General features: G+C 46.5%; 3 protein-coding genes across 7 annotated transcripts in view; all 3 read left to right on the top strand.

The window, feature by feature from the left end:
* The first annotated feature begins 895 nt into the window (after window positions 1-895).
* Window positions 896-16,884, top strand: LOC118795570 (U2 snRNP-associated SURP motif-containing protein-like). 4 transcript variants are annotated; one of them, XM_036554150.1, is made up of 26 exons: window positions 896-952; window positions 2,527-2,625; window positions 3,140-3,251; window positions 3,680-3,801; window positions 3,891-3,958; window positions 4,044-4,132; window positions 4,308-4,343; window positions 4,437-4,519; window positions 4,908-5,073; window positions 5,523-5,734; window positions 6,528-6,571; window positions 9,027-9,131; window positions 10,251-10,317; window positions 10,406-10,566; window positions 11,109-11,271; window positions 11,651-11,730; window positions 11,837-11,924; window positions 12,135-12,272; window positions 12,762-12,951; window positions 13,102-13,185; window positions 13,306-13,366; window positions 13,763-13,919; window positions 14,037-14,147; window positions 14,448-14,566; window positions 15,301-15,477; window positions 16,427-16,884. In XM_036554150.1, exons 1-26 carry the CDS (start codon window positions 908-910, stop codon window positions 16,623-16,625), a joined length of 2,976 nt encoding a protein of 991 aa, XP_036410043.1. In that variant the 5' UTR covers window positions 896-907; the 3' UTR covers window positions 16,626-16,884. The 4 variants fall into 4 exon arrangements, with proteins under 4 accessions (XP_036410043.1, XP_036410040.1, XP_036410041.1 ...); XM_036554147.1 differs by having other exon boundaries at window positions 12,723-12,951; XM_036554148.1 differs by lacking the exon at window positions 4,308-4,343 and having other exon boundaries at window positions 12,723-12,951.
* A 1,234-nt stretch (window positions 16,885-18,118) lies between these two features.
* Window positions 18,119-49,628, top strand: atr (ATR serine/threonine kinase). The gene is made up of 47 exons (XM_036553987.1): window positions 18,119-18,281; window positions 18,489-18,580; window positions 18,898-19,050; window positions 19,201-20,090; window positions 20,185-20,363; window positions 21,406-21,608; window positions 22,538-22,696; window positions 23,242-23,394; window positions 23,859-24,057; window positions 24,617-24,870; window positions 25,558-25,745; window positions 25,865-25,965; window positions 26,509-26,680; window positions 28,277-28,447; window positions 28,698-28,892; window positions 29,769-29,954; window positions 30,487-30,582; window positions 30,664-30,794; window positions 30,894-31,037; window positions 31,326-31,419; window positions 31,875-32,000; window positions 32,615-32,821; window positions 33,493-33,606; window positions 34,125-34,240; window positions 34,857-34,971; window positions 35,232-35,369; window positions 35,825-36,032; window positions 36,627-36,805; window positions 37,319-37,483; window positions 38,038-38,129; window positions 38,658-38,749; window positions 38,866-39,043; window positions 39,299-39,487; window positions 40,262-40,421; window positions 40,912-41,091; window positions 41,562-41,704; window positions 41,997-42,094; window positions 42,826-43,058; window positions 43,633-43,767; window positions 44,311-44,511; window positions 44,840-44,983; window positions 45,544-45,694; window positions 46,749-46,905; window positions 47,271-47,424; window positions 48,054-48,205; window positions 48,776-48,881; window positions 49,440-49,628. The coding sequence occupies exons 1-47, from the start codon at window positions 18,223-18,225 to the stop codon at window positions 49,611-49,613; spliced, it is 7,926 nt and encodes a 2,641-aa protein (XP_036409880.1). The 5' UTR covers window positions 18,119-18,222; the 3' UTR covers window positions 49,614-49,628.
* An 817-nt stretch (window positions 49,629-50,445) lies between these two features.
* The window catches only part of amer3 (APC membrane recruitment protein 3), a 15,559-nt gene continuing 7,781 nt past the window's right edge, over window positions 50,446-58,223 (top strand). Inside the window, exons 1-2 of one of the 2 annotated variants that reach the window (XM_036554821.1) lie at window positions 50,446-50,626; window positions 52,345-55,259. In XM_036554821.1, the coding sequence (XP_036410714.1) occupies window positions 52,366-55,245 (2,880 nt within the window). In that variant the 5' untranslated portion in view covers window positions 50,446-50,626; window positions 52,345-52,365 and the 3' untranslated portion in view covers window positions 55,246-55,259. The other variant, XM_036554822.1, reaches the window with a different exon arrangement.

Here is a 58,223-nt window from a genome sequence, read left to right as displayed (position 1 = left end):
AAAATCTGAGTAGAAACTATGATTGTCCTCTTCTGTTGCCGTCGAGATGATTGTCAAGTTTATGCTTTTACCAAAAGCTGCTAATTTATGCCTTGTCGTTATGTATCACCCCTCATGACTATGCATCTTGTGTCATGTGCCTCAATAGTATGAAGAGTTTTGTATATGGAAACTAAAAATACTTCAATAAAAACACTTATGAAATGCTTAGTAGTCATGTCAAATCAGTCAACATAAGCCAAATACGCAATGGATGATACAATGCGTGTTAGAGATTGCAATGTAAATAGCGCCACCGTATGGTACAATTATGTGACCAGAAACAAACAGATTGTAGATAAATTCTACCACAGTAAAATCTTGGTTCTGGTCGGTTATTGTGTCGTTGTTGTTACATGGTCCCCTGAAAATGTAGGCTACTATATTGTAAAATTCTTCAAAGTGCACTTGCAGAAACTTTAAAAAGTGTGGGCAGCTGCTCTACCCATTCACATTCAAGGGCAATGGAAGGCAAATCTCTGTGCGAGGACCAGTGAAAGTATGAGAACAATGGCGCACACAGATGTGCAGTATTGCCAAATCGGGTTTTACGTAAATATGCAGACAAACGACAATTAACCGAAAAAGACACACAGTTATAAAGAAACGCGCATATTTATATTTATTTACATTTATATAGTTACTGGGCAAATGCGTCCTGCCCACTGTCTCTCAGGCTGTGGCACTCGGATACGTACCGTGAAGTGTTTCCCTTTCCCAGAACAATCAAAAAATTTCTTCATCTTTCCATTGCTTAAATGCGGGGAGGTGTGCCGCAATCCACCTATCGGTATTCGACTCCGTTGACTTGCACACTCCCAAAATATCATCGAAGAATCGGTAATTGACTGGATGACAAATAGCCAAGATGGCGGACAAAACGCCTGGCGGTACGCAGAAAGCCAGCGCAAAGGTAAGCAATTCACACAGCCAATATACAGCTAAACTAACGGATGCAGAGATTATGTCCCCCGAAACATACGCAGTGTTTACAACAGAAATTGTGAAAAAAAGTTAACTGTAGTTCTTCGACTCGTTGCGTCTGAGTTCCCACGACCACGGAAGGCGGCAGTGGGCTTGGAGCCGTGGGCAGAAACATGAAGGCCCTAACGAGCTAAGTAGCTGTGTACACACACACTGGAAGTAGCGGGCAGGGTCTTTCGTGCGTACCAAATCTGTGGTGAAATAATGCGTGGTGTCTATATTTATTATGAAATTTGTTATGAAACCGTAAAATGCATTTAAATGGCAAATTGTCATGCTTTCAGTCTTTTTAATATTTAGCTACCAGGTAACGTAAGGTTGGCTAGCTAGCCAGTGTTGTTATAAAGTATGCTGTGTACACAATTTGCTGACTAGCTCTAACGTTACCGCTTGCTAGCCAGTTGTTGTTGGTCACGCATTAGATATTTAGAGTTTTTCGGACAGTTAATGGCAGCTGTTATGTACCCGTTCGTCTTGGAAACGATCTTTCCCGCAGTTGGTTTGTGGATGGAATATTGAGCATAGCATGTTAGGCTAACAAAAGTCTAGTTAGATCAGTCACTTTGGCCTTCTTATGCGCCTTAGCTGGGTCGGCGGCTGACTGTTTTGATTCTTGGGCATTTGTCTATATTTGTTTGTGTTAGTTTGACTGCATAGCTTGCTAGTTAGCTAAGTTTTGCGGGCTGAAGTAGCTTCAGCAAGTTTCAGGAAGCCATACGATTAGCCAGCTAGCATATGTGTAGTAAACGAGCTGACTGGCTACAGTCAAATTATCTAGCGAGTTTCAGTGTTTTCAGGTTTTTGGAGTTTCGTATCTGTCATGGACATTATTAGCTAGTTATTTGGCTGTATTGTCTCACTTAGGATGCTGGGTAGCTTCTGAACGTACCATGCAAAACTGCTCATTTGTTTATAGTGGGGTGATTCATTTTGACAGCCGCTGTAGAAGTTTGAATCGCCATAGTATTTTATGCGATTTTGCAAATCATACTTTACATTACATTATTGTCATTGCGCTTATCCAGAGCGACTTACATTGGCCATCATTTTATCCGTTTATACAGCTGGATATTTTATTAACGCAATTCTGGGTTAAGTACCTTGTCCAGGGGTACAGCAGCAATGGCCCAGTGGGGAATCAAACCTGCAACCGTTATGAGCTCTGCCCCTTACCACTGTGCTACACTGCCAACTTTTATTTCTTAAACCATGGACTGTCAGCTGCAGGGTTGGCTATTTATGACTTCTCTAAAAGCTGACGTTATCAGTATTGAAAGTGTTAGCCTCCTAGGTAACGTTGCTAATTTGTTGGCTGGTAGTGTTCTTGGTCAGGCCTGTTCTTGGTAGTGCATCTGAACTGACACTATGTTGCACTGGGACTGCCCCTCCTGAACAGATGGTTGATTTGTCACTTCATATTTAAAAAAAAGCCAGTACAAACTCACAATTGAAAGTAGCAGGTTGTAATATATTCTAAATATTAATATAATCTTTGTAATGCAGGCGCTATTGGAAAGCAAGCTCAAGGCCTTCAGCATTGGAAAGATGGCTGTTGCAAAAAGAACCCTCAGCAAGAAGGAGCAAGACGAAATTAAAAAGAAGGTAAAACGTTGCTGTCACTGTGCAGGACCATTCATTCCTTTCAGCAGTGCACATTTCTTATGGTTAGGTTACAGTAAAAGGCCCACGCTTTACATCTTTTTGCTGCTTTGTATAAATTGTTGCTTAGATCACTTTAAGCGTATATTTTAAACTGAAAACGCCCACTTTTGACAGCAAATATCCTGAAAACAGCAGATTATTAATTGCTCATAAACTCAGAAGAAGCCTTGCAATAGCCTTGTAAGAACATAAAATGTAACCTGGAACAAGAAGTTGTGGTCTTCGGCTGTCACTGGGTGATGGATGCTACCATACTTAGCGTCGTCTCGATGAACAGTGCAGATTTAAAAAGACTCAAGGTCCGAGGTGTGACTGGTTGGGTAACCTTGTGAAAACGACACTTTGTGTTGTCAGTCTCGATTATACACCCCGTTTGAAGTTGGTCAAGCTGAAATGTGACCTGTCAGTGTGTTACCGTCACAGTAGAAAGAGTGCTGACCGTCTGCTTTTGCAGGAGGATGAGCGAGCAGCAGCAGAGATCTATGAGGAATTCCTCGCCGCTTTCGAGGGCGGGGACAGCAAAATCAAGGCCTTTGTCAGAGGTGGCATTGCCAACGCATCCAAAGGTAAATGGTGCCGCGAACCTTGCTCATGGCCATTGTGATTTTAAAAAAAGGATGATTGCATTTCTGAAGTGGCTATAGGGTTACTTTAGCTGTTCTCAAGCTAAAATGGAGTAGCGGTCAAGCAACTACGCCTGGGAACGAATTTCTACTCACAGGTGTGCAGATTAGAATGCGACAGTGGGGCACTGTACATGTATTCTTAAGTAGAAATTTAAGATAAATGATTTAATATTTGGCCTTATAAGTGGATCCTATGCAAAGGTTAGCTGTGTTAGTCACTTTGTATTAGGCCATCTGTTAGGCAGATAATGTAACACAAGCACTCATCTTTGCTTGAGAATGGTGTTAATGTAATTAAAACTGGATGACAAAGCCATTTGTCACCTTCTGGGTGTCAGTGTCTTCCTGACTGTGTTCCTCCCCTGCAGAAGAGGCAACCGCTGATGATAAGAGAGGCAAGCTGTACAAGCCCAAGTCTCGCTTCACCGAAGCAAAGAGCATTCTGCCATTAGAAACCCCTCCACAGTTTTTAGCAATAGATAAAAGAAATGTAAGTATTGCTCTTGGGCCTTTGGATTTTTTTAGCATTTTATTTCTCGGGACACTTAAAGTATCGCTTGTACCCGTCTCTCTTTGTAGACCTCAAAGAAAGCCGAAAAGGGGAAGAAGAAGAGCAACCTGGAGCTCTTTAAAGAGGAACTCAAACAGTAAGGCACCGACCCGAGCTCTCACTCGCATTTCGTTACGGTGGCTGAGGTGCGTTTCGGTGACTGTCGCCCCCTCTACCCCCAGGATACAGGAGGAGAGAGACGAGCGGCACAAGATGAAGGGACGGGTCAGCCGTTTCGAGGCCCTCTCCGGTGCGGACGGCCGGCGATCCTGTGAGTGGCTTTCTCGCCGATCGCGAGCGGTCGGAGCGGCCCCTCCGCGCAGGGCCGATCTCTGACTGCGTGCTCCTCTCACTGCCCTGATCTCAGCCCTGTCCTATAACCTCGCAGTTTGCTTGCTCTCTGTGCGCAGAAACAAAGGTTTATACTGCTTTTCTGCTTCTTTTAGCGGATGGTTGGTCACGGAGAAACCGTCCCTTCAGTGGTAATTTGATTTTATTTCGTGGCATGCTCTTAATTCAGCGTTTTGCCGCCAGACCAGATTAATCAACAGTCTTGCTCTTTTGCTGTTTTGCAGTCCTGGACGATTCAGCGCCTGGATCACATGATGTGGGGGACCCCTCTACCACTAATTTATATCTTGGAAACATAAATCCACAGGTACTTAGAAATGTGCTTTAATTATCTTAATCCACGACATGGTACTTTGTTCAGTCTAACTACAGGGCGTTTAGTAACTTAATTTTTTAATTGTTTTACAGCATCATGATTTGAAATGTCAATGTATTTAACCAAAATAGGTTTGTTAGAAGTGAAAGAAGTACCATAGCCCTGCTCAGTTTGAGCATTTGTTCAACATTTCCAACTGTGACTCTTCCTCCCTCCCCCCTCCATAACTCTTGTGCACCTTTAAATGTCCCCCAAGGCCAGAGGGTATTTAACCTGAACCTGGTCTGAGTTAGTGCCACCATAGGTGCGTGCGGATTGGTCAGGCTATGGTTGGACCCGAGGAACTCGCTTATGACACTGTGTTTGTCCCCCCCCCCAGATGAACGAGGAAATGCTCTGCCAGGAGTTTGGGCGCTATGGGCCATTGGCCAGCGTGAAGATCATGTGGCCGAGGACAGACGAAGAGCGGGCGCGGGAGAGGAACTGTGGCTTCGTGGCCTTCATGTGCAGGAGAGACGCTGAACGAGCACTCAAACATTTGAATGGTGAGGCTTCATGTGGAAGCGTGTGGGTTTTGGGGAACTTCTGTCCTAGGGCCATTTGAGGTATTTATGTATCCTATGTGGGAAGTCTTACAGTGTATTAGCAGGTAAAAGCAATCAGAGTAGTGAAAATAATAATGACCAAGTGTACAGTAATATATTCGGTTATCTTCCGTAGACTGAAGGCTGTTGTCCAGTGAATATATCGCACTCACTCACCCTCTTCCACTGTGATGAAAGCCAGTGGAGGGCCACAAATTGTGCCTTTCTAGTTACCGCATCCTCACGGTGGTCGTGTTTGAATATGATCGTTAATCGGATTCATCACCGCTGTTGTGAATGTTTGCTAGTGGAAGCAAAAGTAGGGTCAGTGATTCTAGAGTCTTGCGTGTGGCAGATGTACTTTCATCTGGTGAGCCACAGCTGGCCTGATGTGTACGGACTCGTTCCAGGAAAGACCATCATGAATTTCGAGATGAAGCTGGGCTGGGGTAAAGGCGTGCCCATCCCACCCCACCCCATATACATCCCACCCTCCATGATGGAGCACACCCTCCCCCCTCCCCCCTCGGGACTCCCCTTCAACGCCCAGTCCCGCGAGAGGTTGAAGAACCCCAACGCCACCCTCCTGCCACCACCCAAAAACAAGGAGGAATTCGAAAAGGTAACTTGCTACATTACATACTGGCCATTTCAGCTGTACACCCAAAGTAGTGTCAAATCAGGCAAAGTGCTTGCTTTTGAAAGCCTTTTGTTTTTAGGGTATAACGTTTATTCATAGGAAATACCAGGCATAGCTTGCATTTGGTATTAACCTTCAATCCTGCACTTTAAACGTTTATGTTTAAAGCTGTAAAACATAAATAATGCAGTAAAACAAGCTGTATTTAGATTAAATATTAAAATAATATTAGCAAATAATACATTGTAGACGTATGACATCATAGATTGTCAGGGGGTGTTAGTATATGGTGTTAGTAATTAGCAACAGTGGTAAGTATATGGAAAATTTAGTACTGTTACTATTGTTGTGTAATAAGCTATGAGTTGTGTTAGGCTGATGGCATTATGTAACGGCTGCTGATTGACAGTTCAGTTTATATTGCTTTAAATTGCATAGGCACTACTTGTTGAAAGTGTAGTTGAATGAATGTGTGTTGTGCATCTGTATAACTGAAGCAGGTCACTGTTGTATATGAACAGAATTGGCCACTTAAACCAACAAATTGAAGTCAGATGTAAACCACTTCAGTTATTCAGTTATGCTAACTGGGTTCTTCATTTGGAATCTAGACAGTAGTTCTGCAAAGCATTTTCTTTGTATGAAGTTTTAAAACTGACAGCAGTAAAGTGACTATATGCAAAATTCTGATGCATTAATTGCTATATTTTGCTTGTTGCCTGTGAACAATACTCACATATTCTATGTTTATTATCTGATGTGACTTCATATCCAGAGTCTGTCGCAAGCCATAGTCAAAGTGGTTATCCCAACAGAAAGGTACATGTTTTTTCCTTTTTTTGAAATTTGACATAAAATGTAGAAAATCAATTCTCATATCTAAAAAGAGTTTGACCAATTGGGCAAAACATGCTGCTGGAGGTTGGTTTGGGTGAGCAATAGTCTGTGGTGGCAAGTTATGGTAACAATTCAATGTTCACAGCCCCCCCCCCCACCCCCTTCAAAGGCACTCTTTCTTGTATTGTGCTTAGTGTTTTTTCATTGCTGAATTTTCCCAGCATGTAATAAGCACAATTGACTTACCGAGGCCATTACATGTACCAGATTCTGTGTCAAATGGACGTGCGGATCACAGCGCTGTGATGTTAGGCCTAAATAGTGTATTATGCAGACAATAAAATTTCAGTGGTCATTTTGAGCAATAATGTCATGAAAACTCCTAATTAGAATAAAAGATATTGTTAGTGTGGTGTATGTGGCAATATTAGTTACAATACTCAGTGACTGCTGTGTATGTTTTGTCTTTTAAGGGCTATCCTCCATGTTAATAGCAAGACAACCTAATAATGGTTATCATTTAACATATACACTAGGGTCCAAAATTATTGTGACATCTGGGCATTTTGTGGTTAAGTGTGGATGTGTCCATGTAGCTATTAGTTTTATCACTCGAACCTAATTTATGGTGTGGTGAAAACAGTTACATGTTTTGGCAACTAGTAACATTTAACATTAACTATTAACATACCCTTATTTCCTACATTTTAATAATATGTATGACATTAATTCTGCCAAACAAATTGACAACTCCATGACATTAACTTAATTTTAAAAGGTACCTACATACTTACTGAGTGCAGACAAGTGAACAAAAATGACCATCACTTCAATTAGGCCTGATTGAACGTTGCCCTGCCCCCTAATTGAATGCTCATACTGAGGCCTATATAAACCTAACAAGGTTGGAACATGGTCACAGAGGATGAAACTGGAATTGACATTGACATAAATATGACTTTCCCAATGTCTGATGGAATATGCAGCAAAAATATTGTGGGTTTTCAGAAAAAAAAGTGAGTGTCCCAATAATTTTGGACCCCAGTGTAAATCTGTCTCAGATCAGATTTTTGGTATAAGTCAGTATGATTTACAGTTAAACCCAGGAAAAGTGTTTGACTGGTAGAATATACACTGAGTCAGTGATGTTAAAGGTTTGTCCAGCCAAATGCTGTCACTTTGATTTACTTTTTGTAACTTATCTATTGCACTGCCCCAAGCCCCCATATTGGTCAAACAAACCCCGCGAGTGTTCAGACCATATTTACTCTCGCTGGCAATCGGTGCAGGTAGCCCTCCTCCCCCCCAAATCCAGACTATTGCTCACCTGGAACCGCGCACCTCCCGGCCTAGGCCAGCCGAGCATGGCCTCAGCCAGCCCCAATCCCTGTAGTCTTGAGCGACCTTTGACATTGGCCTTGGTGAGCAGCACAAGCTGAACTGTCTCCAGCAGCGAGGGACCAGAAAAGCGTTCGAGGGACGGATTGGGAAAGTATACAGATTTTTACCTGACTCGGGTACGGTCGGCTCCGATACATGTGACTGTTGCATTTTAAAGACATCCTTTGTTGTTTTTGTGGGCCACTTTAGGCTAACCTTACACCCCCTCCTTCCCCTCCCCTCACCTAAATGACCTCAAAATGCACATTAAATACACTGCAGTTTCTCTGCGTAATATATCTTTGTCTATTTATGTCATTCACATTTTATTCATCATCATGCATTTGTAGATATTTATGTCATTCGGTAGCCATTTTATGCTGCAGCTGCCACTTGGGAAAGGTATTGTTTAACCTGAAGGCCACTAGTCTGGTCTTTGCAGTGTAATTTTCGAAATTGTTGAATGACATAACATTTAAAGATTTATGTTTGTTAATGTCAGTCAGTTTTAATTCTTGCAAAAGAAAATTGATCAAAATGCCTTCATTTGTTATGTTGACAGCACATTTTCAAACATAATTTTGTTTTAGCCTAGATTTAGTATTCCTAAATTTTTCATAGTTAAGTTGTGTAACATGGTTTTTTTTTCATTTTTCATAGTCCACACATGATTTGTCTTTAGAATACCTTCAAATTTGAGTAAATGTGAATATTGTCCAGGGCAGTGTAATTTTGATACATAAATACAAGGAAAAAATGTTTTTTGCTAACATCTTTTTTTATTCTTGCTGAGGTTTGAGGTTATTTCAGGTCAGCTTCTACCTACAGCTATAATTAAGTCTCTGGTGTACCCCTAGACATTGGGTCTGTATAGCACATTTTTACACTTTCAGCACATTTCAGGTTTTAAAGGTTCACGCACAGCCTCAGGTGATTGCTGTCCATTAGCTCCAGTGTAAATCAGTAACAGAGAGTAGCGTCTTTGTGCACCTGGTGGAAGGCAGTGTTCGGGTTGCGGATTCTGAATCTGTTTGCTCTAACTGTGTCTTTCTCGTAGGAATTTGCTCTCCCTCATCCACCGGATGATCGAGTTTGTGGTGCGTGAGGGCCCCATGTTCGAAGCCATGATCATGAACCGTGAGATCAACAACCCCATGTACAGGTGCGTGCGGTACCCCCCCCTGCACATCAGAAACGGCTCCTCTCCCATCCTCTCCCATTCTGGCGCGCTACATTATTCATCAGTCCTTATCTTTTTTGTATTTGTAGCAGAATTTGAATTTAGGTGCCTGTTTTCTATTCGTCTATTTTGAAGAGCTCTTAATTGCAGTGGACACTTGGTAATTGCATGTTCTTTAATTTGTTGTGGCGTGCTTTTAACTGCAGTGTGCATGTATCAGGAATAAGTAAAGTGAACAGGACTGCACCAGCTGAGACCAGCTCCACACTGTGCAGGGAATATGCTTTTCAGAAGCAGAGGAGGTTACTGCTGACTTCTGACAGGCATGTGGGATAACCTGTCTGAATAGAAAATCCTGTTTTTTATCTGTAAGCGTATGATCTAAGTCTGTGTTTTTTGCCTCAAGGAGAGAAGCAATAAAAGAGCTGATTTTTTTTTTCTTTGACTTGTTTTGACTCCTGACTGGATCTGATCCATGTGTTTTTTATTTTTTTTTTGGACTGCATTTTTGTGGTCAGCTTGCAGATCTGGTCCCTATGCTTTTTTTCCTGGTTATCTGGAAGGTTGCACTTGTTATCTGCCAGGTTATTGAGCAGCATATTTAATTAGAAGTCATTTAAAGTGTGTGATCCTACACACACCTTCAAGCCATTTATCTAATGTGAACCTTATGCATTGGCTTGTTTCTGCTGGGGATAGGTTAGGGTATGTAGGCAGAATTTGCTTGTCTCGTCGCTGATTGGTCAGGCATCTGCGAGTTATTCAGATGACTTCAGCGGAGTATCACCTATCCTCCAATAGGCACCCAGCATGCTCTATCGCGCTGTGTGACTTGTAGCAGGAAAAATAACGGCAGTGCTGCATGAGTGTATCAGATGATTGCATTTCTCAGTTTTCCATTCCATTGAGGTTGTCGGTATGGGACAGCCCTGCGACAGCATACAATTGATTTCAAAATAGGGCTGCGTAAAGGGCAAAAAAAGGACATTAAAAGCTGATGATGCCACACACACCTTCAAGCCGTTCATGTGGTGTGACAGTTATGTGCCGCTCTGGTCAGTTGTTTGATTGTGGTGCTCCTGTTGTTCCCTTCAACTACAGGTTTCTGTTTGAGAATCAAAGCCCAGCTCACGTGTACTACAGATGGAAGCTGTACTCCATCCTACAGGTGAGACGGATTCATTTTTTTTCGTTTGCGCGACCGAACGCGTCTTCTGAACATCCTCTTTCAACGAGCGTCACCGCTGCCCCCGCAGGGAGACTCTCCCACAAAGTGGAAGACAGAGGACTTTCGAATGTTTAAGAACGGGTCCATGTGGCGCCCCCCTCCTCTCAACCCATACCTGCACGGGACGCCGGATGAGGATGAGGATGAGGAAGAGGAGGACGCCAGCAAGAAGGGCTGCCTGAAAGACGAGTGAGTGTGCCAGAGGGTCACCTGTCCTGTCACAGGCCGAGAGCTGTCACCAGGGCCTCACTCCATTGTACAGTCTCTTGTTTGGTGCTTTCAGATGAGGCTGCACAACTGTTGGTCGTGGCATTATAACAGTGTTAATGTTAATTGATTATTTTTGCATGTGCAAAATGTTTTTTTTTTTTTTTTTTGTTTCTTTGTAATTTTCTTGGCAACCAGTAAATCCATGTTTTGAGTTGTCTTATCTTTTATGCAGAACAGTTTTATTTTGGAAAAAAAAAAAAGCTGGTGCATTCTTTTGAAACCCATTAAGATACCTCTGATTTAGAGGATTGATGGTGGTTTAAAGGAAAGTTTTAAGATTGACTCCACTATTGGATGTAAGTTCATCCCAGTTTGGCCCCAAGCCGGTTGCTGGCAATTCTGCAGGTCCCAGCCCTAGCGTAGAACTGCGGGATGGGGTTTCTCCCGAGGTCGCCTCGGTCACAGCATCTTGGTTACAGCGTCTCGATCAGCGGCGCTTTCCCATCTCTCCCCCCCCGCAGCCAGAGGGACAAGCTGGAGGAGATCCTGCGCGGGCTGACCCCGCGGCGCAGCGACATCGCCGACGCCATGCTGTTCTGCCTGAGCCACGCCGAGGCCGCCGAGGAGATCGTGGAGTGCGTGGCCGAGTCCCTGTCCATCCTGAAGACCCCGCTCCCAAAGAAGGTGAGGCCCACGGGACGGGGTGCAGGGCGGCAGGGATCGGCCTAAATCCAATCCAATTCCTGGTTAAGAGTTGTTAATGAGTTATTAGCAAGCACTTACGGGTCATCAGTGTTCAAGGAGGGAAGCCTCAGATCCCTGCATGCATTGGTAATTACTTCTAACTGATTTTTCTGCTTGAAAGGGATGGGGAAAATCTGTTTGCATGGAGTTGTTAGAACGGGGGGAGTTAAATATTTGAGCAATCACTTAGGAGCCATGTAATATTCAGATCTGAGATGATCAGACGTGTTATCCTAGGAATATGTCCAAAGGGATGGTGTCTTAAAATCATGCTGGAAGCAATTTTTTTCAAAGTTTGTGTTCTTTCTATTTCCCACAGATTGCAAGGCTATATTTGGTATCAGATGTCCTGTATAACTCGTCTGCTAAAGTTGCCAATGCCTCGTACTACAGAAAGTAGTAAGTATGCACTGTTGCTACATTGTTGGCTATTCCTTGTATAAACTGGAGTGAGAATGTATAGAATGCATTGATGTCTTAAACCATTTCTTTTTTCACAATGCAGCTTTGAAGCAAAACTCTGTCAGATATTCTCCGACCTAAATGCCACTTACAAGACGATACAGGGCCACCTGCAGTCGGAAAACTTTAAGGTATTTCTACCCAGTTATGCCTTAGAAAAAAAATATGGCCTTGCCAACCTTTGCCGGTGTTTTCAAAAGATAGGTGCTACATCCAGTAGAACTTCACCTGCCACCTACCAAATGATAGGTGGAGGTGTTGTGCAGTCTTATCTGAAAAAAAGTAAAAGGAAAAATTAGCCAGTAGCTAACGGATCGCAACACTTTTCTCCGCACTCCCAGCAAAGAGTGATGTCGTGCTTCCGGGCGTGGGAAGACTGGGCGGTGTACCCAGACCCCTTCCTGATCAAGCTGCAGAACATCTTCCTGGGCCTGGTCGTTCTGGGCGCCGACAAGGAGACCATTGCTCCCGTTGTGGAGGTGAGTACCTGAGACGGGAAGAGAGCACCCAAGATATGCCTGAAGAACCCCCTTTCCAAGCATGAAGTGAGATCGCCATTATGAATGACTTGGAATGGTTGTGCTGAACGGCAAATTCCGTTTTAACCCTTTTGCGTGTAACTTATTTGTTATGGTATGTAGCGCGCGTGTTACCTTATATGGTTCGTTATGTTTTCATTTGCGTTAAGTTTCTTATAGATTTCAGTTAGCATTTGCTATATTTTTACAGTTAAATTGCTGTTTCCTCAAAGCCAAAATTAGCTAGAATTTCTCCAATCTAGTGTTCTAATCGCACCAGTTTTAGCATATGCGCTAAACGGCTAATCACACCGGTGTGACCATACGCGCGAAAGGGTTAAAACGAAATTTGTGAGATGGACAAACTGAAGCAGCTGTTAAGCGTAACGGTGGTGAATGTGTGGATTTTAGACGAGGCGTGTCAGTCTCCCCTGTCTCTGCACGGGACAGGCCGAGCCTTCAGAGGACATTGATGGAGCCCCCATTGTGGAGGAGGAGCTCGACGGGGCACCCCTCGAGGATGTGGATGGGGCGCCCATTGACGGGGTGCCCATCGACATGCCCCTCGACGGAGCCCCACTGGACGACTTGGATGGGGAACCCATAAAGACTTCAGAGGACGACTTGGACGGCATCCCCTGTCAGTAACTCATGAGAAACCCCACCTTAGAAATCTCAAGAGCTCATTATTGTTATTGCCTTCCTTTAGGATTGAAATTTAGTGGGTGTGTGTTGGCATTGTAATACGAAACTTTAACTTTTAACTCAAAATGTTCTTTTCTCGCTGTAGTGGATCCTTCCGGCCCGAAACCTGCTTTTAAGATGGCCCCATCAAAGTGGGAGGCAGTGGATGACAATGTACTGGAAGCACAAGGTGAGCCGGTCCCCCTCATAAGCCACTGAGTGGGATCGGGTTGAAACCAGCTGTTGCCCCTTGCTTTCCATAGGAACAGATGTTCTCAGTCGCTAATGCCGTTCTCTTTCCTCCTCTCAGCTGTTACCACTTCCAAATGGGAAATATTCGATCCGCCGGAGGAGACACAGCCAGCCAAAAAGTGAGTCTCCCTGGACATAAACCTGCCTGTTTTACGAATGTTAAGAACAGATTTATTATTTGTCAAGCTTAGTTATCACTTAAAATGTAAATCCGATTTAAACCTGAAAGACGTTATACAGAAAAAGTCGGTGAACCGTTGGAAAATTAACCCTTAGAAGTGTCTGGTCAACCCTATGGAGAAGCGCACACTAAGTTAATGACTCTTGGTGTTAATGAACTTGTGATTTCTGAATGCGTGGTACGTTCAAGCAAAAATTTAGCCTTGTTTTCTTCCCTCAGAACTGCCTTTTAATCTGTGGAATGGCTGGCCCTCATGTTTTACCCTTTTGACTGTTTTTCCACTACATGTGTGCTGTGTAAAGTCCACTGTGTAAGCGAGATCTGCTTTCTGCAGGGATGAGGAGGAAAGCGAAGACGAGGACACCAGGGGCTCCCTCTCCATCGAGGCGCAGCCCTTCTCCAACCCCGTGAAGACGGACTCTTCCGAATCCAAGTCGGCCAAGTACTCGGAGATGAGCGAGGAGAGGCGCGCCAAGCTACGGGAGATCGAGGTAATGGCAAAAACCCATCACTGGCACCAAGTCCAGGTTCTCATGCAAACTGCGCTAGTTTGCATTGGTGTTCAGTTTGGTGAGTGGGTTAACCCTTGACCTTTGATTTGTGCACAGCTCAAAGTGATGAAGTTTCAAGATGAGCTGGAATCGGGCAAACGGCCAAAGAAGTCTGGGCAGAGTATCCAGGAGCAAGTAGAGCACTACAGAGACAAACTGCTGCAAAGGGTGAGCGAATGGTGCTTTTAGATCGCTCCTCATCTGAAGGGTACTGACTGCGACCGCAGAAAGACGCTAGCTGAGTGTCTGAAAGCGATAGTGAAGCGCCTTGGGCTACAAATGGCGTGTGTGAACATATGTACTCATAGACCACTCTCCATCCAACTCACCTGTTACATATGTAAAGTGTATTATTATTAGTGTTCCACAGGGGAGTTTATACATTGAAAAAAATTGTCTGCCTGTCCAGCTTCTTTGTATTGGAATTGTGTGGTAAGTAAGGTTTCTTTTTCTTCTTTTGGTTTTCAGGAAAAAGAAAAAGAAATGGAAAGGGAAAAAGAGAAAGAAAAGGACAAGAAAGATCAGGAGAAAACAGAGGTCCGTCTGAAAGATGAGAGGGATAAAGAGGATTCACCCAGAAAGGAGAGGTGAGCTGTTGACAGGGTGTGATTATTTGATGTATGATGTGTTATATTGATATACGCACAAATGATGGTTAATTTAAGCATTTCTCATGTGTCCATTGGATCTATGTTAGCTCTGCTGGCTCAGTCATGAATGTCATAAATGGCGCCACGCTAGTGGCAGCTTGTTACGGTAGCTCCAGTCTACTACTGGTCGGACAACAGAGTCGTCAGTCGGAGGCTCCTCCAGCTCCGATGCAATAAGGACTATTACAGGAGGTCATTTCTGCCCACTGCCATAGCCATCTTCAATGACTCCCCTCTGTGCCAGGAGAGGAGACTCCCTCACTGAGTGGCAATTTCCAAAATGCACATTTTTACTTTAATTTGTACATTCTATTCTATTTTTATCTTATTCTATTTATTTTTATTTGGCTTAGTAGCTTTTTGTATAGATATGCATATTTGGGAACGCTGTGTTCTTTTAATCTACCTCATTGTGTGTGTTTCTGTAAGTTATGTGTGTCTTTTGTCACTTTGTACTGCTACTGTAACACTGGAATTTCCCCTTGGGGATAAATAAAGTACTCTATCTATCAATGATAAGAGATTAGTTGATAATATGCCAATATGTGGTATGTGTACCATTTTGCGTAAAGGCATATTGCCAGTTTGGCTCAGAATGGCAGCCTGGGGGGGTTCATGTGAAATTGCTCTTCATTATGACCTCTTTTTTTTTTTCTTGTTGTGGTTGCCAGGAAACGCAGGCACAGCTCCTCGCCCAGTCCCGCGCGCAGCAGCGGCGGCGGGAGGCGGGGCAAGTCCCCCTCCCCACGCTCAGAGCGCTCCACCAGGTCCTACACCAAGGACGGCTCTCGCTCTCGCTCCTCCCACAAGGACTCGCCCCGGGACAGCAGCAGGAAGTCTTCCAAGAGGTACTGCTTGGCTCTGCTCTGGGGTATCAGTGCAGCACACCTCTGAGGGAGCTGGTTTTTTGGCCCCAAATTGGTTAGGGGTTTCAACATTTCTCAGATTGGCTATGGGATTAGAAGATGCAATGATCATTTTGAAAAATAATTTTTTCTTCCATTACACTAGAGTGTGCAAGAATTTCAGTTTTTTACACTGCTGTTGCCTACACCATTCACCATTAGTGAAGTGATACAAGAATTCCCTTCGACACTAGAGGTTGCACCCCCCAAAATGGTTAGGGGACTAGAAGTTGCACCCCTGAAAAAGATGCATGTTCTGAATTGCATCAGTAAATATCCGGCTGTATGAAGTGTGAAATGCAAGCTGTACATGTCTTCCTAGATGGCACCATCTATTAAGGCACTGATTCTCAATCCTGCTCCTGGGGCCCACCTGCTTCACACGGTTTCCATCTTTCCCTGCTCTATCTACCTGACTGAACTCATCAGTGGCACTTTTGATTAGCTGAACACACCTGATTTAATCAAACGCATGTTTACTAATTTCAATCAGGTGTGTTTGGAGCAAAGATAGATAGATAGATCTGCAGGACAGGGGGGCTCCAGGAGTAGGATTGAGAAACACTGTACTAAGGTATTAATTAATGTTATGTTTGGGGACATTTTCGCACAGAAACATAATTGTTAGTGTTTACCAATACATTCATTGCAGCAGGCCTAATAATAATGTGTACGATCGGTGGTTATAAAGTGTGCATTATCCATCAGCATTGTTGGTAAAATAATATCGGTGAGCCTTTACTTCCTGTTGCCAGTGTACAAAAGCAGTATTTAGTTTTTCCAGTCTTAGTCTTTGTTGAATTCTGTGTACATTTGGCTTAGCACATGGCAGTTGAAAAGCCTGCTAAAAAATCAGATTTTAAACTGACTCTCTCTCCCTTTTCATTTTTAGGTCACCGTCGCCGCCAAGGACCCCCAAGCGGTCAAGAAGGTCTCGGTCGAAAACGCCCAAAAAATCAAGCAAGAAGTCCAGGTCGCGGTCCAGATCCCCACACAGGTCTCACTCACCCAAAAAATCGGGCAAGAAGTCAAGGTCACGGTCGAGGTCTCCACATCGGTCTCACAAGAAATCCAAGAAGAGCAAACACTGACCAATGGCTTCCCTCCCCACCCACAGCTGTGATGTACAAAAAAGACTGGAGCTGCAGTTTTTTTAGGTGCCTGAAAGATGTGAAAGGAAAAGCTTTGGAGAGCCGCCTTTTTCATGTGATTTTTTTTTTTTTATCTCCTTCCACAAATATGACCATGTTGTGTAGATCCAATGCTGTTCTATATTGTACATTAATGCAATTACCTGATGTCCCTGCTTCCTAAGTTTAAATCGTCCTTGTGGTGGGTCGGTCCACGTATGCGACTGATGACTGCAGTCTTATTTTCACGATTGTTTTCATTTTTTGTAGTTCTCATTAAAAAAGAATTTAATTACAACTCTGGGTTTTTGTGTTTTCTTCAGGGATACATTTGACATGCCTTGTCTGGTGAATTTTTACTTTTTATCAATAGTGTATCTGTGCTGTTAATGTATATATAGCGACTTGAATTATGAGAACATACATTCTGTCTTTCAAGGCTACCTTACATAACCTTTACAGGTGTGTGTGTGTGTATGGTGGGGGTCAGTACTATATTTTCATGCATGGATATCCTGAAGTAGCAGTATCAGTCACTTATATTGTGACGTTGATTAAGAAGTGGTCTATGCAAGAAGAAAACCATGATGTGGGGTTTTTCATCTGTAGTTCTGTTTGCTCACACAAGCGCATTTCTGTCCCAGTGAGTAAAGTTGCATTTCAAGGCTTTTCAGTGGAACAAATCATGGCTGTCCTGCTTAGGTATGTGTGTATTTACTTTCAGAGACTAAATAAACTGCTGGTGCTGCCTGGAGTTAATATTAAGCCACGGGGGGTGGGATGGTTGACAGTACAGCATAAGTTTTTAAGTGGGTTAAAGACTGAGTGACTACAGGGTTGTCATTATTGAGACCAATATGGCTGTCACAGCCACATCGGCTGTCATGTCAATGACCTACATGGCCTGTTACCATGGAAACTTTGCATTTTACCATGTTTGGAGGCCTGCATTGACACCTTACGGAGGTGGTTGGAAACAAGCACAACTCTGAACACCTGCACTTCTGGGAACGGACAGGAAACTGCAGTGTGTGATAAGGTCACGATGTTTGTGCTTCATTTATGACAGTATTTGATAAAGAGACAAACAATTGAACATTGATATCAGATGCTTTGTGTTAATGTACAGTACCAGTACATGGGTAACTTTAGGAAAAGCAGAAAAGAAAAAAATTAAAACACTAAATACAAAAAACTGACTTCTTGTCTATATTAAATTTATACATGACTACATATTCACCGGTTAAAAGTGCAAAAAAAAGTCTATTCCAAAGAAAAACACGTGTGCGACAAAGGAGTAGATAATCAGACTGTAACTCACTGGCGTACAAATTCCACGTCATTGCTGTAAACACTGAGCGGCAAGTGAAAACTGCGTTCGCGTTTCCACGTGACGGTGTAAGAATTTTGACCCCAAGCTTTTGCCGTAGACTGCACTAGAAGAGCGAAACTTTTTGAACGATGTAGTGTGGTGGCAGGTGTGAGATGTCACACAACAACATAACAACATTCATTCAGTAACTGAAGTGTCGCGTATGACCCTGTCTGTTTTTTCAGCATGATGGAGCCTGGTTTAGAAATGTCAGCCATGATTCCTGCTTTGCAGGAACTTGGAAGGTAAGCGCTTTTGCGCTGGTTAGCCAGCTAGCTAGCCGCTAATGTTTTTGGCGTGAACAGGCACTACATCTCTGAATTGCGCGGAAATGGCCCTCTTATTCCATGCAGTTTCGTGTCTGAATATTTACAGTCTCTGGCTAACTAAATAAGTGGTGGGAATGTCATCTAAAATCACGTGGGATATGTTTTATCCTTGTAATTTTGCAGTGCCGGTGCGACGGAGTACAACAGCGTAGTGCAGAAACCGCGACAAATCCTTTGTCAGTTCATTGACAGGATACTGACGGATGTTGATGTCGGTAAGATTCCTTTTTGTAGCACACGCCTTGTCTATCACATTGACTTGATGACAACACAACAAGACATCATATATCTAACTATAAAATTAGCCTCTCGTATATTTGACCATTATATCAAAAGTAAAAGCTTCCTGTTGAAACAGTGTTGCACGGCTAGAGGCTACTAAGCTTAAGTCAGTTGAGAGCTTGCAGGTACTGTAGTTGCAGCTGCTGCGAGAAGGCGCCCGAATGCAGTGATGCCAAAATAACAAATAACATATTGATCATTGTAAAGGTTAGCTAGTCAGATGGTTAACCAAACACTTATTTTCATTTAGTTGCCTTGGAGTTAGCCAAGAAGGGCAATTCTGCCCCGGCCTGTGTTATGCTGTTAGACTTTGTCCAGCACATCATCAAGTCGTCACCCCTGATCTTCGTTAACCCCGCCTGCCAGCTCGACCGCTTCAAGGACGTGGAGCACAGCTGCACTGGTACGTTATGCGCTTTCTTGACTTTAACGCAGCTTGTTGGTCAGGGAACTACAGGCGTCAGAGGTGATGGATCAAAAAGTGCAGAAAAAACAGCCTTGATATGTATACGCGAACCCAGCCTGTTCATCGCATTTCTCTCTCACCCTTTAGATTTCAGTAAGTGGATGATTGCGCGTCTTCTGCGTATTGCCGCCGCGCCCGAATGCGAGCGCCTGCATCAGAAGATCGCGTCGGTCATCGGCTCGCTCCTGCACCTCCTCCGAGCGAAGAGCCCCGTTATCTTCGGGGCGCTCGCCAGGGAGCTGATTGTCCTGTCCCAGGATCTGGTGGAAGCGCACAGGAGAGGCTCTCCGGGTAAATCCGGCGGGGGTTCCTCAGCATGGCCTGTGGTGGTCAGTAGGTTCACGGTGACGGCGGTAGGCGCGGCAGGGTACCTGACGCCGTCCACCCTGCAGCTGACATGTGGGCTCGCCGCAGAAACGCTGGACGTCACGACACTGACGGTCCTGACGGACATCCTGCGGGGGGTCTTCTCCCCGAGAGAGGCCGGCGCCGCCTGGGAAGCGGGCTGCTCCAAGATGGCGTACGGGAGCCCCCGGCTGAGAAGCGCTGCCATGGCGCTGCTAACGCACGCCACAGAGCTCGGCGGCTTCCCCGAAAGGCGGGCGCAGGCCTTCATCTCCGCCTACCTGCGCGTGCTGGGCTCCCTCCGGGCCGCCCGCCCGTCGGACCTGCACCTCTACGGGCGCGAGCTCCGCAGGATGACGGGTCGTGTCTTCGCCCCCGGGCGGGAAGCCCACGCCAGGTTCGAGCGGGCCCACCTCAACGCCCTGATGGAGAAGCTCCACGAGCTCCTGGTCGGCGGGCTCCTGGAGGGGCTGGAGTCGGAGGAGGTGAGGGCGACCCTGTGCGAGCTCTTCCGCTTCCTCCTGGGGTCCGTCCCGCCGGGGTACGAGTCCGCGGCGCAGATCAGGAAGGGCCGGGTCAACGACATCTGCAGAGCCCTCATCCAGACCATTGGATCTCAGGCACACATGGAGGTCAGTGTTGAGTGTTGATCAGCTGGGCATTAAGTCTCCTGTATAAATGTTACCTCACTTTTATGTTCTCTTTTTCTCTTGTGGACTCACTCAGTACCTAGAAGGGTACCTGTTCGCTGCCCTGAAGGCTGAAGGGATGGCCCTTCTCCAGGAGGGCCACAGCAGCTCCTCTGACTCAGATGAGGCCGATAGGAGCGGGAACACCATTCCCGCCAAAAGGCGGTGCCTGTCTGTCCCATCCCAGTCAAGCAAGACACCCAGAACCCCTGAGGTGTAAGTGACAGTGTTCCCTCTTCTTTTCTCTCAAGCTGAGGAAACAGTGCTTTAATAAAAGTCAGTATTCAGTGAACAAATCATAGAGCTGATTTGATGAGTATGCAGGCTGTAATATCACAGCTATTTTAAATCAGGAGTTGATATGGACCTACAGAACTGCATCTGTCACTGGATCTTTCTGTTTTGATAGGCCTATCCCTCATATTCTTCGGTTGTATTTTAATCCTAAATTCTGGTTAAATGTTGTAGCAATCCCCCAACTGAATTTATCTCTTTCTCTTTTAATGTAGCCATACAGTGCATTTCCTATTAATCAGCTCTTTAAATACAGTGGTCTATGCAACAGAGTTGTATTGCATTGAAAAATGTGAGTTATGGTAGATATGACTTGAATGAACAATCATTCAACAGGTTATGGGTGCTTTCACACTAGAGCTTTTGGTGCGGACCCGAGTCCACTTGAGCCGTTAGTTCGGTTCATTTTGTTGATGTGAAAGCTGTTTTCCGAACTCAGGTGCGCACCAAGGAACCGCACCGAGTCCTCCAGAAAATGGGGGTCTGGGGTACGGTTCACTTGAACTCCACTGCAGTTCGCATTTGGTGTGAAAGCTATCCGATGTAAAACCAGGAAGTAAACGCTATTTTGCCTCCCTTTTGCATTTGTGCCTAGCGACATTGGTAAATAAAAGCTGCACGTTCCTTACGTGCTGATGACGTAAACGGACCAGGTTTTGCAACCAAAAAATGTAATGTAAAAGGATACCAGTGGGGGCAGGGGGAGGGGGAATAATTGCACTCAAGTTCGAACCAGCAAAACGGACCAAGTGTGAAAACAGCCTAAGTCACTTACAGTGATAGTATTGGAGATAATAGAATGTGTTTAACTGTTCCAGTCTGATTTCCCCGTGGTTCTCCTTACAGTAACATATAGCAAGTGTAGAGGTTGTCACAGTGCGGGTTACATTACAGTAAACGGAGCCTGATTTTCTCTATGCTGATGTTTTCTCCTGCCCGCCCTCATTCTGGGGGCCAGTGTGAGCGAGACGGATATGAAGCAGAACAGTGAGGTGTGGGCCTCCGTGCACGGCCGGCTGGAGGACCTGGTGACCCGGCTCAAGGACCAGGACGTCCCCGAGGCCGTCTGCGCCCTGGAGGGGGTGGCGGTCATCGTACACCTGGCTGCCCTCTGCTCCGCCCACTGCCACTGCAAACCCATGCTCAGGTACGGCCACCTACGGCAGGGTCCTCCCATCTCCCAGAATGTCTTACAAAAGTGCATACAGAAAGGTTAGGCTAAGAGCAGAGACACTAGTAAATTATGAATGTCACAGTCCGATACATAACATACATATCTAACATACCACGTTGTGTTAAGTGCCATAGTAGGTGTAAGAGGAAGTTTTAGGATTTAGCAAATATGCTATGAAAGTTCAGACTTTGGGGTTAGTTGAACTGAGGTGTAGTCTGAACAGGTGAGCTTTCTGTCTGTGGCAGAAGATGTCAGTGACTCAGCTGTTCTGTCTGTTGTGGGAAGCTCATTCCACCACTGGGGGGGGGCAGAGTAGCGAAGAGCAATGCTATCAAAGAGGCTCACTGTATATGGCTATTGAGAGAGGCAAAAAATGCTAAAACAGTCGATGCCTGTCATGCTAGATACAGGTCATTAAACTTTATCATCTGTGGGGTTTCTTGGAGAGAAAGCTCCATTTCCATGTGCTGGTAATGTCCCCAGCTCTACTGCTGTCATGAGTCTATCTCACAAAGTCTTAATTGAGTTGGCATCATGCGTTGATTCACTGCTTTATCTACAATCTTTATCTTTTTGAAAATTCCTTTAATCCCCTGGCCCTCAAGAGACCCAAGGGCGCTTTAATTGTACACCATGCAGTAACTTAAGGCTCATTCATAATTTCACTTGTTTGTAATCAGAGCATGAAATTTTCCTGGAACTGTCTTAAATAAATAAACCCCAGGGAAAATATTGAGTTGGACTGAGCACACGCTAAGTGAGTTCATAAATGCTTGACACTCTGGTCCAGCCAGACAGTTTCTGGGTTGTATTTTTCTCAGAACCACTCTAGGAGGCCTCCTCATCTCTCTCTGTTGTGTGATCCCCAGCGGTAGCCCGGAGGTGAAAGGCACCGGTGCTGAGAAGCCTGCAGAGCCCCCAGACGCCCCGGCCCCGGCCCAGCTGATCTGGGTCCAGCCCCGGACGCTGGGCCAGGTGGTGGAGAGCTGCCGGTCCATGCTGGCCAACGACCGCGAAGACCGGCTGGAGCACTACATCGACCGAACCATCAGGATCCTGGACGCCATTCTCTACATGAACCGTAAGGGGGCGCTATCACGGCTTCCCACAAGCAAATGAATACAAGGCTTCCTTTGGGAATCACAAAATAGAATGCCACAGAATCTCCCAAATGGTTTTAAGATTCAAGATTCAACTTCAGGATTCATAATTGCTATGTGTAACAAGTACAATGGAATGCTTACTCCCCACTAACTCCCGCAGTAACACTCCTAAACATAAATTCTGAACTTCTAAACATAAATTCTAAACATAAATTCTAAATTCTAAAAATGGAGTAAAGTGTCCAAGTGTAGTACAGCAATAATAATAGTGTAATAAATATTAACAATAAGGTGGTAATGGCAAAGAAATGTGATATTGAGTAACAATATAATGAAAATCCATACTGATAAATAATAATGATAAAGTGGTAAATGATAATGACAAAGTGATAAATGATAATGCTTTATCATTATCATTATCAAAGCTTCCTTTTTGCTGTGTCAGTTCTGTTTGGTTGTGGGTGCTACTTCTGGTAGACCGCTGTAAGACTCTGTTCTCATTTCTTTGTCCTGTTGATTGCAGTCGGCAGCCAGAGTGATGTGGGCCTTCATAAGAGTGTGTGCGCCCTGCTCTCCCTGCCCTGGGTGTGTGAGCACTCCTCACACCCCTCCTATCAGTCGGCCGGCTTCTCCTCCAACTTGCTCAGCCTCAGCCAGAAGCTCTCCAGCTCTTTCTGTAAGACCTGTTCACGCTTCATCTATGACTTGGGTTTTACGTCCATACTCTGTTACTCTGTAATGTTTTCTTTCATATCAGATAATAAAAATCAACAGTACTCTGTTTTAAAGGTTTCAAAAAGTTATAACTGTTATTATTTGACATTGTTTGTTTGATCTGAAGTGAAACATACTGATGTTGAAATTAATTATTCTCTCCTTAAATGCTCTGAAAATCAAAAATGAAAAACATGTATTGGCAATAGTGTTTGCTGTTATGCAATGTTAAATATTTGTTACCTTTTTTGTATGCCGATCGATATTTTATTGAATTTATTCAGATCTAAGACAGAAATCTGAGACACCATCATCACATGCGAAACAGTTATTATTACGTAATTATTGGGTAGGTGCCCTTTTCCAGGGCAGATGGCAGAGCAGTGGAAGGCAGAGCTGGAGGTGTGTTTCTGTGTCTCTCCGCAGCACCTGAGACGCAGGCGCGCTGTGTGTACCTGCTGTCCCTGCTGCCGAAGAAGACGTGCGCGGAGTGGCGGGCGTGTGTGTACCGCTGGGCCCTGCAGAGCCCGAGCGAGGCCGTGAGGAGCAGCGCCGTCAGGGGCTTCCCCGGCCTGCTGCACCACCTCGGGACCAAGGCCCACAGCCTGATCCACGAGACGCTGCTGTACGTAAGGCCGCCAAGCGTCCACCGTCCCACAGGGAGTACTCTCACACTGAGCATGCTCCAGCTTACTGGGAGTACTCTCACACTGAGCATGCTCCAGTTTACTGGGAGTGCTGTCACACTGAGCATGCTCCAGTTTACTGGGAGTACTCTCACACTGAGCATGCTCCAGTTTACTGGGAGTGCTCTCACACTGAGCATGCTCCAGTTTACTGGGAGTACTCTCACACTGAGCATGCTCCAGCTTACTGGGAGTACTCTCACACTGAGCATGCTCCAGCTTACTGGGAGTACTCTCACACTGAGCATGCTCCAGCTTACTGGGAGTACTCTCACACTGAGCATGCTCCAGTTTACTGGGTGGACTCTCACACTGAGAATGCTCCAATTTACTGGGTTTACAGGGAATACCTTCACACTAAGCAGATGATACACAAATGTTACACATTTTTTGCAGTTTGTAACTCACACATGCCTGGGAAAGTAAAGTCTAGCTGGAACAATCATGCTATGTATTGTTGCATTTTGATGCTGACTGATCTGCTGTCACCACACGCAGGAGTAAGCTCCAGGACTCCTCCGTGCAGGTGAAGAAGGAGCTGGCGGGTATCACCGGGCAGCTGGCCTGCTGTCTGGCAGTGAACTCCCAGCTCAGGCTGCCGCAGGCAGAACCTGTCTCTCCAGAGACCTTCCTCTGCACCTGGCTCTCCGTCGATGCTGTGCACTCCGGCAAGGCCACCACCATTGGAGCCTCCATTTTCACACCCTTCCTGGCACTCCTCAAACCTAACGTCGACAGCACAGTGAAACTAGGTCAGCAGAGCTCAGTCTGCATGGTGCACACTGTTGTCAAACAAAGTCTTCAGCAGACAAATATTATGTTAAAAATGTGCAAGACTAATGGGCCCCCAAAACACTTTAATCTGTTACTGTACCAATCACAATTATTGCTGACAAGTTTTTTTTTTCCAATTGAAGTCCAGCTAGGTTGTTTCTCTCTACAAATAAGCACTTCTATTATTATTTTAATTTTAAATTTATCTCAGCAGTAGCTTGGGATAATGACCATGCCTCAGAAAGTACATTTGAAGTTTGTTTAGTTATTGTTGTTTGTGATGCGGTGGAAATAATTGGTCCCTAGCTGGAGCTTTACAGTCAAGTGTACGTTAGCTTCAAAGCTGGGCTGGACTTTGTTGTAGCCCTTAGGTCCCACCCCCTATGAGTGGCAACCAATCAGAGAATGGCAGAGGATCTGCGGTGCTGTAATCGTCCTTCCAGGATAATTCCTACCTCAGGAATACAGTGTACTTATTTGAGGTGTTAGGGATGTGTTTATGTGACATTTTATCCATAGCCCACCCATAAAGTGAGCCCTGTGTTGAACCAGTGCTTCAGAGGCTTTCAAATTGAGTGTGTAAATGTGACTCAAGTTGCTAAAAAATGAGGCAACATTGCTTGACCCCAGTCCTTACGTTTTGAATCACACTGTGTTGTTCCCAGCATTCATAGAGAACATCCCCCGCCTGTGCAAACACCTGGACCTGGGCCACGGCGATCCTGACACCAAGGCCCTGGTCAGCTCTCTGGTGGGCCTGATCGAGGACCCGGCGGAGGAGGTCCGCATGAGCTTCAGCAAGGGCATTAAGCACCTGCTGGAGTCCTGGCAAGGGGACGGCTACCTGAGAGAGGTACGCTTCGCTCCGCTTTCCCCACTACTCCCCCCGGGGGCTCTCCATACAGATCTCCAGGCCAGAGAGACGCGCTTAAGGCCGTGTGTGTGTGTGTTCACTTTGCTCTTGCCTTCCAGCTCCTCGTTTCTCGGCTGAAGGAGGCTTACGTTAACGCCAAAGCCCAAAGGAACAACGAGGTGAAGAACACGCTGATTTTCACCACGGGGGAGATCGGGAGGTATGGTGTCCGCCCCTTTCCCTCCACCTCGCATCCTGTTCTCCTTCTCTCTCTCCCAGAGTAGCAGACCGGTGTGCTGTCACAATACTGGAAATTCAGTTCAGGTTCACAGTACTCTATATCTTTTCAATGCCACAGCAAAGAAACTCTCAAAATAAGATAATTTTGCTTTTATAAAGGTAAGCAATACGGTAGGTCAAGCAGCACAGGTGCTGTAAATATAATTTCCACAGAACAAATAGCAAAAGTCCATATTTCAGTAACTGTTCAACTTAGCAATTTATGCTGAACATATTTAACAGACGAAAATGGAGCAGTTTAGGTTAGGAGTTGGGAAATCTGATCCCAGATCAGCACTGAAAAGTAAGTTCTGTTAAGTTCTGCTATTTTGGTACTGCTGAATTCAGAAATAATGAAACTCTGAACCCTTTTTGACATTTAGCATCTTGGTACCGTGGAAGTCTGTATCTGTATTGTGGGGCTTGTTGGGAGTGTCTGGAATGACCTTTGCCCTTCGGTGTGTTGTTCTGTGGCTGTCTGCAGGGCTGGTAAGGGGAACCTTGTATCCTTCGCCCTGCTGCGCCTCCTCCACTGCCTGCTGTCCAAGTCCGCCCAGGTGTCAGTGGCGGCCTACAGTGAGATCCGGGCCCTGGCTGCTTCCAGGGATCTGAAGCTGCAGGCGTTCTTCAGCCAGTACAAGAACCCAGTCTGCCAGGTGAGGGCTGTCCTACCTCGCGAATCCCCTCCCCAGCCCGTCACATCCCTCCCCTCTCTCTGTCTGTGTACCTGCCGATACCCATCACTCCCCTCTCTCTGTCGGTGTGCCTGCCGATACCCATCACTCGCCTCCCCTCTCTCTGTCGGTATGCCTGCCGATACCCATCACTCCCCTCTCCTCTCTCTGTCTGTGTACCTGCCGATACCCATCACTCCCCTCTCTCTGTCTGTGTGCCAGCCGATACCCATCACTCCCCTCTCCTCTCTCTGTCTGTGTACCTGCCGATACCCATCACTCCCCTCTCTCTGTCTGTGTGCCAGCCGATACCCATCACTCCCCTCCCCCCTCTCTGTCTGTGAGCCTGCCGATACCCATCACTCGCCTCCCCTCTCTCTGTTGGTGTGCCTGCCGATACCCATCACTCCCCTCCCCTCTCTCTGTCTGTGTGCCTGCCGATACCCATCACTCGCCTCCCCTCTCTCTGTCGGTATGCCTGCCGATACCCATCACTCCCCTCTCCTCTCTCTGTCTGTGTACCTGCCGATACCCATCACTCCCCTCTCCTCTCTCTGTCCTTGTGCCTGCCAATACCCATCACTCCCCTCTCTCTGTGTGCCTGCCGATACCCATCACTCCCCTCTCCTCTCTCTGTCTGTGTGCCTGCCGATACCCATCACTCCCCTCTCCTCTCTCTGTCTGTGTGCCTGCCGATACCCATCACTCGCCTCCCCTCTCTCTGTCTGTGTGCCTGCCGATACCCATCACTCCCCTCTCCTCTCTCTGTCTGTGTGCCTGCCGATACCCATCACTCGCCTCCCCTCTCTCTGTTGGTGTGCCTGCCGATACCCATCACTCCCCTCCCCTCTCTCTGTCTGTGTGCCTGCGATACCCATCACTCCCCTCCCCTCTCTCTGTCTGTGTGCCTGCCGATACCCATCACTCCCCTCTCTCTGTCGGTGTGCCTGCCGATACCCATCACTCCCCTCCCCTCTCTCTGTCCTTGTGCCTGCCGATACCCATCACTCCCCTCTCCTCTCTCTGTCTGTGTGCCTGCCGATACCCATCACTCCCCTCTCTCTGTCGGTGTGCCTGCCGATACCCATCATTCCCCTCTCCTCTCTCTGTCTGTGTACCTGCCGATACCCATCACTCCCCTCTCTCTGTCTGTGTGCCAGCCGATACCCATCACTCCCCTCCCCTCTCTCTGTCCTTGTGCCTGCCGATACCCATCACTCCCCTCTCCTCTCTCTGTCTGTGTGCCTGCCGATACCCATCACTCCCCTCTCCTCCCTCTGTCTGTGTACCTGCCGATACTCATCACTCCCCTCTCCTCTCTCTGTCCTTGTGCCTGCCAATACCCATCACTCCCCTCTCTCTGTGTGCCTGCCGATACCCATCACTCCCCTCTCCTCTCTCTGTCTGTGTGCCTGCCGATACCCATCACTCCCCTCTCTCTGTGTGCCTGCCGATACCCATCACTCCCCTCTCTCTGTCTGTGTGCCTGCCGATACCCTTGACTCCCCTCCCCTCCCCTCTTCGTCTGTGCGCCTGCCGATACCCATGATTCCCCTCCCCTCTCTGTGCGCCTGGCAGTTCCTGGTGGAGTCTCTGCACTCGCGCCATGCGGCCGCGCTCCGGAGCACCCCGGACCAGAGCAGCGAGGCCCTGCAGGAGGAGGCCGCTCACCAGAGGGAGCTGGCGCTCGACATCCTGTCCCAGATCGCCCACGTCTTCGACTTCCCCGACCTCAACCGCTTCCTCAACGTAAGCCGCCTGCCACACCTGTCACATCCACCAGACCCCCCATGCCCGCTCTCCTCGGGTCTTGGTTCCGCCCAAGCTGAGGAATCTCAATGGGTTTTGTCCTAGCAGCAGCTGCTGAATAAACATGTGCTCCCCAGTGTCCTTTGTGTTTCATATCCTTGACCTTTCCACTGTACCTCTTTGTGTTTTTTTCTGTTGCATTGGATTTCCTCTATTGATGTCTGCCCCGCCTGCTCCGTGTGCTCCACAGCGCACCCTGCAGGTGCTCCTGCCCTACCTGGCGGCCAAGGCCAGCCCCACGGCCTCGGCGCTCATCCGCACCATCGCCAAGCAGCTCAACGTCAACCGCCGGGAGATCATCATCAACAACTTCAAGTACATTTTCTCCCACCTGGTGTGCTCCTGCACCAAGGACGGGCTGGAGAGGGCCTTCCACTACCTCAAAGTGAGACCACGTAGCTGTTATAACACAATTTAATAACCCTTTCGCTCATGATGATGTCACAGCTCTTGCATTATAATCTAGCAGCTGAGCAGTAAAGTCATACAGGCTTTATGTGACTAGCCAGTAATGTAGTTATTTTGTTATGACAGTGTAATAACTATTCATTAACTAACTTCTGACACTAAAATAACTTAAATCAATAGTGTCATAACTCATAATGAAACTTTTGCGTGATAATCTAACAACTAGCTTGAAACACTTGATATAACTGAGACAACAAGATAGTTAACCAGTGGCATAAAAATCACATTATAATGTCATAATTTTGTGAGAAATGATGACTTTGATTTAATAACTTTTAACCAACTTCTATCTCATTAGGTCTTACGTTATCAGGAGTAAATCTGACACAGCTATAACTTGAAACTACAACAATAAATTTTAATAACAACAGTAACTCGAAACTGCAACTTTAACTTGAAACTAAACTATAACATACAATTACAATAACTTGAAACTACGATTGCGACTTGAAACTACAACTGTCACTTGAGAAACTAACTTTTCTGTGATAAATTACATAGTGGAACAGTCAGTATTCTGATAGCAGCATAGGTGAGTAATTTTCTAACTTTCTGTGTTATCAGACAGTTACTGTGCTGTTGATTTTGTACACACAGTGACCGACCCGCACACACACACACACTCACACACACACACTCACACACACACACACACACACACACTCACACACACACACACTCACACACTCACACACTCACACACACACACACACACACACACACACACGCGCACAGCTCTGGTCCTCAGTTGTCAGTCTGTAAGCCTCCCTCTCCCCCGTGCGCCCCCGTGCAGAGCGAGACGGAGATCGAGCTGGGCAGCCTGCTCCGGCAGGACTTCCAGGGCCTGCACAACGAGCTGCTCCTGCGCCTGGGGGAGCACTACCAGCAGGTGTTCAACGGCCTGGCCATCCTGGCCTCCTTCGCCTCCGGAGACGACCCCTACAAGGGCCCCCGCGACATCACCACGCCCCAGCGCATGGTAGGCTCTTCAACATCACCGTGCTTTGCTGCATTGTAGGTTCTCCCAGGCTTGTGGAATATTATTCCCAGTGCATGGGAGGTACTTCTGGGCTTGTATAATATTATTCTCAGTGCATGGTAGGTACTTCTGGGCTTGTATAATATTATTCTCAGTGCGTGGTATGTTCTCTTAGGAACTGGGTGTCAGCGTACTGCTTCCAGTGGGAAATCATCAGAGGAATTGAACTGTGGGCAAAGTGCGATTTTAGTGTTACGAAAGGTCACCAACAGCTGTTGCCCGCAAAAAATCATGACTTCCTTCCCCTATGGTGATCAGTTAAAGTGTATATCTGACTAGAGTATAGATCCAAATTGAGCATAGTGTAAAGTTTACAGAACAAAGTTCAGAAGTATGCAAAAGTGTTTTGATGATCATATGAAGCACACTCCAAGCCCACAGGGTTTACAGAGCTGATGTAAATTACAGGTTCTATCCAGCGAAGTGCTTTCCCTGCGTTTGTTTTTCACACACACATTTTTTGTTCTTGCAGGCAGACTACCTTCAGCCCAAGCTGCTGGGGATCCTGGCCTTCTTCAACATGCAGCTGCTCAGCTCTAGCGTCGGGGAGAAGGACAAGAAGAAGATGGTGAGCGCAGTGCATTCTGGGATCTCGGGGCAAAGTGGCGGTTTGTGTGTCTAACTGTTACCAACCCCCTTCCCCTTCCAGGCGCTGAGCAGCCTGGTGGCCCTGATGAAGCTGATGGGGCCGAAGCACATCAGCGCAGTGAGGGTGAAGATGATGACCACGCTCAGGACCGGCCTGAGATACAAGGATGATTACCCTGAGCTCTGCTGCCAGTGAGTGGTAGCCATGGGTGGATGCTCGAGGCCTGCGGTCAGCCATGACTGCGTTTTTTTCTTGTCATTTTCTCTAACTCTCTGTCCTTTTCCACTCAGGACCTGGGACTGCTTTGTGCGCTCCCTGGACCCCTCCTACCTGGGACCCCTCCTCAGTCACGTGATGGTGGCTCTGCTGCCCCTCATCCCCATCCAGCCCATGGAGACGGCCGCTGTCATGTACCACCTGATCGTGGAGAACAGGTGAGTGGCGGTCTCAGCTCCCCCCAGGTCCCTGCGTCTCATTCCCAGTGATGGCTGCTCACCCCCACTTTACCTGGCTCACAGAATACTCCCCTCTCTGCTTCAACTGGTGCGTGCTGAGAGTTCTGTCACAAAATTGCATAATGGCTGCCATCCCACACTAGGGTGGGGGCTACGCGTCGCTGGTACCTGAGAGGAGGTATCTTCATCAAGGGTTGTGATGTCTGTGAAAGGCGCAATTCGAATGCAGTTCCTAAGGACAGCTGTTTGTGTCATCCTCTTCTCCAGAGATGAAGTGCAGGACTTCCTCCATGAGATCTACTTCCTGCCCGATCACCCGGAGCTGAAGGAGATCCACAAGGTCCTGCAGGACTACAGGAAGGTCAGTTGGGATTCATGCGATCCGCAGTGCCGGCAGAGTACCTGAAGCTGTATGTGGAGTAGTGGTACTTTACCTCAGCAGCTCCAGCCCGTAAACAGCTAAAATTGAGCTCAGTTGTATGTCATTTCAGTTAATTCAGAGAATGGACTGAAATTCAGTTTGTGAATTGAAAACCGTGCATCATTTTCTTTCAAAACTTCTCAGTTAATGAACTGAATTTAAATTAATTTCCTGAATTGACCAAATAGAAATGGAATTGACCTCGGTAAGAGCAGCTCAGGATAAATGGGGAATAATGTCAAATTTGGCGAAAGAATTGGTAGGAAAGCAGTCTGAACATGTGAGTTACGAGATCGTCCCCTAGATCCGAGTAATCACAGCGCTGAATATGAAGTGGTTTCGGAGCTGTGAGGTGCTACCCTGTGATGGTGACTGTGATGTTTTTGACTCTGCAGCAAACTTCCAAAAGCACGGACCTGCAGGCAGCTCTGCAGCTCTCCATGAGGGCCATCCAGCACGAGAACCTGGACGTCCGACTCCACGCCCTCACCAGCCTGAAGGAGACCATGTACAAGCACCAGGTCCGGAGCCATCCGTGTGTTGTTGGGAGCCAGCTTGGGTATCTTCACGAGAAAATTAAACTCAGGAAGCGTGTGGTTGAACATAACGAGCGCTCCAAAATTATGGTGCTTGTGACCCTCTATGTACACAAATGTTTGTGGAAATGTTTTTCCAGAAATTCAGTTGAAACAAAGTTAAAGTCAGCAATAGCTGCAGAAGAAATAATATTACAAACATTAGCTATACGTGTTAAAGGAAGGCCCTTGAAAGGCCGCTTAATTGGTGCGTGGTCTTTTTGCATTCCAGTAAATGTTTCCTTCGGATACACTGTGTATTCCTGAAAAAAAAATCAATAAATAATTCATAATCCACCTTAAATGATAATTGTAAAATGGATTACACATACATTCAGAGAGCTGGTTGAGGTGTCCTTTAAGACAGGTATTTATTTCCTTTGTGCTGTCACCTGTAGATCTCAGATGGGTTATTTAGTAGCAGGCTGGCGTAGTCTTCACGCATTCTCCTCCCCTGCATTGCTGTTATAAGATGAAACAAGTGGGACAATATAGAGTATAGAAGTGGGAAAGTGAGACTCTGAGTGACAGCGCACCGCCGGCCATGTCTCCCCCCCCAGGACAAGCTGCTGAAGTACGTGCTGGACAGTGAGATGGTGGAGCCGGTGATCTCGCAGCTGGTGACGGTGCTGCTGCGGGGGTGCCAGGACATCCACCCGGAGGCGCGGCTGCTCTGCGGGGAGTGCCTCGGCGAGCTGGGCGCCATCGACCCCGGCCGGCTCGACCTCTCCACCGCCGACACCCAGGGCGGCGCCGCCACCTTCGTGGTAATGCAGCGGGACGGGCAGGGGGTGTCGGACCGCATTCGCCCAAGGCTGGGGGGATGGGGGTTTCGTTTTCTGCCGATGACCTTGCACTAACTGGTTCAGTTAGTTAATTGCGCAATTTGTGTCTGTGTGCTTGTCAATGTACACCGCAGCAGTACATGGGCAACCTTCATCTGTTATGATTTTATCAAAAAATGTATCAAACTTGAGTATCTGATTGTGTTAATTAACAGTAGTGTTTGTAGAAAACCACAATTTTACACTCTTTATTTTTAAGAACTTTCACAACACTGACATGAGGGGGGTTATTGTGTCCTTTGTGTGTGTAATGGTAGCCAATGAAGACACACAGGTCTCAAGCCTTTTTTTTCCAGTTTAATGACTTGATCTTAATGACTTGATCTGGGCCAGACATTGGACACCAGTGATGCAGGGCCCTCCATGATACCTCATGTTCTTGCATATGCATATCCTCATATGTTATATGTACTATCTCAGGGACCTGGATTATTTCCATGAAATGTGCCTGTCATTGTCTATTTTCCACCTCTTTATTTGTTGTGAAACTTTATACACTCGGCGGGTTCAGTCATCGCACACTGTTGTTTGTGGGAGGGCGGGATTGAACTGAAGGAAACTGAGTGAGACTGGCCATCTGTTGTGCCAATCAGAGCGGGGTGGAGGACGCCAACTTCGCCTATGAGCTGCTGACGGAGCTGACCAGGGCTTTCCTGGCCTACGCTGACGACGTGAGAGCGCAGGACTCCGCGGCCTACGCCATGCAGGTGCGGGTGGAATGCTGGGAGCCGGCGGGCTGTCTTCTTCCAGCAGCGAGCAGTGAGCGAGAAAAAGGGGAGACATGAAAACCTTTAAACTAATAAAAAGTCCTCAGTCTGCCTTTCATTTTTAATGAGCTACTCGGTTTCAGTAAGGATCACTTGAAGTTCGCTATCTTTTTATACTTAATTATACTGAATGGTGTACGCTTAGATATATGCACTTTAATATGAATAATATGTCATTTAGATCAGAGCAAGTAGATCAGAAAACATTAAATACTTCTGATAATGAATTTGATTAAACAAGAAAAACAAGAGCCATATTTGAAGGTAGTATCTGAAAAGGAATCGGCTAATGAGCACATCTTTCTGAAACTGGAAAGCTGGTTAATGAGGAATATTAATGACAAGCAGGCTCAGGATAATGAATGGCACTGCTCTGTGCTGGTGGCCATTCAGGAGCATCCCTGAGTCTGCCCCCGTGCCTCTCTCTCTGTACCCCCACTGACGGTGTGTTGTTCCAGGAGCTGCTGGCGATATTCGAGTGCCACGAGGGCCGGAGCGACTCCGCGGGCCGCCGGCTGTGGAGGCGCTTCCCAGAGCAGGTCCAGGAGATCCTGGAGCCCCATCTCCACAGCAGGTCTGCACAACCAGGATAGCAGAGAACAACAGGGAATCATTCCCACACACGTGATGAATCAGTCCGTATTTATAGTCAGGGCATAAGTGTGAGGGTATTAAAAGAGTTGTTTGCTACCCATTTATTCAGCATAGCTTTAAATATTTCTTAAATAGGGAATGTACAATGGGAAAAGTAATTTGAATGCTTTAATTGTTCAGTTTTTTTGTTGATGTTACATTTTCCTGTTAACTACATTGCCCGGGCAGCAGTATGCCATAGTGGTTAAGGGGACGAGCTTGTAATGTAAAGGTTGCGGGATCTGTCCCCACTGTCACTGTACCCTAGGGCAAGGTGCTTCACCCCCAATTGGTTTCAGTAAATATCCTGGTATATTAATAGACAATAGGCCTGTTTGTCCCTGTAGATAACAGCATGAAATGTGTCATAATGAGGCATATACAAGAAACCAAAACTTTATTTTTTGAAATTTGTCATAGTTATTAGCAATGTATTTTAACTGTTTCCCTACAGTAGGATATGGCCCTTTAAAAGGTAATAGATCTGTTGTACCACGCCCACCTGTTTTTTTTCTTGTGGAGGAGCTGTTTGAGATGTGTTTGCCCTGACAAATCAGGTACAAGAGCTCTCAGAAGGTGGTGAACTGGTCCAAGCTGAGGAAGCCCATCTACCTGAGCAGCCGCAAGTTTGCCGATTGGTCAGCGACATGGGCGGGCTATCTGATAAGCAAAGTGAGTCTTAATACCAAAGTGCATTTTTTATTGGCTGAAACTGGAAGAAGCAGCTCTTGAAATGGCAGAGCCCCTCCTTCCTTGGTTGACTTACTGAGTCAAGCATCCACAGTATGCTGTAACATCATTCCACCACTAGAGGCACTAAATGGCAGAAGGGAGAGCGAGAGCCGTTTTGCTGTTGCATATTGAACTCTATTATTCTTGCCATGTAGAGCGTAACACTGGCTTTCAGCACACACCTGTTGTTTGCATTACAGGTCAGGCATCCGCTCGCCAGCAAGGTGTTCAACTGCTGCAGTTTCATAATAAAGCACGACTACAAAGTGACCATATATCTGCTGCCTCACATCCTGGTGTACGTGCTCCTGGGGTGTTCGCAGGAAGACCAGCAGGAGGTATGACTCCAACGTGTGCTACTCCTTCATTTTTACACTGCATCAGGAGATAGTAGATATTCCATTTTACATAAACGTACAATTTGAACAATATAAAAGTTCGTTATGTAGAGAGATATACCCAGGATATTGGTTAAAGTTGAAGTGTAGCTTTTTCACCATAGTGCTTTCACTTTACATTTTAATATGTGTGGGTGCTTGTTACTTTTAATGTTCCTGGGCACAGTGTAGTAACTATTTTCAAAGTGAAGCTAAGAAATGTTTACTTGGATGTGCCAAGAATGCCAACAAGGCATATTTCTAAACATTTGCTATGTCCAAGCAAGCGCTTACCCTGGGTTCAGGGTTTTCAGAGAAGAACTTTAGATTCCTGATGCTTGGATTCAGCCTGAGCTCAGCCGACAGCTGGAACAACGCCTGACGCTCAGAGGTCTGTCCCCTGTCGCCCCCTGCAGGTGAACGAGGAGATCATGGCGGTGCTGCAGGAGGACGACTCCCGCGCAGCCCGTCTGCGGGAGAACGCGTGCAGTCTCAGCCAGCTCAGCACCCAGACAGTCTTCTCCATGCTGGACCACCTGACCCAGTGGTCCCGCCACAAGCTGCAGGCCCTGAACGCCGCCAGGGTCGGGAGCCGGTCCTCCAGAGACCACAACCCCAACAACAGTGAGCAAGCCCCACCCCCGATTGTGACACTGCAATGACTGACCACAGGACGGTTTCATATTACACCTTATTCAACCCAGCTGCTTATTCTGCAGACATTTTGCATGCAGTTGGGTCAGTGTGGTGTTGTTACAGTTCTGAATTGGCTCCTGATATTTAAAGGGCTCTCAAGGATACTTAGGTTCAAAAATGAAATGCTAAAGATAGTGTTTCATTGGACATATCAATCAGTAAAGGATATTGGTTGATGTGTGCTTAGTATGTCCAATGGTTTTGCCTGAGATTCATTTCCAAATACTAATTAATTTGCTCTAGGAAAATTGATCTGAAAGGTTAGGATTAAAACCTTAATCATAATAGCATAGTAATAAAATAATAGTAATAATAGTCATAATAGCACATTTTTTGAGCCCGTCCCCCTGTCCCCTTGCAGCCCTGCCTGGCTGTCTCTTCAGTGGATAGGAGAGGACATGAGAACATAAGCAGCGTGATGATCAGAGCAGAGCATTCAGCTCAGCCAGCCTTGTCATTCTGCCAGTAGTCCGGAGTTTGCCTAGCATCGCGCCAACCTTCTGGCCGCTGTGTGTGTTCTAGACCCGCCGGCTGAGGACAGCGAGTACCTGAGGGTGACGTCCTTCCTTAGCAGCATCCCCCAGGACGTCCTGGCCAAGGCCTCTTTCCGCTCCAAAGCCTACACGCGCGCCGTCAGGCACTTCGAGTCCTTCATCATCGAGAAGAAGCAGAACATCCACGACCACCTCAGCTTCCTGCAGGTGCAGTGTGCTAAACAGCACCGACGTTGTTCTCGAGGGACAATGAAACCAAGGGAAAGCTTACTAATTTACTTGCTGTGTGCCTGGCACATCCAACCAAACACTTTTCTTATGTTGTTTTCAAGTACGTAACATCTTTTTACCTGAAAACCTCACGAAAATGATATGGTATTGGATATGCGTGCAGAACAATTCTGTAAATGGCTTGTTTTTCACAGAAAAGCGGCAGGCAATGTCTTTCTTATTGAAGCTATAATTGACCATGTAAAATGATATGTACATTATAATTTAAAGGGAAGGTGCTTGTACAAGCCCCTTTTGGGCTTCATATCTCTCTTGTACTGTCCCTTCCATGTACAGTATATCTGTTTCCTAGCTCATACATTTAATTATTTCTTGTGCAAACAAACAAATTACAAAACCACAAATCGCCCTTGCGAAAGAGAGCAAAGTTTTCTTGCGCCCGGTGGCTTGTCTCTGACGCCAGCCCTGTGCTGTGATTGGCCCCCGTAGACGCTGTACGTGGCCATGCACGAGCCGGACGGGGTGAGGGGGGTGAACGCTCTGCGGAAGGAGGAGCCGTCGCTCCGGGAGCAGATCCTGGAGCACGAGAGCATCGGCCTGCTCCGCGACGCCACCGCCTGCTACGACCGCGCCATCCAGCTGGAGTCCGACCAGGTACGGCGCCCCCTGGTGGGCCCCTGCATTCCCGCAGCCAGCTACTGCCCTGCCGGTGCTGTCTTTCTGCTGTTTCTGTTCACGCTCTTAATCTTTATACAGCAAACACCTTTCATGCAAAGTTTGCAGCCCAAAGTGCTTTACAGCTCAGAAAACAATGAGGAACAAACTAAAATTAAAAGTAAACTTAAAATGCCATTTCAAAGGATGAATAAGAGTCAACAAAACGTAGTGGACATTTTAATTTGTTCCTAAAAACGGCAAGAGAGGATGCCTCTAATTTTTGTCGAAAGGGGCGTAAAAACCTTTCGAACATAGAGCAAGTTAGCTTTGTGTTCTGTGTATATGACATGAATAGTAGGGGCTCTTTCATTCAGTGAACCAATGTAGCCCCAGAGCAGAAAGGATCAGGAGTCTGGCCATTGAGATCATTGATCGTTCAGATCATTGCTTGCAGATATGTCCCAGCCCAAATTTATCCTGTCTGGGTGACTGATCACATTAACCAGTGCAAATGACTCTCGGGCTTCATTGCCTTGCTCTTTTTTGCACAGATCGCTCACTATCACGGGGTCATGAAGTCCATGCTTGGACTGGGACAGCTCTCCACTGCCATTACCCAGGTCAACGGAGTGCTGGCCAACAGGTGAGACCCCTGCAGTGTTGTAGTATGGGACCAGTGGTTTAAATTTACGAACAGAGCCGTATTAGCCCTTTTGCTAGCCCGCTTCTGGGGACTCTTTCGGAGGTGTGTTTGTGATAACAGAAAGATAACTGTAAGGGTGTTCCTCAGATCATTACACGTTGCCCTTGTTTTAAGAATCCACAATCAACAATTAATGTTTATTATTTTTAAAAAGATTTTATTGTTTTGAATATCAGTCTACAACTCTATACTATGTAAGGGGCAGAAATGAGGAAAAGGGGGGGGTTCACAAAAGATTTGTGGCAGATAGTTGTCAATTGATGTAAAAGTCAGATCTGTTTTCAATGAACAGCTTAATCAGCATCAGTGCATACAGAGCTTAATTGGAATGAAACCGGCATACGCTACGGATCCCCCTAGGACCAGGGCTGTAAAACACTGTCCTACATACTGATTCCTCTTTTGCCATTTCACTGTAAAGCCTTGCTCTGATTACTAATGTGGCTCCTTTGTCCTTTTAAACAAAAGGCCACGGTGGAAGTCAGACCTGAACACGTACAGGGTCGAAGCCGCCTGGAAGCTAACCCAGTGGGACCTTCTGGAAGACTATTTAGCTTCAGGTGAGAGGCATTTTGGAAGTTGGCACCAACAGCCATTTGAGATGTTTATAACTCGCAGTGTTTTGAGAGAAATCACAGTGTTTCGTGTCTGATTTTTTTTTCTTCGTTCATCTCAGACCAGAAGTCCAGCACATGGAGTGTGCGCCTTGGCCAGATGCTGCTGGCTGCCAAGAAGCGAGACACGGAGACCTTCTACGAGAAGCTGAAGATTGTCCGCAAGGAGCAGGTGGTTCCATTGTCGGCCGCCAGCTTTGAGTGTGGGACGTATCAGAGGGGATACGAGTACATCGTAAGGTATGGCAACTCTGGCACCAGCTACGGGGTAGCAGATTACAGCAGGGCCTCACTTAGGACATAAAATTCAGGGTGATACTGTTGCAGCCTGCTCACCAGCTAATAGGCATGTGACATTGGACGGTAGGAACAGGCCCACCTGTGTCTCCCTCCTTACTGTGACCCCAGTCTGTTGAGAGCCCTGGTTTCTAAAGAGCTCGTGGCACCGCACGATACCGTGTCAGAGATTTGATTGACTGTCTCCATGGCAACCAGGCTGCACATGCTGAGTGAGCTGGAGCACGCCTTCACCGACCTGCAGAAGCAGTGGCAGAAGGAGGCGGTCTCACGGGACCGGGAGCAGACCCTCAACTGGCAGGCCCGGTTGGAGATGACCCAGAACTCATTCCGGGCCAAGGAGCCCCTCCTCGCCCTGCGCAGGGCCATCCTCAGCCTCAGTAAGGGGTAAGGGAGCCCCCTGCCACCCACCTGGTAGCTGCACTCAGCCTTGTCCGCTCTGGGACTCTTACATTTAGAACCGCTCTTTAAGATTCGTGTTGGATTGCGTTTTGTGACATTTAGAATGGCTCTGTGTGAAACAGAAAGTGTTCAGTTATTACATTGCACTGTTTGCTTAGCAGATGCTCTCATCCAGAGAGACTTGCATGCCATCCATTTAAGCCAGTAGGATATTTAGTGAAGCAGTTTGGGTTAAGTACCTTGCTCAAGGGTACAACAGCAGTATTCCTCCAGGGAATTGAGCCAGCAAGCTTACACATCCTGCTGCTGTGCTGCTTACTCATACACCATGCTGCTTGGCTCCCTTTGACAAGCGCTATTCAGTTGAATCCATGGAGGATTGTCTCATTCTAGCTCTAGAGAGTAATGGTTGTGGTGTCTGATGGATTCGAGGGTATGAGGATGTGATGAGTGAAGGGATGGGATGAGTATGTGAATGTAATGGTTGTAGATGTGACGAGTGAGTGAATATAATGATTATATAACTGTTGTGAGTGTGTGGCTGTGATGAGTGACTGCATGTGATGAGTGAGTGAATGTAATGTTTGTGGATGTGATGAGTGAGAGAATGTAATGATTGTAAATCTGATGAGTGTGTGGATGTAATGACTGTGAATGTGATGAGTGTGTGGATGTAATGATTGTGAATATAATGATTGTGAATGTGATGTGTGGATGTAATGATTGTGAATATGATGAGTGTGTGTATGTGTGGTACAGGCAGGCTTACGAGGAGCTGGTGGGCGAGTGCTGGCTGCAGAGCGCCCGGGTGTCCAGGAAGGCCGGCCACCACCAGACGGCCTTCAACGCCCTGCTGAACGGCGAGAACTCCCGCCTGTCCGAGCTCTTCGTGGAGAAGGCCAAGTGGCTGTGGTCCAAGGTGCGGCAGCTTGTTTCCTCTTCTCACCTGTTTCTCTCAGCACCCTTCATCCTTCATCTCAAAGCATGAGCCAAGATGGCTCACTGCCACTCTACAGGTTATTTTTGTGCAAACCATTCTGTGGATTTGCAAACTACTGTCATAAAGGATTATATCTCCAAAGCATCAGTTTTGTAAACAGATATAAAAATGTTTGACGGTTTGTTTTATCTTTTGAGAACTCCAGCTGAATTGCATTAAAGGGCACCCAGAAACTGTTTGCTGAAAGATCATCAACGGTTTGCCTTACAGTTATGATGTCATGCTAATCTCTGTTTGAGAAAATGTATACACACTTCAATTCAAGGAAAGTGCTGAGATGAATTTTCCAAGCATTATCATTGACTCTTAATGACTGTAAATGTATGGAGATTGAGAAGGTTCAACCAAGCGCTTTCCCTGGGGTTTAATGTGGCCCACCTGAAGTGTCTTTGAACGTGCTGGTTTCCAGGGCGACGTGCACCAGGCGCTGCTGGTCCTGCAGAAGGGGGTGCAGCAGTGCTTTCCTGAGGAGCAGCCTCTCACCGACCCCAAGAGTATCCGCATCAAGGGCAGAGCCATGCTGCTGGTGGGCCGTTTCATGGAGGAGACCGCCAACTTCGAGAGCAACGCCATCATGAAGGCCTACAAGGTAGTGCTGTGTTTGTGTGTGTGTGTGTGTGTGTACACTCAGTGACCACTTTATTAGGTACACCTCTCTAATACTGGGTAGGACCCCCCCCTTTGCCACCAGAACGGCCTGAATTCTTTGTGGCATGGATTCAACAAGGTGCTGGAAACGTTCCTTAGAGCTTCATGGGCTGGGTGTGTAATATTCTGTTTAATGTAGTCACAAAAGACTTAGAAGGTTAACTTTGCTATTAGTGGAATTGCATTTTGTGCTTAGTGATCATAAGGCTGAAAGAAGCTGGAAGTGTTTCATGCACAAATAGCCATCGTTTAGAGATACATTTTCATCTGATTTATTCATGAAGTGGAAATGCGGTGGTAACTGTAGCATTGCAGTAGGTTCATTGTGTTCCTCTCTAGCTTATTTATTTTTGGAGATGGGATAGAATAACCAATGAAACGCTCTGAAGCATTTTCCCTCTCCCGGTCTAGGATGTCACTGCTCTGTTGCCAGAGTGGGAGGATGGGAACTTCTATCTGGCCAAATACTACGATAAAGTGATGCCCATGGTGACGGACAACAAGCTGGAAAAACAGGGAAACATGATCCGCTACATCGTCACCTACTTTGGAAAGTAAGCGAAAGCTGTTCATTGATCAGGTGTCGTAGCCAAAGGAGCAACACACTATAGTAAACATCATAAAGTCATCACCGTAGACTTTACTCCTGATATTGGAGACGTGTTCACTGTGCTGTGCATTTAACTGAGATATGCACTTAACAAAGAGAAAGTAAAGTCAGTGGGATTTAAACAGCAGCTGCACACAGTGCAAATAAACAGGGTATAAATTATCCAAAGTATGCAATTATCCACGGTCATATCTAGAGTTTCCCTGTTGATGAAAGTGTGACCTCATTTGTCCCAGGGCACTGCAGTTTGGAAATCAGTACATTTACCAGGCCATGCCTCGAATGCTGTCCCTGTGGCTGGACTTTGGAGCCAAGGTGTATGAGTGGGAGAAAGGTGAGACATCCTCTTCACAGTGAAAGAGAATGCCACAGGCTGTTGGTTAGCCACTTACAATAATCACTGAGTACATATAAAATGTACGTTTTAACTGGAAATATGCATGTCAAGGTGTTTTCTGCAGTGGTTCTGAACTTCCAGGACAGCATGGGGTCATTTAGGGCTGAATTAATTAAAATGGTACTTATGATTTAAATCGTAATTGAAATGGTATTGATTAATACCATTAATATATATAATATTAATATATATACGACTTATATATTATGACAAAATAACACCCAGGTAAATTGTTGGGGGTTTTAAATATAGAATATTTATAAATCACCCTTTTAATATTTGTTCACATGAAGAGTACGTTGTACTGCGTTATACTGTATGTGCAACCAGAGATTTTCCATGGGCTTCATCATCAAATACCTCATAACTTTTTTTTTTTCGCCCAAAATTGGTTTTGGCTTCCAATCAGATTCACTGTATACGTTAAACATTCATGAAAGCCACCGCCCCTTTTTCAGAAAACAAACATTTACATTTACATTTATTTATTTAGCAGACGCTTTTTTCCAAAGCGACTTACAAAAGTGCATACAGTAAGTATAGCGACACTACGGGGACAGGATGTGTACAGTTCCACAATGAGACAGTTCTCAGCAAACCCAGGTGTCCTCTCATGGCAGTGTAAGTCATGCGCATCCACGCGCCTCTCTCTCTCTCCCTCCCGCCAGCGGGCCGCGCCGACCGGCTGCAGATGCGGCAGGACCTGGCCAAGATCAACGCGGAGATGAGCGAGCACACGCGCAGCCTGTCGCCCTACCAGTTCCTCACCGCCTTCTCCCAGCTCATCTCCCGCATCTGCCACTCCAGCGACGAGGTGTTCGCCGTGCTGCTCGACATCGTGGCCAAAGTCTTCCTCGCCTACCCGCAGCAGGCCATGTGGATGATGACCGCCGTGTCCAAGGTCTGGGCCCTGCAGATAGCGTTACAGGCCAGTGTGTCATTCAGAGGAAGTCCTTTTTAAATCAAGATCTACTATATGTGTGTACTTCTACATATACACACACACATACAAATATAGGAGCTATAGTAGTTAAAGTTAGAAGGATCCAGCAGGGTGCTCCTTAGCTTATAGCTCAGATTATAGCTCAGATCAGGTTCAGGACAAACCTAGTGTACTCTTTCATGAATGCAGTTTATTGCTTGTGTGAAAATAAGGTTTTCGTGCATAAAAGTACCATTAGCTATACTGTACAATCACAGTGACTACAGTTGCATAAGGGGAAGTGTATGTCACATGTGGTATTCTCTCAAAGGTATGCAGTATATGTTTATATGTTATGTAATTATGTATTCCTTAAACTTAAGATATTTGTCAACACTTTGACCCACCTGCTAATTTCAGACAAGAAACCCGGCCACTCAAAAAAAGCAGAAAGTGACACTGGTGGTGTCAGATATCTGCTTTTTGATTGGTGGTTGGAGTGAAAGCAGTATTTGATTGTAGCCATATATGCGTTTTTGTTTTTCCTTTGCAGTCCTCGTACCCAGTGCGGATGAACAGGTGTAAGGAGATCTTGCGGAAGGCGACCAGCCTGAAGGGCTCCCTGGGGAAGTTCATCGGTGACGCCACCAGGCTGACGGACAAGCTGCTGGAGCTGAGCAACAAGCCGGTGCGAAAAGCCGCCTCAAACGCGGCGCTGCGGCAAAGCTTCAGGCGAACCCGAGCGCAGCGTAGCCGGTCAGGCCGCCTGCGGTGGCCTCAGTAGGCAGCTCGCGGTTAAACGTGGCACGTCTGTGCTGGAGGAAAGCGGGAACCTGCTGTACAGGCTGTGAAGGGTGCCGAGCCTGGGCCTCTCCGAAACATTTTGCCTTCTGATTTGCTGTTCATTTGGTTCTCAGACGCCCCTACCCAGTTACCCTTTTTGTACAGCTGTGTATTTACTGCAGTGGTACAAGCTCCCCTTGCACAAAAGCAGCAGCCTCCCAGTTATAAAAATTACATTACATTACAATACTTTATTGTCATTTACCAGACGCGCTTATCCAGAGCGACTTACACAGTGCATCTAACGAAGTAGCATGAAAGGTTGCACAAACAGGACACCACAACGAGTCTCACTCTAACTCTGAAGGGCCACTGGGGATCACCATGGAGTCCTGGGTTTGGGCTCTGTTCTCTAAACAGTGTCGGGGCGTGTTTTTGTCGCCCCCAGGTGGACGGGAAGAGCCCCACCCTCAGCATGAGCGTTCACTTCAAGACGCTGAAGCGGCTGGTGGAGGAGCCCACCCTCAGCGAGATCCTCATCCCGCTGCAGTCCGTGCTCATCCCCACGCTGCCCTCCACCGGCGGGGCCAACCCCGACCACGACGCCTTCCCCGGCCACTGGGTCTACCTGGCGGGATTCGACGACACCGTGAGTCCGGGGAGACGATCCTGCATGGAGCTCGGCATAGCCATGCTGCGTTTGTGATTTAGAGAGCTGTTGCTGTTCATTCTCTCACCCTCCTGCAGAAAACTAGCCACTTACATGCTGAGCTCTGCATGAAGGCTCCCAGTTGCAATCCATAAATCAATACATTTTTCTGATAGGAATTTTGAGATTGTATGTTATAATGTACACCTGTGTATCATCTACGCTGTCCTGCCAAAAGCCGAAAGTGATTGCAGGAAAATGGGTCAGATGTCAGAATATATTACTTACTAAGTTGAAAGTTTGAGCCAGTCTTGCATTCCTTGTGAAGGTGGAGATCCTGCCTTCGCTCCAGAGGCCTAAGAAGATCTCCCTGAGAGGTTCGGATGGGAAGTTCTACACCATGATGTGCAAACCCAAAGACGACCTGAGGAAGGACTGCAGGCTGATGGAGTTCAACTGCCTCATCAACAAGGTACGGCCTGGGACAGCCTAGGATTGCCAGGGATGGCCTGAGAAGGCCTGGAATTGTCTGGGATGACCTTGGCCCAAGATCCAATCGATCAGAACCCTACTGCAGTGCAGCCTGGGGATATAAATCCTACTGTTGTGCCATTTCTCACACATCAGAGGCACTACGATTAAATAGCAGACAGAACACAGTATTGTGTTTATGAGAGAAGTGAACAGTTGAAAGAGTTTACACAATAGTAAATTTCATAATGTAAATATATACCAATTACATTATGGTGTTGGTCCCATAGACTTGCTTGATTTGTATACACCATGGATATACAATACAATTTGCATAATATTTACACAAATAACAGTTTGAATGAATACAAATGGCTATTTGTTTTGTCTGCACACATCACATCCCAGAGAATCACAATTGGACCAATCCCACACGAGTGCCTGTCTTGCAATGTGTGTAGCAATATAGCATAGCCGCAGGTGCGGCTCCAAAGCTACCTGAGAAGCTGCGGCTCCCACGAAATGTAACTCAGCACCACTCTGCCTGTCCTCACGTCACAGTGCCTGCGGAAGGACGCGGAGTCCAGGCGGCGGGAGCTGCACATCCGGACATACGCGGTCATCCCACTCAACGAGGAGTGCGGCATCATCGAGTGGGTGAACAACACCGAGGGCCTCCGGCACATCCTCACCAAGCTCTACAAGGAGAAGGGTACGCTCCGCGGGGGGCTTAACCTTACAGCACATTACACTACAGCATAGTACATTATATTACAGTACATTACAGAACATCCGAGAGCACTCCAGTACATCAAAGCACATTGTAGCACTTTACAGCATATTACAGTAGATTACATTACAGCACATTACAGTACATTACATTGCATTATGTTTGCTTATTATCCAGGGTGACCATGCAGGCTTATGTTTTTTTTCATGCAGTCCATTTATATATCTGGGTATTGGCTGAAGCATCAGGTTATGCACTTTTTTGTAAGGGTACAACCAGCACCCTTTTGGTTACAAAGCAGTACTCCTCAATACTGTGTCTCTCCAGCACACAGGGAGACAGACACACAAACACAGTCATATAAACCAAGGTTTTCAATGTGCCTGTGCTAACTGGAGCAGTAGGAGTTCAGAGATGGAGTCTACAATTGTTGGTTATTGTTTGGTTCCATTGTTTGGAGCTCTTAGAATGTTATTGTATATCGTGCGTTATGATTCTGATCATTTTTAACTTACTTGCAGAGCATTGATGTAGTATTACTTGAAAGAGTACGATTGAATGGCTTTTACGTGGATTAATAGGACAAGAATCCAGCATAGCAGGGTATTGAAGTTCCTGGGATCACTACAACACAGCGTCCAGGACATGGAGTGTACAAAAAGATTATTTATTATATAGTACGAGATCACCCGATGATGATAACTAATATAAGCAAGTAAAATAGGATTACTGTCCAATATTATCAAAGGAGGCACACTGCACAGAGCATTTGGTAAGAATCCATTGCTTTATTATCATATGTGCATTTATTCATTGCCAAAATTTTAGTCAGCCAAAATGCCGAATCAAATAGCAGCAGTAATACAGAAAACTACAAATTTATGCAGGTCAGTATGTCCTGTGGGGTTATACAGTGACATAACTTCCCAGTGCTCACTTCCCCTGTATCCTTCTTTCCACAGTATCACAGTGCCACAGTAAACTTTTGCTGCCCATAGGTGTGAAGATAATTGTGTGTGTTCCTTTGTCACTGCAGGTATATATATAGCAGGGAAGGACTTGCGCCAGTACATTCTGCCCAAATCGGCCTCGTTCCAGGACAAGCTGAAGCTGCACCGGGAGGTCCTGTGTGCCCGGCACCCTCCCGTCTTCCATGAGTGGTTCCTCAGAACCTTCCCCGACCCCACCTCCTGGTATGTATGGTTTATGCCACTCTGTAAAGCAGTAAACCCAGTGAAAGTGTTTGGTTGGATGTGCCAAGCATCTGTTAATCTGCCTCACAAGGACATATGATTTGGCATCCAGTTAAATACTTTTTCCATCATGTAAACTTGCTTCACTAAATGATATATTGAAGGTTAACGACAGATACTTCTTTTACACTAGCAGGGTTAGATCCCATGTGGGTCACTCAGTGATTACTTTTGACAGTTTTCACAGGAACTCTGGTTTTTGACAAGGTTGTCGCAGGAGCTCTTTGGATTTTGACAAGGTTGTCACAGGAGCTCTTTGGATTTTGACAAGGTTGTCACAGGAACTCTATGGTTTTTGGTCTCAGGTACAACAGTAGGTCTGCTTATTGCCGCTCTACTGCTGTGATGTCTATGGTGGGCTACATCCTGGGCCTGGGAGATCGCCACGGAGAGAATATCCTGTTTGACTCCTTGACAGGAGAGTCAGTTCACGTTGACTTCAACTGCCTCTTCAACAAGGTGAGCATGTGTGTGTAAGGGCTGTATGTCTACAAGCTAGTAGGCACCTATTCACATTTTTTCCCTAAAATTTTACTTCTAGAATTTCTTTTATCCTTTAATAATAATCAGGTGCATGGTTAACATTACCCTCAATATGTCGTGGCAGGAAATTAAAGTGGGGTGCATTGAGTTTATGAAATGTGCTCTCTGAAACTCTCTGACATTCCCTTTGTGAGGTTTGTCAGATCAAGTAAGATTGGACTCATTAAAAACCCGAAAGGGCACACAGGGGGATTCTGTGCCAGACCACTAATGTTTGGCGCATCATTTTTACTGGCACGTCTTTTGAACTTAGCATTCAGGTTCTCTATAAAAAGACAGCACACATCTGAAGTGTAAGCCTGGGAAAGGGTTTAGCAGGTTGTAACCAAGCACATGCTGCTGGGTGGATTATTGCTAATCACAGGGGTGTGTGATAGATATTTGGAGCATCCATCCCCATTTCTTGAGTCTTTTTCTTTCACAGAGCTATCCTGGATGCTTTCTAACAAACCTCTTTAGGGAGTCTTATATCTGACTGTGGTGACATTGTGAGCAGGATTGGCCCAAGTTTGTGGTCCCTGAATTCTGGGTCTCCCTTGCTTCAGGGGGAGACGTTCGAGGTCCCAGAGGTGGTCCCGTTTCGTCTGACCCACAACATGGTGCACGCCATGGGGCCCATGGGCACAGAGGGGCTCTTCCGGCAGGCCTGCGAGGTCACCCTCCGCCTCATGAGGGACCAGAGGGAACCGCTCATGAGGTAAAGACTCCCTCCAGTCGAGGCGATTCGACCACGGTCCCGTTTCTCTGCGGTCGTAAAAGATCCCGTGGTGCTTACTGTAAAGAGTAGGGGACTCCGGCCAGGCTGGCCAAATTCCAGCTCTGATTCTCAGAAGGCCACCTAATCACCTCCGTTTAATGGGTGAAATAAATCCCCACCTCCCCACCTAAACTGATGTGTGGTCCACATTCCAGCACAAAATGGCCATTATACATTACCCAGGTAAGGGATAATAGTGGCTGTGGGTGAGGTGGGTTACCCCCTCCCCCCTGCCGCCCTTCACCATAAACTGCTGTGAAATCAGTGAAAGGCTCTATGTTAACACATTTCGTTCATAAGCTTTTTAATCATGTGATTGAATCCAAATATGTGTCAGTATTCTTTCAAAGCAACCTGTATAAATAGCAGCGTGCCCAAAATAAAGTGCATAAATGATGAATCACCAGTCTGAGTTATTGTTCCGTTGACAGAATGAACGTAATGTGTCCCTTTGGATTCATAACTCTCCGGTGCTGGACCATGAATTTGCTTTTTTTTTCTTGCCTGCAGCGTCCTGAAGACGTTCCTTCATGACCCCCTGGTGGAGTGGAGTAAACCTGTGAAAGGCCCCCATAAAACACAGGCCAACGAGTCGGGAGAGATCCTTAACGAGAAGGTGTGGTGTTCCCCATGGCCTAATGCTCGGCTCGCAGTGTCTGTCCTTTGCAGGAGGGTGTTTTTACAGCAAGGAACTCAATGAAATCTGTGAAAATGTTATCCATATGTAATTATCCAATGCTGGAGGGCAGCAGGCAAGAATTTTTAGGTTGCTCTTTAGGGAGTCTTATATCTGACTGTGGTGACATTGTGAGCAGGATTGGCCCAAGTTTGTGGTCCCTGAATTGCTGGGTCTCTCTTGCTTCAGGGGGAGATGTTCGAGGTCCCGTTTGATGTATTTTTATAGTATCTTGTTTATTTTCTAAAGCAAGGGGAAAATTATTAGCATCCAAACCAATACAATATAATTATGATGCATGAACACTACAGCATCATACCACATTTGAGAAGAAGCTAGACTCAGTACACTCTTTTATTAAATAAAGATGTCATTTGTATAATGCATACCGCATTACCTAGTGTCACAGTATATCATCTGCATCTATTAGATTCAGAAACAGTCATTTGTCAGAGACAGCACAGTAACTTTACAGCTGAAGTTTTCATGTCTCTCCAGGCAAAGACCCATGTCCTGGATATCGAACAGCGCCTGCAGGGGGTGATAAAGAGCAGGAACAAGGTGATGGGCTTGCCCCTGTCCATCGAGGGCCATGTCCATTACCTCATCCAGGAAGCCACGGACGATAAAAACCTGTGTCAAATGTACCTGGGCTGGGGCCCCTATCTGTGACCGATGGCATTGCAACTCCCCATAGAAATGGATAAAGTGTACCATGTGTCCACGCTGAGATCCACTGTGAATATTTATCTGTAGTGCCTCTTCATTTTGTACAAAATTGTTTATTAAAAGTTACTTATGTTGAAGGTTTCCATTTCTGTTTTGTCTTTGGGAGTCCATGGGTCGAGAAATGGGCCATGGAGCAGCACGACATTTGAACACCGTTAAATCTACTGTGTAAAACATGCCAAAAAAGGGGCACGGCTCTGATGACACAGCAGTATGGTTAGTTAATGGTGTGTAGCAAGACTCAGACCCTGCAGAGCCTGCAGGGGTAATGTGGCATGACTGGATCGATTGGCCTTGTTCAGGTTGCCAGGACCTGACTCCTGACGCATGCGGTCAATAATCATGACTCCTCCGAGGTCACAGGGTGTGTGGCACTTTGCAAGAGGTCGTCTGCTAAGTTTAAATGCCTCTGATGACAATTCTGACACAGGATCACCTCAGGTGTGGTTTGCTTAAGTTCTCCTCTTGCATGTTCATTGTCCTGCTAAAATATTTAATGTGCATGCAACATAAAATGGAGCAGCAGTTCCATCCATAATTAGGATTGTATTTTGGTTATAATTAGAAAATTGAATCATTTGATTGTCACATGTATAGTGCATTTTACTACTCTTCTTGAGAAAGGTCAAACTTAGAATTTTTAAAAATTTTCCTTTTAATACAGTGGTAATCCATCAGAGCATAACAGATTTAAACCTCTGCTTCATAAATTACACGTGGTATTGGTTTTATTTCGTTGCAATGCTGTAATTCCTATTAAGCGGTCTGTGCTTCGCTTCTGTCCCGTCGTGTCTGGTCGCCGCCTCGCATTCCGTCGTTATTGAACAGGTTGGCCATGAAATGATTATTCAGAGCTAGTGGTTGCTGGGATGCCGACGATACAGCGCTGTGCCTTCCTCTAATGGACCAGTGAGGGTTGTACAGCTACGGGTACCACCAGTGCGATGTGGAAGCAGGTAAGGTAATACGCGATTATCACCCATTCAAACGGAATACGACGACTCTCGTGTTAAGGGGTGCTGTCAGATGAACTGCCGTACTGTAAGGACTCCCAAACGGGTAGCAGAAATAAAAGATGTCTTAAATGCGAACCAAATCATTCCATTGTGCAGGAGCACCGACATTTACAAAGGCTAATTTACTGTAAGATGTGTCTTTTTTCGGAGGGCACTTCTGCTAGATAAATTAACGTGCTTCTGCGTAGTGTGGAGGACAAGATGTTCCCCTTTTCACGTACCTCATACGTTGGCTCCCAATTTATAACTGGAGGCAGCCCGTTTCCACTCAATCGGAGGGAAGGATATTTTCAAATAACTGAAGGAGAGAAACACAATCACAGGGTAAGCGCTTATCCCCTATCGTTAGCCTGCATGGTTTGATAAAATTTAAGGTAAGAAAGCATGACGCCTTTTCGGATATACAGCACGACCTGCTTAATTGCACCGTGATGTAGTGTTGAGCTGCATGTTACTGATATATGTGCAGACATCATGTATAATTAATGATTTTGCGGGATATTAGTAACAGAGAAATCCAAAGGGAAATCGACTTGAAATAATGCAGCAAAATGATGCCTTTGAGCGTTACAGTGCCGATGTACGTTTTTAGGGGGAATGGACCGTTGATTAAATGGCATGTTGAGGAAATATTACACGTTCATCACAATGTGCAAAATTAGTTCATTGCTATCAAGGAGAACGGTAAACATAAGATAAACACTGCATGTAAATTGCCATTGTTTGCCTATATTTCTGCCATTCACGTTCTACTATTATTGATGACAAACTGTAATGTGTAAGCCTATGGCAGATTGTCATGTGTGCAAGAAATATTTTTGGAACACATTTGTGCCGTTATTTTTTTTAGCTAGACATTTAAACAGCATTTCGTCAATGAGAACAGTCATTAACAAATGTCTCAGAATAGTAAACACAGCAATGTTCAGTTGTATTTCATTGCATGGAAATTAACCCTTTAAAACAAGTTACCCACTAAATGGTAAATATGTAGGCTACGCCATTTCCACAACTCTGTTGTTAAAGATGGCATGACACAACGCATTTAAAAATAAATGTTGGTCTTTGTTAATAGTGATGTTCGCGTTTACGAATGGAATTCTAGTATTTCGTTTCCTGACGTTTAATGAACGGTACGAGTAATCCAATAAACCACATGGTGATAAATCAATATGTAATTGGAATACCGGTGGAATTGGTACTTATACTGGCAATTATATTATCAACACACTTGCAGAGGATAGGTAATGTTTTCCCCCACTTTGATCGCACTTAGAATTTTATTGTCCTAAACTATTTTGGTTATGGTTTCCTTTCCAGTTTCAGTACCTATAGAAACAACGAATGGCATGTGAAAATATGAAATTGTCATGTAAATAAAGGGATTGTTTAGCATTAACAGTAATAATATCATCACGTTTCTTTGCAAAACCATGCCTTGTTTACTAGTGAAGCCTACGAGTGAGTGCTGTTTTGTTGTATTAATATTTCACACCCTAAGATGTTTTCTCAACAGAGGGCTAATTAACAAGGCCATGCATACAAAAAAATTGATACGATATTTGTACTGTTGGCATAGAAAAAAGAAAGGATCATCTATAAAGGGACATGAATAATGATAGCTGTGCTGACTTTGTGGCTTCGATGTCTCTCTGCAGAGATGCATGTGATCGCCCCACATGGAAGAGCTGCCAAAGAGCCCCAAACGAAACATTCTGCATCCCCCTGGGGACATGCCCAGTCCCAGCATGGAGGAGGGCCACAGTGAGAGCGAGAGCTGTGGGCCAGGCTGCCCTGCGCACAGCGGCAGCGAGGCCAGCAATGACAGAGGGGACAGTTGCGCCCAATCTCCAGCGAGCCCCTTGGAGCCCGGCGGCCAGCACATCCTGTCCCCGGCCCTCACGGACACACCCTCCGCTGGCTGGGCCCACTCCGGCTTCGTCCGGAAGAGCAAGACCCACGACTGTGTGGCCGGCATGGGGCGGTGGGCGGAGGCGGGCGGGGCGGGGCCCGAAGGGGGGTGCTGGACTCCCTCTGCCCGACGCAGGGGGAGGCTCGTCAGCAGTGTCAGCTTCTCCGGATTCGGCGTCTCCACCGGCGGGCGGGGCAGGCTGCTGCGGGAGAACCGGAGTACTTCCAGCCGCAGCAGGGACATCATCGACTACCGCAACCTGACCCCCCAGGTGCCCTTCGTACCCTCCATCGCCAAGTCCATCCCCAAGAAGAGGATCTCCCTCAGGAGGCCCAGGAAGGCCATCAAAGACTTGTTTGGGACAAAGAGGCACAAGCAGGACAAGGCCCCCTCTCCATGTGCCCCGACTCCCAGAGCGGGTGAGCAGGAAGTGGCACATTATGGGACCAGGAAGCACGTGAGGCGCCGGGACCGCCCTTGTATGGGGCTCCTAAACACCCCTGAGCACAACGACCTCCTCTCTGACTCCTCCACTGATTACTGCCACAACCTTTGCGAGGACATGACATCCCTGAAGAGCTTTGGCTCACAGACAGGATGCGGGGAGATATTTGCGGACGAGGAGAACCACCCGTCTCTGGAGGTCCCACAGAGGCATGACCCCGACAAGGACATCTGCGAGCCCAGGAAAGCCAGCCCTGTGGTAGGATCCTACCAGGGTGGTGTGGAGCAGATGGCCTCCCCTGCCCACTCGGAGGTCCTGGACTTGTTTGGGATGTGGGACTGCCTTGGCAGAGCCGTCCTCTTGAGACAGAGTCCTGTAACAGAGGGCAAGGTGCTAAATACTGTGCCAGCCGTCACCACCCCGACCAAAACCGACAGCAAACAGCCAATCACTTCTCCCAACAATTCTGCTCAAACACCAGGGCACCGGACGGATGTGGTGACACAAAAAAGTGACAACCAGGAAACGGTCTCCACCAGCGATGAAGGCTACTATGACTACATCTCTCCGGGGCTGGAGGACACCAGCAGGGATGCCCTCACGCCTTGCCTCTCGGCCCGATTCCCCAGAGACAGCTACAGTGGTGATGCCCTCTATGAGCTGTTTTACGACCCCAACGAGTCGGGGATGACCCCCATCTTTGATGACGAGATGGGCATGTCGGAGAGCATTCTTGGGCTCTCTGGTGACCTCCCGCTGTCCATGTACAGCTTTCACGTTGGGGCGGAGGAGAACCTGGCCCCGCCCTTGGCTCTGGACTTTGTGAGTCAGGAGCTCTTCCAGAGTAGCTGGAGGGGAAAGGACTGCCTGATGAAGCTGTGCGATACTGAGATCTCCCTGGCGATGGGGATCATGAACTGGCTCAAGCAGAGGACTGAGAAGACAAGTCCATCAGAGGCTGCAAATAATATGACAGATGCCAGCAGATGCAGTGTGCATTTGGAGGGTGGAGAACTTTCTCCCAAGGTTCAAGAAGGGCTGGAGGGGCAGCCGCAGGTTGATGATGGTGGTGCAGAGAAAACTGGCTCCCAAGAAAGCATGGTTTGCCAGGCAGATGTTAGCCCAGCTTCTGCTGAAGCCTGCAGCGAGGAACTTGTTCCGGCTTCACCAGCAAGCAGCAGTCATATCAAAAGCCAGATTAAGACACCCACGAACGGCTTTTGCTTCAGAATATTTAACAAAGACTCCCCTTTGACTCCCAGCAAAGATCTGGCATCTCCTATGCTGAGGTCTCCAGGATCTGGAACGAGTTCTGTGTTCCTGCTAGCAATTAACAAGGAGTCCCTATGCGAATCCTGCAAGGGCTCACTGAAGCAGGGCTCCAAAGAGCTCTACCTGTGTGCTTCATGCATGACTTTTATCGAGCACATTAAGACCACTGACCTCATTAACTACACCAGTTGTCACCGGTCGAGCTGTGCAGGGACGCCCCAATCGCTCCCCCGGGGATTCCTTGATTCTCCCATCAGCCCATGCACGGCAAGAAGCGACATTGACATCATTCAGATCCTGGAGCAGTGCATTGGCCAGGTGTCCTCTATGAAAATCAATGGGAGCCACAGCCAGGGGGAGTCAGAGATGGGGTCCTCTCCCTTTCTCCTCCAGCTAGGGGACAATGGAGAGAGAGAAGTCAGAGCCAAAGAGAGCAAAGAGCAGAGACATAGGTATCTCAAGTCCAAGCACAAGCGGAAAAGCAGCAACAAAGAGAAAAATAGCCTTGGAATGCACAGCACAGAAATAGACAGAAGATCCTTACCACGCCTCGGGATGGAGAGTACAAACTCGCCTTCCTTCCTGGGGACCGGCGGTCTGGGTCTTGCTACGGCTAACGGTTCGGATGAGTTGGTCCTGGAAACATACAAGAGCCCCTGTTCGGATGTCTCTGCAACCAGCGCCTTTGGTAATCCAACCCCAGCCCAAACCCCCAGGCCGAAGTCCCTCCCCCTGTCCAGCTCTGCCTGCTCGGAGTTCGCCAGCAGCCAGAGTCACGGCGTGGCACCGCCGGGGGAGGATGCCGCCAAGGAGCAGCCGCGCGAGAGGGTGAGGAGGCACAAAAAATCCGGGGTAAACCGTGGTGGGCAGTGTGGCTACACCATGCCAGAGGAGAAGAAGGTGGAGCGCCGGCGCAGGATGAAAAAATGACAGCGATCACACAGGTATGGGGTTCTCTGAGAGAAGCTCTCACTGCTCCACTGTGTCAAAATATGCCCTGATCCATAGCAGTGCGGCCGTAGCACAAATCTCATGTCAGTACAGAGCTTAAATCACTGGCAATTACCTCATAGTCACAGGAACCACTTTGAGTGAGTTAATAAGAGAACAAAGGGAATGTTCAGTCAGTACATCAGTAGAGCCATTTAATTCATATTTAATCCCTGAATTATGTTTCTGGAAAATGTTCTGTCCTGAAGGACATTCATAGTTGATGGTCTCTCAAATTTTTTTACATTTTATTTCTTGCCTTTTAATGATCTTTTATAGTATTGCTATGCTGCCAAGCACTGAAGGCATAGCTTTTAGGCAAAAAAGAGAAAGGTTAAAAAATACCAGTGTACCAGCCACCAATTTCTAAACCCACTTTTGTGGTGCCATTTAGAGATTCCTTTGAATTTCTAGCATTGAAAAGGATTTACAGTACCTGTTTTAAAACTAAATCGTCCCAGTCATATTCTGGTGAAAGTTTGAACCTTTTATACTTACAGTTTATACATTGTAGGTTTGAATAAAACTGCATTTCCAGTTACTTTGTTTCAGCGACATCTTAAATCTGTAGCTATAGCTTGTGAAGGTTGCATGCCTTTTTGTGCACTTCTGAAGCACCCCCCAATGTCTCTGAGGTAATAAACAGCATTTTTTTAATTATTATTTTAATTAGTCACAAATAATCTGGCGAATCTGGCCCATGCCTATGCCTGTCCAGATAATTACTGTTGTGACCCCATCCTACATCCCTACCCTCTGTATAAACATTGAACAACACAGACAGCAGCACAGAACAATAGTTCTGGATCTCCATTTGCTGCAAACTGCCAGGGGGAAGTCAGTTGATCCCAGACGGTTATTGAGTTTTCATTGTCTGTGTTTTAATGACGATATCAGGATAACCAACAAAGTGTGACTAAATTGGCATCACGTCACCCAGCTACAGACAGCCTGCTTGCCACTTTAATTTAAGATCCGCCTTAATGGTGTCGGGCTGATGGCTCAGCACTACGTCAGCCATGTCTGCAAATCATGGAGGTGATGTCATCACAGCAATTGTGTCATATGAAATGAAGACTCCCTACTCCCTGGGGTTTAATAAAAATGGCTCCTGAGAAGTGACAGTGAGGGGCCCTGGAGAGATGTCATCTTTACGTCTGATTTGCCATAGAAATAGAAGGCTCCACTTGTAAAAAAGCAGAGCTGTAGATATGCCATAGTCTTATGCATATTATTATTATTCATTCTGTGCACCACCTTTAGACAAAACAGAATATATGAAAGTTTGAACGTTGTCACCGAGCAGGTGTACAACTTTTACTCCACGACATTCTGAAGATCACATTATTCCAGATCATCAAAAGGTACCTCGTACTCTTTGTGCTCTCAATTACCCTGCAGTCTTTGCTGTGTGGCCATGTCCTGACCAGCCAATGCTCTTTTACGTTCTACTTTAATGTCAGGTAGTAATTCAAGGAGACGCACCGGGCTCTCTCTGTCAGGCGATGCAGGGACAGGAATCTAAGTGCTTCAGATTGAATTAAGACCCAGTCTGAGGCCAGGGGCCGTGCTGTTCAGCTGAGAAAGTCCAGGTTGTCTGAGAAAAGAGCTAATCTGTCACATGCCATCAGTTCACCTGCTGTTTAAGCAAACCTGTAATAAGTCGTGGGAATTAGGCTTCCTGAATGGGTGGTGCCACCATGATGGTGACTTGTATGAACCAATAAAAAGGTTAATAATGAAATGCTATGACTGGTTAAAATCAGTGAGTGATGGATTATACATGATAGGTCTATCTATGGTGGTTTTCACAGCACTACTTTTGCCATCACTGCGTATGATATTTAATATTCAGATATTTCAATCCCCAGGCTGTGTTGAACTTGAAGGGGTGGGTTTGGGAGTCCTGTGGCGTGATCATAGATATGACAGCACCTGAGTCATCTCATTAGTTTCTGCTGGCTTTCAGCAGCATCAGCTGACATCATCAGCATCCACTAGTTCAGTGCCCCTGCTATTTTTATTTGTCTTTAAACCGCCACCAGACAGAGCACAACATAGACCTGTAGTCTAAACCCCCCTGCCGGAATGTGGGTGATGTTGATGTCCGCGGACAGCATTGGCGTTGCCTTTTTCCAGCTCGTTAGGATTGACCGCTGGAGCGCACACACCGCTGTAAATGATGAATCCCCCGTACCCCAGTGATGTGGCGGGGGGCCCGAGGCAAGCCGGCCTGCAGCACCTGCGGGGCAGTATCGTAGTGTGGACTGGTGTCTCGGTGTGCCACCCTGCCAGACGTCAGGGTGTTACTCACTCCTCGCACTCCGAGTTGGCCGGGCCTGTTAGCACCCCCCTGCGCCTGCGTAACAAATCCATGTGCCGCAACACAGTCAAACAGCGAAGAGAATGTGAGAAAAGTGCACTGGCAGCATGGTTTTGTTATTAATCAGGTGATGGTCGTGTTTGGTGTAAGAGACGTAGCACTGGAAAGGCATTGTGCTGGAATGAGATACTGCAGAGCATGGATTTGCGTGGAACTGTGTAAAAAGCTCTATGCAAGTACAAGCTGCTGGCAGCAGCAGGCATAACGGTAAGGAGCAGGGCTCATAACCCAGAGGCTGCTGGTTCTATTCTCTGCTGCAGCACTGCTGTTGTACCCATTTGCCTCAGTAAATACTTGGCTGAATAAATGGATGAAATGTAAGAATTGTAAACCCTGTAAGTCGCTCTGGATATGATAAGTGTATGCTAAATTAAAATAATGTGTTGCAATAAAAAGGCATTCACCATTGGGTCACACCATGGGACCTTGCAGTGAAATGTCAACAATCTGAGCTATATTTTCTTTCCTCCTGTGATTAAACATCGTTGCTGTGACTGAAACGGAGAAGAATGGAAAAAATGCAATGCTTACATTC

Source organism: Megalops cyprinoides, chromosome 20 (assembly GCF_013368585.1).
Source record: "Megalops cyprinoides isolate fMegCyp1 chromosome 20, fMegCyp1.pri, whole genome shotgun sequence".
NCBI classification, from domain to species: domain Eukaryota; kingdom Metazoa; phylum Chordata; class Actinopteri; order Elopiformes; family Megalopidae; genus Megalops; species Megalops cyprinoides.
This window is presented reverse-complemented; position numbering and strand designations above follow the sequence as displayed.

Bases quoted from the DNA above. Each gene is read 5' to 3' on its own strand.
- LOC118795570 (XM_036554147.1), top strand. From the start codon at position 908: ATGGCGGACAAAACGCCTGGCGGTACGCAGAAAGCCAGCGCAAAG. The intron at 953-2,526 runs GTAAGCAATTCA...TTTGTAATGCAG, and splicing joins CGCAGAAAGCCAGCGCAAAG to GCGCTATTGGAAAGCAAGCT. The intron at 11,925-12,134 runs GTATTTCTACCC...CCGCACTCCCAG, and splicing joins TGCAGTCGGAAAACTTTAAG to CAAAGAGTGATGTCGTGCTT.
- atr (XM_036553987.1), top strand. From the start codon at position 18,223: ATGATGGAGCCTGGTTTAGAAATGTCAGCCATGATTCCTGCTTTGCAG. The intron at 41,705-41,996 runs GTAAGCGAAAGC...CATTTGTCCCAG, and splicing joins ATCGTCACCTACTTTGGAAA to GGCACTGCAGTTTGGAAATC. The intron at 44,512-44,839 runs GTGAGTCCGGGG...TTCCTTGTGAAG, and splicing joins TGGCGGGATTCGACGACACC to GTGGAGATCCTGCCTTCGCT.